The sequence below is a fragment of the Helianthus annuus genome, chromosome 7 (assembly GCF_002127325.2).
Source record: "Helianthus annuus cultivar XRQ/B chromosome 7, HanXRQr2.0-SUNRISE, whole genome shotgun sequence".
Classification (NCBI taxonomy): Eukaryota; Viridiplantae; Streptophyta; class Magnoliopsida; order Asterales; family Asteraceae; genus Helianthus; species Helianthus annuus.
Window position 1 is genome coordinate 129,666,335 of NC_035439.2, and position 72,089 is coordinate 129,738,423.

At 36.4% G+C, this 72,089-nt stretch overlaps 6 protein-coding genes and 1 pseudogene across 6 annotated transcripts; 1 reads left to right on the top strand and 6 right to left on the bottom strand.

Annotated features, from left to right (window-relative positions):
- Positions 1 to 10,062: 10,062 nt before the first annotated feature.
- Positions 10,063 to 15,440, bottom strand: LOC118480270. Its single transcript, XM_035975030.1, has 4 exons — positions 15,091 to 15,440; positions 14,549 to 15,015; positions 10,251 to 10,318; positions 10,063 to 10,152 (listed from the first exon to the last, which is right to left on the bottom strand). Exons 1-4 carry the CDS (start codon positions 15,438 to 15,440, stop codon positions 10,063 to 10,065), a joined length of 975 nt encoding a protein of 324 aa, XP_035830923.1.
- A 6,725-nt stretch (positions 15,441 to 22,165) lies between these two features.
- On the bottom strand, positions 22,166 to 22,951 carry LOC110876361. The gene has a single exon (XM_022124533.1). The coding sequence runs from the start codon at positions 22,949 to 22,951 to the stop codon at positions 22,166 to 22,168; it is 786 nt and encodes a 261-aa protein (XP_021980225.1).
- A 9,873-nt stretch (positions 22,952 to 32,824) lies between these two features.
- LOC110876362 (zinc finger MYM-type protein 1-like) lies at positions 32,825 to 34,915 on the bottom strand. The gene is made up of 2 exons (XM_022124534.1): positions 33,734 to 34,915; positions 32,825 to 33,652 (listed from the first exon to the last, which is right to left on the bottom strand). Exons 1-2 carry the CDS (start codon positions 34,913 to 34,915, stop codon positions 32,825 to 32,827), a joined length of 2,010 nt encoding a protein of 669 aa, XP_021980226.1.
- Positions 34,916 to 36,727: 1,812 nt separating this feature from the next.
- On the top strand, positions 36,728 to 41,113 carry LOC110878695 (P-loop NTPase domain-containing protein LPA1 homolog 2). Its single transcript, XM_022127048.2, has 7 exons — positions 36,728 to 37,565; positions 37,668 to 37,921; positions 38,584 to 38,665; positions 38,734 to 39,117; positions 39,201 to 39,920; positions 40,011 to 40,121; positions 40,631 to 41,113. Exons 1-7 carry the CDS (start codon positions 37,440 to 37,442, stop codon positions 41,006 to 41,008), a joined length of 2,055 nt encoding a protein of 684 aa, XP_021982740.1. The 5' UTR covers positions 36,728 to 37,439; the 3' UTR covers positions 41,009 to 41,113.
- Positions 40,623 to 42,510, bottom strand: LOC110878696 (pentatricopeptide repeat-containing protein At2g28050). The gene has a single exon (XM_022127050.2). It carries the CDS (start codon positions 42,501 to 42,503, stop codon positions 41,097 to 41,099), a length of 1,407 nt encoding a protein of 468 aa, XP_021982742.2. The 5' UTR covers positions 42,504 to 42,510; the 3' UTR covers positions 40,623 to 41,096.
- Positions 42,511 to 51,208: 8,698 nt separating this feature from the next.
- On the bottom strand, positions 51,209 to 53,646 carry LOC110876363 (annotated as a pseudogene).
- Positions 53,647 to 59,907: 6,261 nt separating this feature from the next.
- On the bottom strand, positions 59,908 to 67,397 carry LOC110876364. The gene is made up of 14 exons (XM_035975031.1): positions 67,294 to 67,397; positions 67,066 to 67,204; positions 66,795 to 66,962; positions 66,364 to 66,672; positions 66,180 to 66,260; positions 66,017 to 66,086; positions 64,431 to 64,634; positions 63,776 to 63,964; positions 63,594 to 63,685; positions 63,346 to 63,541; positions 63,064 to 63,238; positions 61,467 to 61,559; positions 60,443 to 61,380; positions 59,908 to 60,365 (listed from the first exon to the last, which is right to left on the bottom strand). Exons 1-14 carry the CDS (start codon positions 67,395 to 67,397, stop codon positions 59,908 to 59,910), a joined length of 3,216 nt encoding a protein of 1,071 aa, XP_035830924.1.
- Between the last annotated feature and the right edge of the window lie 4,692 nt (positions 67,398 to 72,089).

A 72,089-nucleotide genomic window follows, 5' to 3' on the forward strand; every position in this document is an offset into this window, starting at 1 on the left:
GGTGTTAATCTACACCATTAATTAATATGCAGCCGGTTAGGACGTGTTATGCCTTTTTACATTACATGTACATCACCACATAGAATGCACATGTGTGAGTATGTGTGTGTTTATCTTCCTTTTGTTCAATGGCATAAGGGTAGGTAAACGATCTGTTTCAGCCCGCCATACAATTACCAGTTTGGCTAAGTTTTACCCGAATGGAGGATAAACACAAACTTGCCGAGTCTGCTTGTCCTCCCTCTGAGCGCATGTCAGATGCGAGAAACCTGCATTATAGATGGTCTAACATATTATGTTATGCGGCAACTATAAAGTTGCATTATTAGGGGGCGTTTGGTTCGCAGGAATTCAATGGAATTTAAGAGAATTGGAATTTGAATTCCATCTCTTAAGATGTTTGGTTCACATAATTTGATGGAATTGGAATCCCAATTCCAATCTTCATGTGTTTGGTTGACAATGGAATTGGAATTGGAATTGGAATTAGGCATGAATTCTTCAAATTCCTTTAACTAAAGGAATTCAAACTTCTTCCTATATGTGAAGGAATTGAAGTAAATTCATTGGAATCTTCGACCGTTTCGACCCGAACCGTTTCAACCCGTACCGTTTCGACCCATACTGGTTTTGATACCGTTTCGACGCGAACGGTTTCGACCGTCTCGACCCGTACTGTTTCGAATCGAACCGTTTCGACGCGAACCGTCTCGACCTGTACCGTTTCGATGCGAACCGTTTCGACGCTTACAGTTCCAACGCGAACCGTTTCGACCCATACCGTTTCGAATCGAACCGTTCGACGCGAACCGTTTCGACCTGTACCGTTTCGACCCGTACCGTGTCAACACCCCGTACCGTTTCGACCTGAACCGTTTCGAATCGAACCGTTTCAACCCATACTGGTTCCGATCCGAAACGTTTCGACGCGAAGCATTTCGACCCGTACCGCTTCGACCTGCACCGTTTCGACCCAAACCGTTTTGACGCGAACTGTTTCCATCCGAACCGTTTCGACCCGTACCGTTTCCACCAGTACCGTTTCGAATCGAACCGCTTCGTCGCGAACCATTTCGACCCGAAATGGTGGTTGTGGGTGCCGGGGTGATGGATTCCAATTCATTTGACAACCAAACACAACGAAAATGGAATTGAGATTCCAAATCCAACAATTTCCAATTCCAATTGGAATTGAGAGGAAGAGATCTTTTAACATTAACGGAAATTTGGTAGTGATTTAAAAAAACTTCAAGCGTCTATCATCTTTAGAGATAAAAAAAGGGGTAACTTTGTAGAAATGTAACCAAGTTTCTCAACCGTTCTAATTAAGTCACTGGAACTTTTTTTGTCTCTTTAAAGCCACTGAAGTTTTATTTGTTGTTCTAATAATATGTGATTATCAGGTTACCAGGTTGCTAATGATGATGTGTCAGGTTTCACAAATATCTTTTAATCTTTAAGATTATGTGGACAATATATATAATAACATTTATTTTTCAATTGATAAAGAGAAAACAAATTATAAAACAATCAATTTCAAGTTTGAAGAATAATTTTTTTATTATTTTTAAATCATATAATTAAATTCTTTCTGTTTAGAATATAAAGATTACCAGTTTAGTTGATTAGCCCTAATCTAATGGCACTTATTCTGTGTCATCGTCTTCACCATTTTTGAACAAACTTCACCCTTTTGAACTAGTAAACATTAAACGAAAAAAGCATTAATCATTTTGTTCTTTTGCTAGCCACCACCATTTCGTTAACTCCGTTAAGTATCTCGAGGAAACTATAAGCATGAAACGAAAAATCACTAAACATGAAACGAAAACAACAAACTGGAACAAAAAAGGAAAAAAACAATCTGGAACAAGAACGGAAAAGGCGAAATAAACACTGATCTGGGATCGCAATTCGCAAAGAAAGAAACCGTATCTGGTCGTCGTCGTGGAAGGTTGGGGTCACAGAGTGTCGATGGTCTTCGGGGGTCAGAAATCCTGTAATTGGAATTCTGAAATGTTCACAGGAGGTTGGGTGGTTTTAAAGGAAGGGTTAAAATATATTTTGATTTTATAAAATCTATCTAATCTAAATAACATCCAATTAAGCATAAAAATAAATTATAAAATAATAGAAAAATTTTGTAACCTGATGACCTGGTAATTACATAGTATTAGAACACTAAATTAAAGTTTAGTTATTTTCAGCGGCACCTGGTGATGATGGGAGACTAGGCGAGTAGGCGGCGATCGCTAGTTCGATCCTTGAACTGAATGGGTTTTACCTCACCGCACTGTCGTGCCTTTGGGCGAGTGTTCACGGGCTTCTGCCCTAGGTGAGGGTTTTCCCCAGTTCGGAGACGGGTGTATCCCGATGTGGTGAATTTCGCCAGTAGCCCATTTGGAGGATTCGTTGGCCATTCAAAAAAAAAAAAAAAGTTTAGTTATTTTGGAGAGACAAAAAGAATTTTAGTGACTTAATTGAAACAGTTGACAAACTTGGTTACATTTCTGTGATATTTTCCCATAAAAAAATGTGTAAACAGTAGTTCTATAAGTGCAACCTAAAATATTCTTAGCAATTGGGGTTCTTTTAACTAATAAAAAATGGACTTTCTATATATTCAGTGGGAGCTTTCCCATTTATGATTTCAATTAGAGTAAATTACGTTTTTGGTCCCTGTGATTATATCACTTTTACTATATTAGCTCAAAATAAGATTTTTTAACATATCTGCCCTCATAGTCTCTATAACTAACCATTTTGGCCCCTAAGTCTAACCATTTTGGCCTCCATGGTCTTTATAACTAATCATTTTGGCCCCTATGATCTCTAGACTTAGGGGCCAAACTGGTTAGTTATAGAGACCATAGGGGCAGATATGTTAAAAATTCTTATTTTGGGCTAATATAGTAAAAATGATATAACCACAAGGGCCAAAAATGTAATTTACTCTTTCAATTATTTAGTTATAAAGCATCAGCTTTGTTGATGATCAAATGAAAATAATATATTTTAAAAAACCATTAAGATGCGGTCAAAATATGCCCATAAACAACCAATAAAACTAAACGATTAAATATATTTTGAAATTTGATGGTAAGTTGTAAACAAAAACATTTGTAGTGTAAGAAAATAACCCATAACGACCATTTTGAAGTCGTTGGTTTCTAGAAAGATAACCTTTCACATCTGTCATTGTATAAACATCTACCAACAACACCCGAATTTCTTTTGCAGCTTACAAGTTATGTAATAAATAATTTGTCAACGTCAAACAAACCCAAACTTATATCAAATTAATTATAGAGGTTACTTGGTCTTTCTTACATCAAACACGAGGTAAGGTTACTTGGGTTGTTTTTGGAGTAGTACCAAAATTAAACAAATGGACCCTCTAACCCGTTTACATTCTATCATAATGTTTATGACTCGTTTAGCCCATTTACAACATATCACCCCATTTGACTTGCCCAGACGAATGGATTACAAGAAACATGTTTGGATTACCTGATTTAAAGTGTGTTTGGGTTAGTGGCGATGTTATTTTCATAACTTGTGACACCCAACCATGGATTGCGCCCCAAAGGCGTGCTAAGTAAGTTGGATTCAAACAAAACCAAAATAAACGATTTCAACTTAAAATAAAGGAAGTCTATAGTAAATAAAACCGTTTATTACATCGGTTTATAAACACGTAATTATATACATCAGAGTTATCATATGCGAGTCTTCAAGCTTGCGAAACAGCCATGTTGATGCCTTCATTCTATCAATTTCTTACCCCGGCTACAAACTTACCTGACACGTATGCAAGTTCTAAGTTTAATAATTAAGCATATATCACATAACATCATAATTTCTAAACCTATCTCTTTTCACAAAAGTATTTAAGACCATCCGTAACGGGGTTTTTTGGTGTTTTTCCCAAAAAAAGTCCTATAATGCCCCTCCACCGCCCCTATGGGCGTTTTTCTACAAAATTTGGGTTGGGGCGTTCCAAATTAAACGCCGGGTCGAGATTTTTCTGGCCAATCATGCCACTACACCCATTTCTTCATTAGTTTTAATTAAAAATAATAATAATTGGGTAATTATTAGATGAGACATTATTGGGCATTATATCACTACACCCATTTTAAACAAATGCCCCATAATGCCCCTTTACTGACTGGACCATCACATGATGGGTAATACTCAAGGGTGAGACATTTATCTTTCTTCACCACTATACATGGTCTAAGTGATTACAATTTCCCGTGATAAGTAATTCTAAAAACCATGATCATTGCAATGATCACTTGTTATGGAACATTTTGACGTGTTAAGGGGTCACTATATAAGCCCGTTCCATCTACGGTTTGAAAGCTTTTTAACACTTTTAACACATGCATATGTAACATGCAAATACTATTAATAACCTAATAACCTTGACGTTATCATTAAAACACATTTAACATAAAACGTTAACTTGCCAAAACCACTTTATTGTTGGGAAACAAGTGGTCTCAGGATCCCCAACAACCCTCTCAAAGCTAACAATAGAGAAATATAACTGAACACAAGAATATACGTGGAAACTCCAAAACCGGAGAAAAACCACGGGCCTCCAGAGAGAAAGAGCCACTATGCGACAAATTTTACAATCACATAGACTAATCTCTCAAGCCTCTCCCCCCCGCCCAATTACAACCACACTCTCCAAAGCGTTTATCTGAAACCTTTCTACATTCTAAGACAAGAGAACTAGAAAAGAAAGAAAGAATCAAACACTTCAAGTGTATTTTTGGTTGGTGCACTTTGAAACCAAAGCCTTAGACTTCTTTTATAGGCTTGGAGTCCTCCCAAGCTTTCATCCTTACACCAATGTGGGATGGAAACATTTTTCATATAGCCAAAAACTCAACATTTATCATATGACATGCTTTTCCATGCCACTTTTATTCTTTCAAACATCTTTTAAAACAGATCTCTTATTCAAATATGTATTACTGTATTAGAGTGAATATATATGCAAGGCTGCAACAAGAGTCACCTATATTTACACAAGGGACGGACCTACGTAGAGGTCTGGGTGGACGGGCGTACCCCTTGAAAAAAAATTATTGTATTTTATAAGGCAAAATCACGATCGCACTCATTGAAAATTTAGTTAAAGCTCTCGTTTGCAACCCTTGAAAATATTTTCTGGGTCTTCCACTGATTTACACTAATACATACCATCTTATTAAATATTAGAGGTTGCCCATGGGGTTCCTTAACCAACATTAAATACCAAAGACCATCCATGGTGTACCCTATTATGAAATACCATAGATCATCCCGAAGGTTTCCTGCAATATTTAATACCATAGACTATTGTTTCCCTGCAATATTTAATACTAGAGGTGTTGGAAATCAAGTCCTGTTCAACTTAATCAAACAAGAGATTTAATAAGAAAAAAACTCTTTGATTAAAATTGAAGGTACATAAACCTTAAACATATAATCCCTATTTATACTAAACAATTCCTTAAAGAACAAGTAACCTACTCCTTTAAGAAAACCAAATAAAATAAAACAAGTATTTCCTAAATATTCCTACTAAAATAAAATAAACCATTTAAATCCTCAAACTTTTGAGTATTTAGAAGATTAGTTCTAACAATCACCCCCTAATCTTGTCAAGTTCCTCCTAGGTCTTGAATACCATGTAAGACACGAAGTTCTTCCACCTTAATACTCGGTCTCTTTTGTTCGCTTTGCATCAAAACCTTTGTTGTAGTCGACACAACACCGCACCCCCTGTTTTCTGATTCATTTGGGATCACACCCATAACTTGAACCATCAACCACAACACGACAACATCCTTTCTCTTCCACCTTGATCATACCTGCTACTTCACCACCTTTGAAGTCTGCTGTTGATTCGATCTAACACGGCACTAGACCTGGGTTTTCTCCTTTAATCAAGTCTGCAATCACTGCTCCTTGATTGCTACGATCTTGTTGTTGTTGATCACAACCTCGATCACTACAACCTGTTGCCGTTTGATCAACAAACCCTCTTGCACCTGCAAACCTCCCAAATTGATAAACCGCTCTGATAACAACTGTTGGAAATCATGTCTTCTTCAACTTAATCAAACAATGGATTTAACAAAAAAAACTCTTTGATTAAAATTGAAGGTACATAAACCCTAAACATATAATCCCTATTTATACTAAACAATCCCTTGGAGAACAAGTAACGTACTCCTATAAGGAAACCGAATAAAATAAAACTAGTATTTCTTAAATCTTCCTACTAAAATAAAATACAAATAAAATAAACCATTTAAATCCTCCAACTTTTGAGTATTGACAAGATTAGTTCCAACAAGAGGTTGTCCTGAAGGTTCCCTAAAAATATATAACAATAACTTCTTGGTTTTGTCGAAAGTGTTGTTTATATAATCAAATGTTTAACTTCTTGGTTTTTAATTCATCATTCTAGCTTTACATAAAACACTCATACTTCTAACGTGCACGTTCGTGATTAATTACCTATGATTGGCACAATCGTGTCTTCAACCTTGCACGTTTGTGTACATCCTATCTAATTCTGACAGGATTGTGCAGTTAATGTTGCACACTTGTGCCAATCAATCTATTGTCTTACACGATCATACACTTAAGCTGCACACTGTTCATACAATACACAACCATGATCTTATGCCCCTATTCCCTAACATTACCCATCCATAACCCAAATACTATACTAATACTATAATTCTAAGACATTGAATAATATACCACACTTAGGTTATAGATTTTTACCTCCCGTAGCCGATCTCTCATGTTCTGCTTGGCGGTCCCCTGTGTCAGTCACTCAATTACCTCCTTCACTCACCACCAAAAATACTGGTACATCAAAAGTACTTATTATGGTACGCCTCATTTCACCGAGTATAACCACTATATCCCCGATATACCAAAAACATAGTTTGAAAGCGGGTTCAAACGTTCTGTCCTATACCATTGTTTAGTCGACACATTTTGAGCAAGAAAAACATAACTAGGAGCAACTATTTATAGCCAATTTCAAAGATGTGTCAGCATGCCACATGTCAGGTTCTCAACAACTTATATTTGGTGATGACATGTGTCCATATGATCCTCATGGCCATATGATTGTATGGCCATATGGCTCGTATAGGTCTATTTTAGTCAAATGCTAGTTTTAGCCCTTGGAATTGATCTTTATTGTTTTGGTGGTTATAGACCCTCAACTTCTAGCTTCATTTTGATAGTTTAACATCCTTCTACACACAACTTTAAACATTTGTTTAACGTCTTGGAATATAGACAATCTCCAAGTGTTCCTATTTATATAACGAAAACAAGAATGTATATGTGTTCAACTTTATCATTTTCAATTCGTCAACCCAACACGGTCGTTATAATGTTATGAAAAATGATATTAAAGGGAGGATATATAGTTTTTAGAGTAGCATTACTAGCATATAGCTTAGAGCATTCTCATCCCACCCTTTTTAGTTTATATACTCTCTAAATCAAAATTTTAGAGAATAATTTAAAGAAACCATTCAAAATATCACTCTATCTAATTCTCTATAATAAAGAGTAATTTTAAGAACACAAAAGTAAGTCTCTTTATTTAGAGGATCAAAAAGTAGCCTCTACGATTTATTGTAAGTGTATGAAAAAAAAGATAATAAAACAAGTGTTTGTAAGTAGGATAAAGAAAGAGATAGAGAATGAGATGCAAGAGTTTTTAAAATATATAAATTTTTAAAGGAAAATGTGTTTTTAGCTAAATTATATAGATATAAAAAGAGAATAAGATGTGAATGCTGTTATAGCTTACCGACTTTTAGTATAGCACAATATGAGGTATATTACTATAAAATAATTTCGAGGTGGTAAACTTATAAATAATTATGATCGTTTGAATAACCTTTAAGGCTATGATTACAAGCCTCAACTGTAACAACCCTAAAAATATCCCGAATAAACCCGTAATTAAAACCCCAAGTGCGCACGACGAAAATTATAATAATAAATCAGAAATTTAGCGGCTAAGAAAACTTGACGGTTGATGAACCAACCCGCACAAAAATACCCTTACTAAATTCATAATTAAAAAGCGAACCATTTAAGATCAAGACCTGAGCATACGCGATAAGAACTGACACAAAAATCGAGAAAAACGCGCGATTGGACAAAAAGGCGGCAGAGGACCGTGTCACCGCGACAGAAACATTCGCACCTTTTCGATTTCTGAAATCGATTCTTTGATCTCTCGTCACTCTGTTTCTCCGTATTCGTGTGTATTAAACCCTAATCACTGAAATAATACCTTGTCCGATTGATCCGAAACCAATGAACGGATGCAAAAGTGCTGCTTGAATAAGGCTATACTTTGTTAACTACGTTGAAGTTTTGATCTTGTGATTATTGTTAAAGTTTGAGTTGGGTTTATAATATGGATTATATTCCGTGAAATTAGGGATTAGAATCAGAAGGCTTAAAACTATAAATTCATTCACTGATAAAGTAGATGCTTAATTATCAAAAGACTCGAAACTATAAACTTACTATTAATCAAGAGACTTAGAATCAGGAGGCCTGTTAAATCAGAACTATAGATTTACAAGTTGAGACATTCTCTTTTTCTTCACATTATTGTGATGCTAAAATATTTTCAAAATCCTAAATGATTTCCAGTTATTACTTATAATTACAGGGGATTAAGTTTTTGTATTCTTAAATTACTGCCGGTATGTGGTGTTTTGTATCCACTACTTGACAAGCATTTCTATTGGACAACGGGTTAGCCAATAGTAATATGACCACATTCACCGAAACATTCACCGAAATGAGCATGTGACAAGTACTGATTTGAGTAATTGAAAGATATAAACAAATGTAAAAACCCTTAATACTGTAATTATAAGAATGTGTCATTTTATACAAATGAATGATCTCACCGGTATTTTGTAAGACCCTTATTAAAAGGACGAGATTTAATAATAAGTTACATGAATTTCATACTAAATCAGAGTTTACAAAAATTTTTCATGTTTGTAGACCATACATATTCATGACACATACCAAACAAGTTTTAAGGTAATACCTACTAGTTAACTACCGACTAGTTTAAACATTCAAAACATAGTTAACAAATCATTTACAACATCATCATAGTCTAGACAAAGTTAAGTTAACGCGGAAGCTTCAAAAAATAGTGTTCGGTTCTTGAAAGCATGCTTGATCACCATCCGGTATGTCCACATCATTACCTAGGGTCAAAACCAGTTAAAATGTTAGTTTTGACATTTAAATGAAATGCATAAACAAGTTCCTGCGTCAAAATATATAAAAAAATAATAATTATTTTCCAATACCGGTCCTACCACGTGTCGCGGGAGAATTCACGTAGGCCGTCGCGTGTCGCGGCGGCTACCGCGTGTCGCGGGGGATCGAATGAGATCTTCCGCGTGGCGCGGGAGAACCCCTTTTCCAGCAGGTGCAGGTTTAAAACCTGCACTTCTGCCCAGCTCCGGAAATTCACATTTTTCCAACTTCAAAAGGTCATAACTTTTTACTCGCTAGTCCGTGTTAACCGATTCTTTTTCCTATGAGTCCATAATAAAATTACGGACCTAACCATGTAAATTTTGCAGCACGGAAACCGAGTTACCAGCGATTCGTTCCTGATTTCCTTATTTTGATTATCCGACCCACTAACCGTAGTTGCATTATACCACATTTCAGTTTCTTATTACTCTTAGGCATGGTTACCCAATTCCCCAGGCTTATAACCTTGGCGTAATTGCGCCATTCATGGCTTTGTGTTCCCTTAGAACTAAAAGCTTGTTTCCTCGGAATTCAAACATTCCGTTTCTAGTGACTTTTGCAACTTACTTTTTATTGTTTGATCTGAAAACCCGGATTCACAAACCTTAAGTACCATAGTTAAATTCATAAGCGTAGTGCAATCCAACACTTAACAACATACTAGACTTTCAAGTCGCTACTTTCATGATTCTTTCTATGGCATCAATTCGACACGTTTGACTACATCGTGAAAACCATCACTTTATTAACAGGCCAAACCCAATTCCAAACCTTTATTTGACCCGTTTGATGGTCGAGTGAACTTCGCCACTTTAAAGACACATCAAACGCATCTATTACAGTACGACTCCATTTATACATTAAACCCAAACATATATGCATAATTTAACGAGACTAAAGTCACGTACCTTTAAAGCACACCTTTTTCCACGCGTATCCCCTCTGGCGTGTCTGCTTGACGTTCCGGATTCCTTGCCTAAAAAGTTCAATTCATAACAAGTTTAGAACTCTTTCATAAGCTTTAATACATTGTTTTCTAACACAGTCAAATCTGCGTTTTCACCCAACTTTTACATTTTAACCCTCATTTAGGCATTTTATCAAACACCTAGCGGTTCAGATTTCTACATGATCAAAACCAAGTTCATGACTTGAATTTATCACCCAAATTAGCTTCAATTAAAAAATTTTGACATATGTCTTAACATCAATATTTCCGAAGATTATCTCATAATTTCAATTTACACTAAAACAAGAGTCTTAATCCTAGTGTTTATCAAGTTCTACTAATTTATTAACCACTCACTATGGTGATTATGAACCTTACAAACATCATTTAAGATTTTGACAAGAATTCACCTAGGGTTTATCCCTAAACTTTATATCACTTCAATTTCATATTTACAACACAAACCAAGCTCAACACTCGATTTCTATCACATGCAAGGAATTCGGGTTGAATCAAAACAACCTAATTTGACATACCTTATGATCCCTTTGACGAGGTGATCATGAATCTATGCTCAGATTTCGATTTCAAGTTGATTTAAGCCCTCAATTTGTGGTTTTTGTGTGAATTAGGGTTTGGTGGAGAACCCCTTGTCGCCCTCTGCTTCTTGATCGACCAGACACACCCAAAGTGTGTGTTTGGTGTGTTTTAATGTTGTATTATGTAATTAAGTTTCAGATTTAACAACATGGACCCCTCGACTTTCATTTTGTTTATAATTAGACTTTTTAATTCACTCTTGTGTTACTACAAGACTAATAAACTAACTGGGTTATTTATCCTAGTTAGTTTATTCTTGTTTATTTTTCACTTTATAATTTTAATATAAAGTTTTCTATTTTCGGGGTGTTACAAGTCCACCCCCTTAAAAGGGTTTCGTCCCTGAAACCGAAATACGTACCAAATAGTGTAGGGTAGAGCCATTGCATTTCCTCCTCGGACTCCCTGGTGGTATCCGAACCCTTCCTATGCTCCCATTTAACCTTCACTTGGTTGATCTTTTTGTTTCTCAAACTCTTCACTTTACGATCTAAAATCGCAATTGGCTTTACTGCATAGTTGAGACTGTTATCCACCTCGATATCATCGTAGTGGATACGAGTAGTTTCGTCTGCTAAACATTTTCGGAGATGTGACACGTGGAATGTGCTATGTATCCCACTCAACTCCTCAGGCAGTTCGAGACGGTGTGCTACCTTACCAACTCGTTCAATGATTTTGAATGGCCCAATAAATCTTGGGCTCAATTTTCCTCTTTTTCTAAACCGAATTATCCCCTTCCACGGCGATACTTTCAACATTTACCTTATCGCCCACTTGAAATTCTATTGGCCTCCTTCGTATATCCGCATACGACTTTTGTCGATCCTGAGCTGCTTTTAAGTGAGTTCGGACCAAGTCGATTTTCTCATTCGTAGTTCGGATTACATCGGTATGAGCTAGTCCTCGTGGACCAACTTCTCCCCAACACACTGGGGTTCGGCACTTTCTACCATATAACATCTCATACGGGGCCATTCTTATGCTCGCATGATAGCTGTTGTTATATGAAAATTCGACTAAGGGTAGATAGACATCCTAGCTACCTCCGAAGTCAATAATGCAAGCCCGCAACATATCCTCCAACGTTTGTATTGTTCTTTCGCTTTTCCCATCCGTTTGTGGGTGGTAAACAGTGCTAATGAACAGTTTAGTTCCCATTTGTTCTTGGAATTCACGCCAAAAGTTTGAGGTAAACCGAGTATCTCTGTCTGACACAATGGATATCGGTACCCCATGACGTGCCATGATTTCATTGGTGTATACATCTGACATTTTCTCAGATGTATAAGTCTCACGAATCGGAATGAAGTGAGCACTTTTCATCAATCTATCCACGACTACCCATATAGCATCAAACCCGCGGTTGGTTTTGGGCAATTTGGTCAGCAAATCCATTGTAATTTGTTCCCATTTCCAAACTGGGATATCCAATGGTTGTAGCTTACCATATGGTTGCTGGTGCTCTGCTTTGACTTGCAAACAGGTCAAACACTTCTCCACATATTTCACAATATCTCTCTTCATTCCGGGCCACCAATAATTTTGTTTTAAATCATTATACATCTTGGTCGCCCCCGGATGTATCGAATAGCGAGATTTATGGGCCTCGTCAAGTAGAAGTGCCTTGGCTCCACATGAATTTGGAACCCAAATTCTCCCAAATCGAGTTTTCAATCCTTGGTTACCGTCCACCAAGTCTTTAAACTGCCCACCTATTATTTCCTTTTTCACATTTTCTTCCTTCGTTGCTTCAATTTGAGATTTCCGGATTTGGTCAAGCAAACCCGATGTCACAATTAGTTGCATCGATCGGACTCGAATAGGCGTATAATCTGTCTTTCGGCTCAACGCGTCCGCCACTACATTAGCCTTCCCGAGGTGGTAATGTATATCACAATCAAAGTCCTTGACAGTTTCTAACCACCGCCTCTGCCTCATATTTAATTCGTTCTGATCGAAGAAATACTTCAAGCTTTTATGGTCGGTAAAGATAGTGCATTTTACCCCATACAAATAATGCCTCCATATTTTTAAAGCGAACACCACCGCCGCCAACTCGAGGTCATGCGTAGGATATTTCTTTTCATGAGTCTTTAGCTGCCTTGAGGCATAGGCTATAACCTTGCCTCGTTGCATCAAAACGCAGCCAAGCCCCGAATGCGATGCATCCGAGTAAACTACCATATTATCCGTTCCATCCGGTAATGACAATACCGGTGCATGGGTCAGTTTTTCCTTAAGCGTTTGGAACGCCCTCTCTTGATCTCCGCCCCAGGTAAACTTTTCGTCCTTACGGGTTAGTTTGGTCAATGGCATAGCAATTTTGGAGAAATCCTATATGAATCTCCGATAATAACCCGCAAGCCCCAAGAAGCTTCTGATCTCCGAAGGGTTCCTTGGGGAATTCCAGCTCGCCACTGCTTCTATTTTCGATGGGTCTACTAACACCCCATTTGCACTAATAACGTGCCCCAGGAACCGCACCTCTCATAACCAGAAAGCACATTTTGAGAATTTTGCATACAACTTTTCTCTTCTGAGCGTTTCTAACACCTCGCGTAAATGACTCGTGTGTTCTGATTCATTTCTTGAATATACCAACATGTCATCGATGAACACTATCACTGACTTATCCAACATCGGCTTGCAAACCCGGTTCATGAGATCCATGAAAGCCCCGGGTGCGTTGGTCAATCCGAAGGACATCACAAGGAACTCGTAATGTCCGTACCGTGTACGGAAAGCCGTCTTCGATATATCTTCCTCTTTAACTTTCAACTGATGGTACCCCGATCTAAGGTCAATCTTGGAGAACCAATTTGCGCCTTGCAATTGGTCAAATAGGTCATCAATTCTTGGGAGCGGATATCAATTTTTCACCGTGAGTTTGTTCAACTCCCGGTAATCGATACACATGCGCATGCTCCCATCCTTCTTTTTCACAAATAGCACCAGTGCGCCCCATGGAGACACACTTGGCCGGATAAACCCTTTGTCTAGCAGATCTTGGATTTGAGACATCAATTCTTGTAATTCTGATGGCGCGAGCCGATACGACGCCTTGGCCACAGGTTTCGTGCCTGGAATCAATTCGATTCCGAACTCTACCTCCCGCTCTGGCGGTATTCCTGGTAAATCCTCCAGAAATACATCGGCGTATTCACGTACTACTGGTACGTCTTCAATCCTTGGCGATCTTTTGTCTGGTTCGTTCGCATATATCATGAACGCTCTGCATCCACGTCTCATGAGCTTTTGAGCCTTTAACATCGAGCACATAACGGGTTTACCCCCTTTTTCTCCATAGATGGTAACATGTTTTCCACTTGGAGATGTTAATTTAATCTCCTTGCGGAAACATACGACTTTCGCGTGATGTCGGGATAGCCAATCCATCCCGACCACTACTTGGAATTCTCCCATCGACATAGGAATCAAGTCTATTGGATATTCTTCATTGTCAATGCTTATCTTACAATCTAGGCATACATCACACACAAGGAAACTTTTGTTATCACCTATTTCTACCTCTAATGGCATAGGCAATTTTGTTAGTACAAAGGAAGGATGTCGAATAAATCCATGTGAAACAAAGGATTTATTCGCACCCGTATCAAATAACATGTGCGGGAATTGAGTTTATAGTAAATATACCTGAAACCACATCAGGTTCCCTTTTTGCCTTTGCTGCGGTTAATTGGAAAGATCTGGCTTTTGCTCTTGGTGTCTCAGTAGACGTATCATTGCCTTCCTTCTTTCCAGTCAACTCCGGGCACTCAGACTTCTTGTGACCCGGCTGATAACATTTATAACATACTGATACTTTCCCCGGGCACAACGCAGCAGTGTGCCCTGTTTTCCCACAGATAGGATACGGTTTGTCCTTAAACCGGCACTCACCTTTGTGCCCTTTCCCGCATATCTTGCAGTTTGATGACCCGCCTTTCCCTTCTTGTTTCTTTGAGGATTCTGTTGTGCGCGCGTTTTTTGTCGGGCTTGGATTGACTACCTGCGCCCTTCTTTCGCCTCTTTCAATCTGTTTTTTCAACTCTATCTCCCGTTCCCGAGCAACGTTTATAATCTCGGTGAGAGTCTCATACTTTGAAGGAGTCATAAACTCCCTATAGTCGACACTCAACATATTATAATAATAATATATTTTCTGCTCTTCATTCGTTATCAGTTCATCACAAAACTTCATTTTATCCATGAATGTTCCTGTGATCTTATCGATGGATTCACCCTTGTGTCGAAGCTGCATGAATTCTTCCTTGATTTTGTTAATGACTACCTTGGGACTATGATGTTTAAGAAATGGCGTCTTAAACTCGTCCCATGTCATAGCCTTAGCCGCTTCACTTCCGATCTCTTTCTTCTTGTTATCCCACCAATCTTTCGCCTGACCCCTTAACTGACCCGTGCCATAAGCTACGTAGTCATCCGTATCGCAATGGGTCCTTTCGAATACTCCCTCCATATCACTTAGCCACCGTTGGCATATTATCGAGTCAACCTCCCCATTGTAAATTGGCGGTTTGCACGCCATGAACTCTTTATAAGAACAAGGTTTTCGTCCTCCCGACTTCTCCTTTGCTAAATTGGTATTATCCTCCAATTTCTTGATTCTTTCCTCCACCACTGATAATACCGTGTTTTGGATTTTGTCGATGAAACCCGACAAACTGTTTTCGATTGCTTTTCCTACCTCTTCAGCAATCACTTCTCTCATTTGCTCGGTGACTCTTGGCACCGCATCATCATTACCTTTATCCGTCATCTTTAACTGAAATGTTTACATCGAACGTTAAACATTTCATCTATAGCATATGGTTTATTTACTTCGGTTTATTCAAGTTCATAACTTGTTTTCACCGCTCATAATTAATGCACTTTCCGAGTTTGAGTGTGTTAACACGCTCTTCCCATGCATATCTATTATTCCCTTTTTATACTTAGTAACTCTACTTAGAACAATTAACTCTTACCGGATGCTTGATCAAGCTTGAACCAAACACACTTTGTTAACAACCTTAAGCTCTGATTACCAACTTGTAAGACCCTTATTAAAAGGACGAGATTTAATAATAAGTTACATGAATTTCATACTAAATCAGAGTTTACAAAAAAATTTCATGTTTGTAGACCATACATATTCATGATATATACCAAACAAGTTTTAAGGTAATACCTACTAGTCAACTACCGACTAGTTTAAACATTCAAAACATAGTTAACAAATCATTTACAACATCATCATAGTCTAGACAAAGTTAAGTTAACGCGGAAGCTACAAAAATTAGTGTTCGGTTCTTGAAAGCATGCTTGATCACCATCCGGAACGTCCACATCATTACCTAGGGTCAAAACCAGTTAAAATGTTAGTTTTGACATTTAAATGAAATGCATAAACAAGTTCCTGCGTCAAAATATATAAAAAAATAATTATTTTCCAATACCGGTCCTGCCGCTTGTCGCGGGAGAATTCACGTAGGCCGTCGCGTGTCGCGGCGGCTTCCGCGTGTTGCGGGGGATCGAATGAGATCTTCTGCGTGGCGCGGGAGAACCCCTTTTCCAGCAGGTGCAGGTTTAAAACCTGCACTTCTGCCCAGCTCCGGAAATTCACATTTTTCCAACTTCAAAAGGTCATAACTTTTTACTCGCTAGTCCGTTTTAACCGATTCTTTTTCCTATGAGTCCATAATAAAATTACGAACCTAACCATGTAAATTTCGCATCACGGAAACTGAGTTACCAGTGATTCGTTCCCGATTTCCTTATTTTGATTATCCGACCCACTAACCGTAGTTGCATTATACCATATTTCAGTTTCTTATTACTCTTAGGCATGGTTACCCAATTCCCCGGTTTTATAACCTTGGCGTAATTGCGCCTTTCATGGCTTTGTGTTCCCTTAGAACTAAAAGCTTGTTTCCTTGGAATTCAAACATTCCGTTTCAAGCGACATTTGCAACTTACTTTTTATGGTTTGATCCGAAAACCCGGATTCACAAACCTTAAGTACCATAGTTAAATTCATAAGCGTAGTGCAATCCAACACTTAACAACATACTAGACTTTCAAGTCGCTACTTTCATGATTCTTTCTATGGCATCAATTCAACCCGTTTGACTACACAGTGAAAACCATCACTTTATTAACAAGCCAAACCCAATTCGAAACCTTTATTTTGACCCGTTTGATGGTCGAGTGAACTTCGCCACTTTAAAGACACATCAAACGCATCTATTACAGTACGACTCCATTTATACATTAAACCCAAACATATATGCATAATTTAACGAGACTAAAGTCACGTACCTTTAAAGCACACCTTTTCCACGCGTATCCCCTCTGGCGTGTCCGCTTGACGTTCCGGATTCCTTGCCTAAAGAGTTCAATTCATAACAAGTTTAGAACTCTTTCATAAGCTTTAACACATTGTTTTCTAACACAGTCAAATCTGCGTTTTCACCCAACTTTTACATTTTAACCCTCATTTAGGCGTTTTATCAAACACCTAGCGGTTCAGATTTCTACATGATCAAAACCAAGTTCATGACTTGAATTTATCACCCAAATTAGCTTCAATTAGACAATTTTGACATATGTCTTAACATCAATATTTCCGAAGATTATCTCATAATTTCAATTTACACTAAAACAAGAGTTTAATCCTAGTGTTTATCAAGTTCTTACTAATTTATTAACCACTCACTATGGTGATTATGAACCTTCAAACATCATGTAAGATTTTGACAAGAATTCACCTAGGGTTTGTCCCTAAACATTATATCACTTCAATTTCATATTTACAACACATAACCAAGCTCAACACTCGATTTCTATCACATGCAAGGAATTCGGGTTGAATCAAAACAACCTAATTTGACATACCTTATGATCCCTTTGACGAGGTGATCACGAATCTATGCTCAGATTTCGATTTCAAGTTGATTTAAGCCCTCAATTTGTGGTTTTTGTGTGAATTAGGGTTTGGTGGAGAACCCCTTGTCGCCCTCTGCTTCTTGATCGACCAGACACACCCAAAGTGTGTGTTTGGTGTGTTTTAATGTTGTTTTATGTAATTAAGTTTCAGATTTAACAACATGGACCCCTCGACTTTCATTTTGTTTATAACGAGTTGACGTTCACCCGCGCGATGCAGCGGGATGTTGGTTATGAATGTGTTAGTATCACTATATAAGATGTAAAAATTCTCAAGTTTATGACAAAAAAAAGTCTTCATTTTGCATATCCACCCTACAACAAACACCACACTAATACATTTTACTTTTATCTTTTCATTTTTTTTTGGGTAAAGGGTTACCCCGGTGATTCTATATATTCACAACAAATAAAATAAGTAGTGTAGAAAAACCCACACTAGTTCAATCATGGGACATGCCCCGTGAAAGTAAACAAAAATGACAAACAAGCAAACCAAGCTAAAACTATCCACTAGACTCACATCCAGCAACCAACATAAAAAAAAAACAAACAAACTACTCAACCACCATCGACATCTCTATGAACTCTATGTATCTCCCAATCACCAAGCAGCCTCTGGACGCCCGCCGTGTTTTTCAGCTTCACTCCCATCAATTTGTATCGAACCATTTGAATGATAGTTGCACTAATAGTTTCTGGAGGTCTTAATTGATTCTTAAACAGCCTAGCGTTCCGCTCTTGCCAGATCACATAAGCACTAGCCGGAACTAAGATTCTCGCAACTAGGTTATTAGCTGACTTCGACCGGGCTCGGACTAACAGCCAATCCACGACATCCCCCCATATAGGTTGAACCGAATCCATGCCTACCTTCTGACAAACCATACGCCAGGCTTGAGCGGAGAATTTGCATTCAAAAAATAAGTGACTATGAAAGTCATAATTCTCGTAACATAAAAGGCAACATATCATGTTCATATTCTTCCTTCGCGACATATCCTAACTCAGAATTTTGTCCTGAGTGAGTAATTTACCCCTCATGATTAACCACATAAAGAAAGCATGCCTCAGTATACACTGAGGGAACCAAACAATAGAGCACCAATCAATCTCTGGTTCTGCATAACGAATCGAATTCCAGACAGTCGACGCAGAAAAGTTACTAACATGATCACCTTCTCGCCACCTCATCCGGGCACATTTATTTGGATCAGTGATGATCTGGTCCAGCTGAATAAGAACAGGATAAACATCCCTCCATACGACAGGCCAACGCCATGCCCCATTTGACCGTAAATCAGCAACTGTAACATCCAACCTGAAACCCGCGTTTGTGATCGTTCTCGGAGACAAAAAATCTCCCAACGGCCCCAAAGAACACCAATTATCATGCCACACGGAAGTTCTAGCCCCATTACCTAACTCGGACCAAAAATGATACCTCATTAGAGGCCGAATCTGTAAAAGCTTTCGCCAAGACCAGCAACAATTTGTAGGAACAGTGCATCTCCAAAAACTTATACCTTTTAATCTGTAAGAATGGATCCACTCAACCCATAAAGATTGTCGGTTAGTAATAATACTCCAAATGTGAGAAGTCATGAGAGCTTTATTAACATCACCAATACGTCTAATGCCTAAACCCCCCCTCATACTTCGGAATATAAATAGATTTCCATGAAACCTTCGCCTTTCCTTTATGAAATGAATAGTATTGAGACCATAAAAAATTCCGCATTCTAGCTTCCAAATCATTAATCACCCGAGCCGGCAAAATAAACACAGAAGACCAGTAAATATGCATAGAGGATAGAACTGAAATGATAAGTTGAACCCTTCCTGCAAAAGAAAGCATCCTATTCCTCCAATGCATGATACGTTTCTCAAGTTTTTCCACAAGAACGTTGCAATATTTATACAAAAGACGCGAGGAAATGAGGGGAACCCCCAAGTACCTCATGGGCAACGAACCTTCCTCAAATTGCATAATTCTCAAGATAGCACTTTTAATGTAACTGGGAACGTTGGAAAAGAATACAGTGATTTTTTGAACACTAGGCACCAACCCCGACATCTTAGTGAACGTAGCAAGAGAAGACATAATAAACTTGGCCGATGCAATCTCACCTCGAGCAAAAAGAAACAAATCGTCTGCAAAACACAAGTTTATAATTTTCTGCCTTTCACATCTATTGTGAAATTTGAACGAAGAATCAATCCTTAGAGAATGATGTAAAATGGCTGTCAAAATCTCCATAACAAGAGTAAACAGGTAAGGGGATAACGGGTCCCCTTGCCTTAGACCTCGATTACCCTTGAAATAACCATGGACATTTCCATTAACACAAACAGAGTAAGAGGTAGTAGAAACATACCATAATCCAATTCACCATCTTGATATTAAACCCAAATCCAATAAGAATACTCCTGAGAAAACTCCAATCAACAGTGTCATACGCTTTTTGTATATCAACCTTAAAAGCATAACGTGGAGGCCCAGCATTTCTATGTTAATTGTGCATAAGCTCTTGAGTTAACAAAATATTATCAGATATTCGCCTACCTGGCACAAAAGCAGATTGGTTAACACTAACAATATCATTCAGAGCTCCTTTAATTCTATCTGCAACAATCTTGCTGATGCATTTATACAAAACATTGCAGCAAGCTATCGGCCGATAATCAGTAACAACCGAAGGGGTAGGGACTTTTGGGATAAGGACAATGAGGGTATGATTCAGCTCGCGCAACAAGTTCCCGGTATCAAAAAAGTCAATAATAGCATTAGAAATATCAACCCCGATAATATGCCAAGCACTCTTGAAAAATGCAGCAGTGTATCCATCAGGCCCAGGAGCTTTATCGATACCAATAGAAAACATAGCCGCTTTAACCTCCTCTACAGTTACCTGACGAATCATATGCTCAGCAATGGCCGGGTTCAACGTTTTAGAGAATAAATCAGGCGCTGGAGTAAGAGAAACGTCTCCTAGGCAACCCAAGAAGTTTTCATAATGGTTAAAAAACGCTTTTTGAACCATGTCACCTTCAAACACCTTCCCCCCAGAATCCTGAATAACATCAATGCGGTTGTGATGGTTCCTATTTTTCAGCGATGAGTGGAAGAAAGCAGTATTCATATCACCAGCTTGCAACCAGTCCACTTTGGACTTCTGTTTAAAAAAACGCTCCTCATCTAGCAAAACTTCCTGATAACTACTCGTAGTTCTAGCTTCTTCAGCTCGTAAATCAACATTCATAGGGTCCCGATCAATAGACTGCTGGAGAGAGTCAAGTTTATCTCGAAGAGCTTGGGTTTTGCGATGAAGATTACCTTGTTTAAACAATAAAGCACGAAGAGGCCGTTTAAGGAGCCGAAGTCTTTTAACAACACAAAATTGATGCACTCCATTGATTCTAGTATCCCAGGTACTTTTAACAATATCAAGAAACTCAGGTTTATGAACCAAAAAATTAGGAAACTTAAAAGATCTCGGTTTCATCTTACCAGCTTCAGGGATTTTTAAAATACACGGACAATGGTCCGAGAGTCTATACGGATGGAAAAGAGCAACTGCAGACGGAAATAACCCGACAAACTGAGTATTCCCTAAGACTCGGTCAATTTTCTTCAGTAATCCAACGCCCTTCTTTGGCTTTTGGTTCCACGTAAAATGGAAACCCGACCGATTAATGTCAAACATCTCAATAACGTCCACACACGCTTGAAATTCCTTCATGCCATTCGAAATAGATGAAACCCCCATGGATTTGTCTTCAAGATTCAAAGCAGAGTTGAAGTCACCCATAATAAACCAAGGGTTATTGCCAACCAGAACTTTATGCATGGAAAGACTTTGCCATAACACTCTACGCGAAACATAATAATTAGCAGCATAGACAAGAGAACCAAAGACCATTCTTTTATCCAACTTAAAAATAAGCTGGATGTGTATAACCTGATCAGATTGAGCCAAAACCATGACGTCAAATATAGCTGGATTCCAACCAATAATAATTCTAGTACCTTTATCACACTTTGCTCCATTGGATGTCCACTCCCAAGAACGAAAAACAGATTTACAAACTTTATCCAGCTTACCCATATCAACATGAGATTCCAAAATAGCACATAGACTAAGATTATAATCCTTCACCGCCTGACGAACCTCTGATCGTTTTAGAGGGTGGTTCAACCCCCTTATATTCCACGCAGCGATACTAACCATCGGTAACGACTGGAGAAGGAGTGCTTGCCCCTTGTTTACTATGAATTTTTAAAGTCCCATTCATCATAAAATCATCCATTTCATTGTAAACCTCCTAAACCTCATCTTCATCTGAATCCACGTGCCTCTTACCCGACTCCGAATCTCTCTTAGTTGTACCCGAAGCCTCTCCCACTTCATTAAGAATATCAAACGGATTATTCGACTTGGAAGTGTTTGACGTTGAAGCATTGTTGCTGCCACCCTTAGGTTTTGGCCCCACAGGACGATATTCGAACTTAGACTTTTGTTTGTTTACAGGAATTCCAGTCTTTCTAGCAGCTTTCTTCCCATACACTTCAGTGTATCCCTCCTGATCAACGATAGGCATCTTCTTTATTGGTTTATTTTGTTGAGCATTGCGCTTGTGAACCTCTTGTTTAGCTTTAGCTGGTTTCATTGGTTGCTTCGGACACATCTCATTAGAGTGACCAAACACACAACATGTGGCACATCTATACGGGTTCCACTCATACTCCAGATACATAGTCTCTTTGATGAAACCCTCCCCTTCCGGTTCGGGAATTGCCATTGTGATTTCTTCTCGTGGCTCTTTATCAGCCGAGATCTCAATCAACGCTCTTGCATAACTGGTACGACCCCATGAGTCCATGCACATAGACGTAGTAAACGAATCCAGCATCTTTGGTTCCCCAATGGTTATTGCAATCAAGCTAAGACCATCCTCCGTATAAGCTGCTAGAGGAACTTCATGAATTTTGACCCAAATTTGTACCTTCTTTACCTCTTTCTTTTCGAGCTTAGTAGTTGGAGTCCATCTATCAAGAAACAGTGGTTGGGATCTGATTATCCAAGGCCCATCCTTAAGTACATTCGACATACCAAGCTCATCATTAAATTTGAAAAAGAAATAACCATTCGCGTTCATCATAGTTTTTTTGCAAGCCATATTTCTTCCAATTCGATCGAACAAAGTAATCAACCACTGGATAAGCTACCCGATCCCCTAAAAAATACCCATAAAGAGTATTAGCCATCTTATCCTGCACCGTACGGACAGATTCCCTTGGCAGAACTACATCACAACCTTCTTGTATTACAGCGCTGGCAAGTGACTGGAAATTGAGTTTCTTAGAATTATTAGCAGCCACCGTATCTGCATATGACATAGACCTTGATGAAGAACCAGTACTCGGCTGAGTTCCATGAGACTCAGCATTAGGCATGTTAATACCCACATCACCAACAGCCAAGTTTGTACCCGCACCCCCATAATCTGGTAAAGGAACCCGAACAGTTATCTTGGATAATTCATCAATCACGTTAATCTTCTTAGCATCATGCTGCGGCAATTGCACAGAACCCCTTCTAGGTAACACCGGATTACCATCTATTTTGATCACACGACTAGTTATACCCTTATATTGTAAAGGCGGCTTACCTCGATCTCCAAGGGCAGAATCATCAGGTTTGTTCTGATTATCCATTGTGAAATAAACACCTCTGTCACTTAAATAACGAAAACAACAACCATGCACCAAAAAAATACGAACACCAGAATCTCAACAAGAAGAAAGCCGAAAACCAGAGAAACCCTAATTCTAGCAAACCCTATTCCATGCAACCTTTCGCAAACATATAGTAAACCTGGTTATTCAAGATCCTATAGTGATCGATAAACCAAGAGAACTATACACCACGTTAGACTGACACAGATGTAAGGCGGCGATTGAAACAGAAACGAAAAGAAAACCCTAGATGAAATTTGATCAAACCTGCTAACGAGTTCGTTATAGAGATTAGTGGGTTAATCCCTAATCACAGACTCTTGTACAGAGAATTACGAAAGAAATCTGAGGATTCATGAGGATCAAAAATCGCCAAGCTAGAGAGAGAGCTTTATCTTTTCATTTTGAGTTGCGCCAAAACATGTTGGTATTTGCCACATTTGTCACAATCAAAGGTCAACATCATAAGGATTAATCTGTAAACAGGCTCGTCAATGCATTAGAGTGTATTGCAATGTTAAAAAATTGCACCAAGAAAAATTAGTAGATACAATTTATGTGTCTTTGATCACAATGATGTGTTTTAAAAAACAAAGTTCTGATCAAAGCCTTTTTTATCAATTTTTTAAGTACATTCTCCTTATTAGAAATGCTTGGGCGTAACAATTCTGATACATATACTGATACATATACGTAGTTATATACTTGACATATTTTTTTAAATGACAAAAAGTTACTTTAAAAAACCACTTCTAATTGAATATTGAATAATGCAATAACAAAGTATTTAACTTCCACACTGTTTAAAATTCAAATAAGATTATGGATTAACTTGTAATTCTACCAAAGATTAAGGATTAACTTGTAGTTCTACCATAACGATTAAGATAATATTTCTTTTGTAATATCATTATGGTAACCACTACTAATTCCCTTTTCGCAACTTCTCCTTCATCCATTTTTCATTCACTTTTATATGTTTCTTCTCCAAGGTTCCATACCTTCCAAACAAAAAATAACATACCAATCAAGCCGCTTTCACAATTTTTTTAAATAAAAACCAACAAACACCAAGAAAATCATAAGAGGAAGGATGCTGAGAATAGGAAAGTGGCCTAACCTTACTCTTTAAAAACTGGGTTTAATATTTACTAGTATAGGCTTAAAGTAACGGGTTGCTCGTGCAAACCATGGCATGGCTATGAATCCGCCCCAGCGTAAGCGGATCACTATCTGCTCCATTAGCCAGTCGGACCATGAATCCTTTTGAACCGTCGTCACCAACCCTTATCCAAACAGTTGTGTCCCATGGGGTAAACAAACATTTAACGACAATAGAAATACATCACAATTAGTAAACATTATATCTTTTTATCAAAAAAAAATTGAAATTCAGTGAGAATATGGAAAACCTTCAGTGTGGTCCAACGACAAACATGCATTAACCAATATATTAAAAACGTGGAAAACCTTCTGTGTGGTCTAACCATACTCTGAAACTCTTTCCTGTATCCGAAATAATTGCGTTTATAATATGCATGAATGCATGATTAAAATCACACATCATTTACTAAAACATTTGCATACATATTAACAATTACCGTAATTATTATTATAATTCTAAAAGACTAAAACAAAACACTATAAACATGAACACCATAAATTAGACAACATAAATCTCAATAAACAATAGAAGAAAAACGTAAATCACCATTGCAACGATGGCGCCAAAGGATTTTGATATGATATCCAATACGGTATATGTTCGAAGGATTCTTAATTTCTGTTTATGAATGATTCACGAAACATTCCCGAGATTAATTAGAAAGTTTATCAATCCTTGGACTGGTCTAATTTGACTTTGGTTTCTTGATCGGATTGTTGTGAGTAAAATAGGGGTTGAATTTTTGGGGTCATTAGCGAAACATAAGTGGCCAAAGATGAGTGTGGTGGGGTTTTTATACGGCGTTAAAGGGTGGCATACGACGTTGAGTCGGCGGATGGAGTTGATGCAGCGGTTGAGTTCTGTGTTTGTATGAAACCGTGAGTGGATTGTTTGTTCAAGATGTGGAAAACAAATGGGATGTAGGCACCGTTTCGAAAACGGTGTAATTCTTTTACCGTACTCCGAAGTGATGCGTCGATTCATAAAATAGATTTAAGCACCAAATCAACTTCAAGTTATCCTAATATCCAAAAATGAACCGTCGCCATTGGTTTAACATTGCTTTGCATCCAATGACTTTCTAAGGGACATCACTTTTGAGCAAAATAAACGTAACCCAATTGCTATTTGATATTATATGATAGGGTGTGAGTAATATGAACTAAAAGGTGTGTGACTTTTAAACAAATAAGACATAACTCAAGTTGCTAATTGTATAAGAGTATAATTAGACTTTTTAATTCGTTCTTGTGTTACTACAAGACTAATAAACTAGCTGGGTTATTTATCCTAGTTAGTTTATTCTTGTTTATTTTTCACTTTATAATTTTAATATAAAGTTTTATATTTTCGGGGTGTTATATATTTCTTGCTGATAAAATGTTTTTAAACATGTTTCAGGTGATTAACAATCTAAATAAGAGTTGTGATACGACACCGAAAGGCTTAAAGGAGTGAATTATTTTATCAATTAAATTAAGAAATGTTGTTTTATGTATTGGGGTTTATCCCATAATAAAGCTACCTTTGTAAAACATGAGTTTTATTCCTATTTGTTATAAATAAAAATTCCGATGTTTTATAAACTCTAATATTTTTCCTAACTCACGATCCTAATGAAATTTCCGCTGCGATATTTTAAAAATAACCATCGGTACCATTTAACTGTTTACGACCCCCGTCCAGAGTGTAGTCGAGGATTGTGACATTAACTTGCATATTTTTAGGTTTCTATCATTAAAAACTAACTAATGACCGCACGAGTAATAATTCACTAGTTATACACTTATAGTGACTTTCATAGTTCCTAACATGTTTAGATCCTTAGATGAACGTTGATATCCAAATTTACCTTTTTTTTTCAGTATTTTTTTACCATCAAATACAACTTAATCGATATATACTTGCATGAATTTAAGCCTACACCATATATATGAGAAGCATTGGCGAAGCTTGATCCCCCGTTTTTTTTTTCCGAAACTAGGGGAGGGGGGGGGAGGGCGAAAACGTATATATCTAAAAATTTCTATACGAAGTTACTGTTCATAACACTAAGCATCGAAAAGTTCGGGGAAGGCCGCCCCAAGTAAGCTGCTCCCCTGATGAGACGTAATCATCTTAATGTCAATGTCACTAGACAATAGGAATCCAAATTTACCTTTTTTTGAAAGACAAGTTTCTTTTATTCTCTGTTGTATGTGTGACTTGAATCCAAGACCTTCCTCTTTCAAGGTGTTTAAAGGCTTTACCTTTATCAATGGGCTACCACCCCATAGTTTTTTTTTTTTTTTTCCAAAAGGGTGTTGGTGGAAAAGTTATTTACCAAAATGGGTGATTTGAAAAATAATTACTAAAATTCGGTGTTTTTCTACATTTCTTTATTTTTAACTAATATGTTATAATTCTTCTATTTTTATTTAATAAACCTATCACATTTGTATTCTTTTCTTCCATCTAACTCATTATATAGATTTTTTTAACTAACTTATTAATTATTATATATTTTTTCTTTTTTTATAATGAAAACCATGTTAAAACAAACTAAGATCATTGAATTCATTTTATTTTTAAATGCTAATACCCTACCTCTCATCTACTGTTTTAATTTATTTTTAGAGTAATTTTTCATTTACTATTGTCCGTGTAGTTGATTACCAATTCAAATGAAAACCCATAATATAGTGTTTCCTAAAGTTACATAAATTTTATTAACAACCAGTGGGCAAAATATTTACGTAGATTGATTGGTTCATAATTTTATTGGCCAACTCGATACTTATTATTATTTTTTATTATCAACTTATTTTTAATAGTCACGAACAACATTTATTTCATTCAGTTAATGTAAACATGAACACATGTCTCGTTTACAAAAAAGAAAACCATGTTTGTGTTTGATTGTTTGTTCAATTAAAGTTAAATAAATGAACATGAACGTGCTACTTTAGTGATCGTTTACATCTCTAAAATTAGAATGATTTAGCTTACATAACTGTGAAAGGAAATAAAAGAAAAGGCGTTAAGAAAAAAGAATTATATTTCGGTTGGTTAAAAAGTAAATACAATATAAAGAGTAACTGTTTGGAGAAAATAAATTAAAAACATATTAGGTTAATTAAAAAAAGAAAAAATATTATAGATTAGTTAATAATAAAGAAATAAGAAATAACACTCATTTTAATAATTTTTTTTAAAAATCACCCATTTTGGTAAATATTTTTTCCACCCTCTTCAATTTAGAAAAAAAAAATCATTACAAACCATCTATTTTGATAATTATTTTTCAAATCACCCATTTTATTAAATATTTTTCCCACCAACACTTTTTTGGAAAAAAACTCCACCAACCTTTTGGTGAATCCAAATTTACCTATATCCTCGAACACATCAACGCCAACTTTTCTATATTGTGCAATGCAATGATGCATCATATTTTTCCTATATTATTATTCTCGAGTTAAATGCCATTTTAGTCTCTGTGATTTGGATCATTTTAACAGTTTAATCCAAAGGTTTCATTTTTAATATGTGGGTCCAAAAAAGTTTCACAGTTGCCATTTTAGTCCACTTGGTTAACTTCATCCATTTTTTCTATTAACGAGAAGGCCAATTTAGTCATTTTGTATGTAATTCTGTTAACTAAAATGACAATTCAGCCATATAAAATGACCGAATTGGCCTTCTCGTTAACAGAAAAAATGGATGAAGTTAACCCAGTGGACTAAAATGGTAACTGTGAAACCCTTTTGGACCCACAGGTTAAAAATAAAACCTTTGGACTAAACTGACAAGATGACCCAAACCAAAGGAACTAAAATGTCATTTAACTCTATCATTCTCCTAATAAACTTGAAAACTAAAGAGACATTTAATTTTCCTATATTATTATTCTCCTAATAAACTAAAGAGACATTACCCTACATATATAAAAACCAAATGGGGGAATAGTGTTAGGCAGTTGCCTGACACTCCCCCATTGGACCAACACGTTTATTGTTTTATATCCATTTTAAAATTACATTTTTGCCCCCAGTTCAAAATAAAATTACGTTTTTGCCCCAGCTCAAAATAAAATTACGCTTCTTGTCCCCATCTCAAAATTACGATCTTGTCCTCAATTCAAAATTACGACTTTGCCTGGCACTCTCCCATTGGACAACCAGTTTATTATTTTATATCCATTCTAAAATCACGTTTTTGTCCCTCTCTAAAATTACGGTTTTGCTCCCAGTTCAAAATAAAATTACGTTTTTGTCCCCAGCTCAAAATTATGATTTTTCCCTCTATTCAAAATAAAATTGTGGTTTTGCCCTCAGCTCAGAATTACCTTTTCGCCCCCAGTTCAAAATAAAATTTTGTTTTTGCCTCCACTTAAAAATTACGATTTTGTCCTCTGTTCAAAAGTGTGATTTTTCCCCGTTTAAAAATTGTGATTTCGCTCTCAATTCAAAATTACGTTTTTTCCCCAGTTCAAAATAAAATTATGTTTTTGTCCCCAGCTCAAAATTACGATTTTCCCTCGGTCAAAATAAAATTGTGCTTTTGCCTCAAGCTTAAAATTATGATTGTGCCCTTAGTTCAAATTTATATTACGTTGTTACCCCAAGTTAAAAGTTACGAATTTGCCTCTGTGAAAATTTACAATTTTTCCCCAGGTTTAAATTTACAGTACTGCCATTACTTTAGCTTTTGTCAAATTACGATTTTACCCCAGTCAAAAATTACAACTTTCCCTCAGTTAAAAATTACAATATTGCCATTGTTTTAGTTTTTTTATCAAAACTATAAAAATGTTTTGTTTTAATTGGTTGACTTGATTTAATTGTTTTTCGTGTCAATGAGCTGACTAACACTCATTTATTATTCGGTTATCGCTCCATAATGCAGACGGGGCACTAACTAGTTATATTTTTATTTCATATGGTAAATAAATAGTCTTTTGTGCATGTGCGGCATGACATGTCCTATGACTCCTACCTCTAAAATTCTAGTACCAACCACGTGAAGCTACGTGCTTTCAATAATCTTTGAAACTAGGGGTTATGCTCCGCCCGCGTTGCGGGGCACTAAGCCGAATATTTCTCTATCATAATATGTACGTCCATGTTTTGACTACCTGTACATACTAATTATAACACGATCTCAAAAAAATTACACTGACTCAACCAAATAAATTAAAACACTATCATACTTTTGCTTAAGAAAAACAAAAACGATAGAAAAACTATAACTTTAAACTAAGGGCAAAATTGTAATTTTTCAGGATAAATGAGCGTGTGCCCGGAAGTCGCCTGACACGAATAAAAATTACACCGAGTCAAACAATTAAAATAAAGCACCACAACAATTTTCTCAAAGAAAAAAAAAACTAAAACGATGGCATGTCTGTAATTTTACACTGGGGACAAAATCTTAATTTGACTGGGAAAGCAAAGAAAAACGATGCGAAAAATTTAAATTTAAATTAAGGACCAAATCGTAATTTTGCTGGGAGGGAAAAAAATAAAAATAATGGCAAAACTGTAAATTTAAACGGGTCAAAATCGTAATTTTAACCGAGGGCAAAATTGTAGTTTTTAGTTAGAGGCAAATGCATAATTTTATTTTGAACTGGGGATAAAAACGTAATTTTGAAATGATAGCAAAATCGTAATTTTAAAGCGGTGATAAAATCGTAAAATGGTTGGGCCAATGGTGGAGTCCAGGCAGCTGCCTGGCACTACTCCTCCATCTGCTGTCTGTAGTTATACGCTGGGGGCAAAAGCGTAATTTGTATGGGTAAGCAAACAAAAACGATGAAAAAAATGTAAATTTAAGTTAAGGCTAAAATCGTAATTTACCTTGAGAGGAAGAAAACAAAACTATTGGCGAAACTGTAAATTTAAACGGGTAAATTCATAGTTTTGAACCGAGGGTAAAATTGTAATTTTTCATCAGGGGCAAAAGCATACTTTTATTTTGAACTGGTAGTAAAAGCGTATTTTAAACTGATAGCAAAATCGTACTTGGAAAAAAATTGTAAATTGGTTTAGCTCAAAAAGAAAAAAAAGACAAAAAGTAAGAAAAAAATAATATTATTGCACTGTTCATCCGTTTTGCTAAATGTTACAGAGTTAATTAATTAATTTCAGAATTTTAACCGAAACACGTATTAAAACCTATACATAGAAGCAACCTCTTAGTGCATATGTGAGTTGTAAGTTGGGCTTTGGGAGTTTTTCAAAAAAAAAATGGAAATTTTCCTTTTTAACCCTAAAGTTTTATATTTGACAATTTAAGTTTAAACTTGTAATCTTTTTCTTTTTAACCCTAAAGTTTTAATCTTTGATAATTTACCCTAAAATTTTAATCTTTGACAATTTAACTTTACAATTTTTAATCTTTCTTTCTTTTTTAACCTAAAGTTTTAATCTTTGACAATTTAAGTTTAAAGTTTTAATCTTTGGTAATTTAACCCCTTTGATTAATTTGATTTTTTACTTCTAATTCAAACGTTTCCATCTTTTGCGATTTAACCACTTTGATTTTTTTTACTTATGTGTTGTAATTTTGGCTTTGGGGGGTTTTTCAAAGAAAAAATGATTATACATATGGTTGTTGTAACCTTGGCTTTGGGGTTTTTTAAAAAAAAATTTTGATTTTTTTATTTTTCACCCAAAAGTATTTCATAAATTACTTTTAACCCAAAACTATTTGTTTTTTTTACTTTTAACACAAAACTTTTTATCTTTTGCAATCTATCCTCACAATTTTTTTACTTTCAATTTTGGTCCTTTATAGTTTTCATTTTCCGCAAATTTTTCGCTTTATGATTCGTTCTGAATTTTGTGACTTAAAACATCGCAACGTGCGTCTATGGTTTAGCATTTTTCACGTTTCGTTCTAAACTTTGCGAGTTAACACGACGCAACGTGCGTGTGTGGGTGAACGTTTTTACATCGTCTATTTTTTCCCGTTTGACAGGTTCAACATAACGTGTGCGTCCTAAATCGACTTAGTTATAATTAAAGAATCCCCGCCGCATTGCGGCGGGTCGTAATTCTAGTTCGATTTTATTTTATGTCCAAGTTATTTATACTTTGAAAAAAAATAATAATATTAATTTATTTAATATGCTCAAAGTCAAAACTTGCATGAAGGCCCCACTGTTTAGGTAAACTACGGGCCAGCCCTTTTCATTAAATGTTTTTTTTTCTTCTTGAAATTGGCGCCAACAACATTTGCGCCACTTCTTGCGACAAAATTACAAGCTGACAACACACGTCCCTGGCCCCCCTTGCATGCGAGTTACGTTCGGTTATTTTTGTCTATTTGTGTCATCACTATTGGTTAGTAATTTGATTTCTTTTCGGAAGGAATGGGTGGCTCGGGTATTCATCTAACTTTGACTGTTATGAAGGAGGGAAAATATTTGCTCGATTGAGGGTATCCCAGAACAGTGGCGGAACTAGAACATTAACTCAGGGGTATCCCAAAATTTTTTTTTTTTACCGTGCAATCATACAATATTAAAAAAAAACGACAATAAATAAATAAAGTAAAAGAATTACCTAATAGATTTGTCCTCTTCTTTTTTTCATAGCTTGAAATCGTTCCATCACATCTTCGTCTTTTACTTCACGAAGAAAATCCTTTTCGACCGCACAAACCATAGCATTGTTCAAATATTCTTGGCCCATTCGATTGCGTAAATCCGTCTTGACAAGCTTCAATTTCGAAAAACATCTTTCAACGGTTGCGGTTGCAACCGGTACAAGCAAAGCTAACTTAACTACCCGATAAACTATAGGACAAGAAATATGCGTTCCCGTTTCAACCATAAGACGCGCAAGATCACTTATTCCATTCAAGTTGTCAAAGTTATCATCATCGCTTATTGTGTGACGAAATGACTCAATATCACCCAAAAGAGTCCCTATTTCTTGTGTAGTAAAATCATCCGGGTACATCTTAGCAAACGCCAATGTCTTCGATGGATCAAACTTAGAAAAACCGTTAGAAGGATTTAAACCCGACATATCTTTTATCAAAGTAGTTGTTACCTCACTAAATCGACTTCCTAATTCTTGAATTTGCATGTCTAAAACCTCATTAAAAATTCTTGAATTTGCATGTCTAAAACCTCATTAAAAATGTCAACCTCAAAATGATGTCGATTTGTAATGACATTCTTTCGGTTTCTTGGGTTACCATAACTTTCCGACATGTCCAACATTGTAATGTTATATTTTTTACAAAAGGAAGTCACTTTTTCCAACATCGGCTCAAACCTATTTTGTCTTAAAGCATTTAATGCTCGTTTTGTACCATTTATCAAGTTGGCCGCTTCTAATAAATCTTTACCTTTTTGTTGAAGGTGTTTTGAAAGAGCATTTGTGTAACTTAATATATCTCCCATCAAATGCATATAAAAAACAAACTCGAGTTTTTTAAAATACGATAGAATACCTTTTGCATTTGTTCGTTGTTGACTGCAATCTCCATCTTCTTTAACATATTGGAGTACGGTCACAACTTCCGGAAACAATCTAAGCAAACTGATGATGGTTCTATGATGTGAACCCCATCGCGTATCACCGGGTCGTGCTAGGGAAACCTCTTGGTTTAATCCTTTACCCGTTTTAATTTCACCTTCAAGTAATTCTTTTTCCACTCTAGCCTTTTTTTCCTCCCTTAACATATCTTTTCGTTTGCAAGAAGCTGAAACCGTAGTGACAACCATGGAAAGGAACTCATAGAAAGTTTTGACACCGCTATGTTTTTTTGCAACAGCCACAATAACCAACTGAAGTTGATGAGCAAAACAGTGGATGTAATGTGCTGACGGGTTATCTTTCAAAATCAACGCTTTTAATCCATTAAATTCTCCCCGCATGTTGCTTGCACCATCATAACCTTGCCCTCTCACCTAAAACAAAAAAGAATTATAACATAAAAAAATGATTATTACAATAAATAATGTAAAGAATCTATGAATTTTATTACTTACTTGCTTTACGCTTAACTGGTTGCTTGCTAATAAATCATCAATGGCTTCTTTAAGAGTTATAGAAGTCGTGTCTTTCACATGAACAATTCCGATTAAACTCTCTCTAACAGCCCCAAGTTTATCAACAAATCTAACAACTACAGCCATTTGCTCCTTTAAAGAAACATCACTAGATTCATCTACCAACAACCCAAACACATCATCTTTAATTTCTGAACAAATGCTTTTTGTTACTTCCTTTGAAAAGCATTCAATAATCTCCTTTTGAATCTTTGGCGATGTCAGTTTATTGTTCTTTTTTGCGTTCCCTAATGTGTACTTTCCAATTTCCGGGTGGTTAGTACTAATCAAGTTTAACACCGAAAGAAACATACCTTGAGAATTAGATTCTTCCGACTCATCATGGCCACGAAAGGGTAAAGAGTTTTCTAAACAAAATCTAGCACTCATAACGGAACCAAGTAATCGATAATAGTTTGCAATCATTTCTTCTTTAGTCAACTTCTTTATATTCTCATCCATATGTTTCTTTTGATTCATGAGATTATGACATTTTTGTGCCGCCTTTAAATGATGACTATCAACATTCCCGACATGTTCCTTTAATGACCCCTTTTTACTCCAATCACAAAAGCCTTTAGAACTAGAAGACCATGTATCTCTTCCGCCTTGATTACCAACATCTTCTTTAAACAAGTAACAATATAAACAATATACTTTGTCTGCTTTGATACTATACTCTAACCAACTACAATCATTAAACCAACTAACAACAAAACGTCTTTTTTTTCCATAACAGTCTTTAACGGGAAACTTATGACTACGAGGTTGAAAAGCCCCTTTAACAAGATATGACCTTCTTATGTCATCTATTTGATTTGGGTGATAACTAGTAATAGGTGGCCTATCATGTGGATCCGAAGGAAGATCATTCAAATCAATAATACCTCGTGTTGTTGGAATTGAAGTTGTAGGATTATCATTATCAACATTCGGACTTGCATCAACGTCGTCATTTGCTTGGATATTCTCATTATCAACATTCGGACTTGCATCAACGTCATCATTTGCTTGGATATCATTACCAACATTCGGACTTGAGTCATTATCGTTAATTTCTTCGTATTTTCTTTTGAAAAAATTCCCAATTAAAGCTTGTTTTTTGGATTTTGTTTTCGTCATCGCTTCAAAGTTCAAATAACAATAAAAGTTCAAATAACAATAAAAGTTCAAATAACAATCAAAGTTCAAGTAACAATTATCAAACAATATGTTGGAAAAATTGAAACATTATCAAATATCAATCATCAAATAACAAGTAACAATTATCAAAACAATATGTTGGAAAAATTGTCAAACAATATGTTGGAAAAATTATCAAACAATCAAATAACAAGTAACAATTATCAAACAATATGTTGGAAAAATTGAAATCAAAACAAACCTGCTGAACAGGTCCGAAGTTCCAGTTATCGCCCGTACTTCCGTGTTCGTCAATCGTCACTTCGTCTTCGTTCAATGATCGCCCGGCCTGCCCGAAGTTCCAGTTATGTTCGATTTTTTCCTTCAATCTTGCCTCTATGGCTCTATGTTCGTTCAGTCGTTCGTATGATGAGAATGTAGTCGACGTTTGATATGCCGCCCAAAATCATTAAGGAATTGGAGTCGACGTTCTTGATCTGATGAGAATTGCAGTTGGGCTTTTAATACTTTATTGGGCTCATTAGTCATTAGGTATTTAGGTTGCTATTATTCATAATTGGGCTCATTCAGTCATTCGGTTGCTGTTATTTGGGCAATTGGGTTGTTAAATTTTTGGGTTGTTAAATTTTTTGAGGGGTGTCCTCGTTTTTGTTCAGGGGTGTCCTATATATAAAAATCAGAAAAAAAAAAAATTTACACTTCTAGTAAAAAGTTGAGCCGTAGCCCGAGCTCCGCCCCTTAACCCTTCAGGTCCGCCCCTGTCCCAGAATGCTTATCCGATGATTTAATTAGTTGTTAAAAAAACTTTTGTCTATTTCTTTTCAAATTTTTTTCTTTTACATATTAACAAGAATCCGTAGAAACTATAAACTTTTGTCTATTTCTTTTCAAAAAAAAAAAAAAAAACCCTCCACCAACCATCATTTCAACATACAGAAATCAAAAGTAATATTTTTATGTCCTGGTTTTTTCTGTGCACCTTTAAAACTTTTATGAGTTTGTATGCTTCATAGCTTTAAAGTATCATAAATACCTTCAATTCGACTTGTACCTTCTAATATTTATTGTGGGCCATTTGATTATGTATAAGGTATTCAAGAGTTAAACATTCAAATAACGGGACTAATCTTGAGGCTAATTAAATTCAAACATCAGTTGACCTTAGGAAATTTACAAGTTCAACTAATAATAAGCTAAATATGTTTTCAATTAGTTTTTTTTTTTTAACGGCTAATGTTACTCTTTCACACCCATAATTCTAACCAATTCTCCCTTGTTCATGTTGAAATATGAGACCTCTATGTGCCTCTATCAAGTGGGCTAGCCCAAATTTGCAGTTTTCAATTAGTATAACTCAAAAACTAGGGTTAAGTTAAACAAAAATAAACAAACATTAAACCAACTTATAGGAATAAACATATTAAATTGATAATAATCTGGGTTAGTGTGTGGTCTTTAAACAGAACACAATTTATGAGTGCTCTCATTCAGATTAATTGTTCCAAAAAGATATTGTGTGGTGGTAAGTTGTCTTCACTTTATCCTAAAGACGAAGAGTTCAAATCCAGTAAAATAAAGATTTTAGAGCATGTTGGTTTTTCGTTAAAAAAAATAAAATTAAGTGCTTAAGGGTGAGAGGGGCGTCTTCGGGGAGGGCAAGCGGGGAGGGGTTTCGCCGAATTGGGGGGTGCCGCCGACCTGTCGGTGAGTTAGAGAGAGGGTAAGAGGGCGGTAGCGGCTCACCGAAGAGAGAGGGAGGAGAGAGAGAGGGAGTGACCAATCAGGTATTTTCTTTCTTTTTTTTTTTTTTTTTTTTTTTAAAAAAAAACCAATTCACCTAAGAGGGGAGTGGCGCCATCAAATTGGGGTGTTAGGGGAGTTTAAGAGGGGACTTGACATGGCACACGGGGATTGGTTTGACGTAAGAGAGGGGACTCACCTATTAGGTGAGCACCCCCTTCACCCTAAGTAACTAACCTAACACACAATTTTATTAATGTTTAGTCAACGTCTCTTTTATTTAATTAAATCTTGCCGTTCTAATTTTTTTTATTTGACTTTTTTTTGGTCTCCTCTTTTCCTTTCCATCCCTTTCTTAATTAATTTGATTTACACTAACAAAATAAAAGACTATAAATAATAAAAGAAAACCAATCAAATAAGTTTTAACAAATTACAAAAGTCATAATCATTCATAGGGTTTCTCCTTTCTGTTTGAACATTTCACCCCAAATTCATCATATAACTTTCCGACAAATATTTTCAAACAAAATCTAGAGAGAGAGAGAGAGAGTACGTGTTAAAGAACCTGATGCGTGTAATCAGGTTTCTTCAACTCCTCATAATAATAATAATAACAACAATGTTTTTCAATTCAAATACCCATTAATTTTCATCTCATTCATATCCATATTTTGATCCCACTTCATCTTTTACAATCTGCATTGTCATATTTGGATATATTATTATTATATAACATTTTTCGGGTTCGAAGAAATCGAAGATGGAGGTGGTGAAATTGTTGTACATAGTCGTTGAGGACGATCAACATGTCGCGTTTAGGTACACGCGGCATGTTCTTCACAACACTTTGCAGTTGATGGGTTGCAAACCTCGTCACGCCTTCAAGGTAATTCACTCAATGTTAACAAATCTTTTGTTTTGTTAAATTTATTGTAGTAGAATGATACTTGTGTTTTCATGCAATGAATGAATTGGTTTGTTTTGATAGATTAGTCAAAGGGTTTTTGAGATCATGAGAGCAGAATGCTTAGGGGAAACTTTAGCTGCAATGGGTGTAATCAAAGCTGGAAAAGAGAATAATCAGTTAGATGAGGAAGGAGGAAGCATACCTTTTGAATCATACAAAAGACGAACCACGGTTGTCGTTAAACGGAGAAGATTCATAGATGTTGTTTGTGATGCTCTGGCTGAATACAAGTATGTTGGTCCTAAGCAGAGGGATGATTTGGTTTTAGCCTGCAGGTACCTTATCATATGATAACTTAATTTTTTTTTCCGGTTTATGGGCGCGTCTAGGTGAGTTGATATTCTTGGAGATTTAGAATTAAAGTTAAGGACTTTCAGGGGACGGTACATATATGTATTTGCGTTAGCGCTGCCCTTGCATGTTACCTTAATCGTGTCTTCGTGTCTCTATGGTGCTTTATTTGTTACTGTTATACATTTTCACCATTTTCAGTTAGGGGGGCGCGGTGCTCAAACCCTTGCCCTCGAGTACCCCTTACCCCCAGGCCAAACATGAAACACCGTCGGCGGTCCTGCAGGTAAGGCCCGGAGGGTAGGGGTGGGTTATGCATTTGCCAATGGTCTAAATTTGAGTGTATGGAGAGAGAGAGTGGGGTAAAATGGTGGGGTCCATGTTTTAGGGTAGTGGTGCCACTAAATCAGGTAGTTACCGAGTGACGTGGCGCAAGAAGATTGATAGGAGTTAAGGGTAGGGGGTCTGAGCACCCCTTTCCCCTTATCGGTAGCTTATTAATACTATATTTTTAGTACCTTTTGTTTCTACTATTTTGTAGCCGGTGCCTCACGGGTAGCAGCTTTGCTACGGGTGAGATTTTACTGGGCATGACTGTTATTGTTATAGGTGAGTTGATATTCTTTGCCTTGTTTGTGTTCTTCAGAATTAGAGAACGGAAGGGATCCGTGACAGTGCTGCTTTGCGGTACCAGTGGATGCGGTAAATCAACATTATCCGCTTTGCTGGTAAAATCCACGAGCCAATCTCGATCCGCTTCATAGATGGAATTTAATCCTTCAACTTAAATATGCAGGCTAGCAGATTAGGGATCACAACAGTTGTATCCACAGACTCCATTAGACACATGATGCGTAGTTTCGTCGACGAGAAACAAAATCCCCTACTCTGGTCTTCCACTTACCACGCAGGCGAGCATCTAGATCTAGTAGCCGTTTCCGAAGCCAAAGCCAAACGAAAAGCAAAGAAATTCAAGAATGGTTCGTTTGATGCTTCAACGTCACTACCCCACGAGGGCTTGACCACCGTTGACCTGATTAGCCCTAAGCAAATGGCGGTCGAGGGCTTCAAGGCACAAAGCGAAATGGTCATCGATAGTCTTGATCGTCTCATAACCGCATGGGAAGAACGAAAAGAATCAGTCGTCGTGGAGGGTGTTCACTTGAGCCTAAATTTTGTGGTATAATAACAATAACAACATATCTCAACATTTTTATTTTTATTTTTATTTTGGGTCATTGTTACTTTTGTTTGAATATGCAGATGGGATTAATGAAGAAACATCCATCAATCATACCATTCATGATATACATCGCGAACGAGGACAAACACATGGAAAGATTTGCGGTTCGTGCAAAGTACATGACGTTAGATCCCGCTAAAAACAAATACGTAAAGTACATAAAAAACATCCGAACAATCCAAGAGTACCTTTGCAACCGAGCAGACAAACATCTAGTCCCAAAAGTAAATAACACAAACGTCGATAGGAGTGTTGCTGCAATACACGCCACGGTTTTCAGCTGTTTAAGAAGACGCGAGACTGGCGAGCAACTTTACGATCCCGCAACTAACACGGTTTGTCTAGTCGATGAAGAGTTTAGAAATCAATGTGTGGCGGATTCGTTAAGCTCCAAGGGAATGTTTCAACTGATTCAACGACAAGGTTCTTCGAGGAATTTAATGGCGCTTTTGAATGATGATGGGTCGGTTGCAAAAGCGTGGCCGGTGCATTCTGTAGACGCTGATGGGAAACCGATTGTTGGGAATCCGGATTATGGACCGTTGCAGATTGGAAAAGCCGAACCGGTTAACCTCCAATTTGGTAACTTTGGAATTAGTGCTTGGCCGACTGACCTCGGGTGCACTAGCCAGGCTAGTAGCGTTGTCGATGAGCCACGAGGCGAGCTTACTGATAATGGTAGTCGGTATCATTCGTCGTGTTGTAGTTCACCTAAGGCTTCTGATGGACCTTCTAAAGAGGTAAATTTCATTTTTGTTTAAAACTATCAAAAGTAAACCAAAATGTGCAATCTTTATCGATCGCGTTCTTGCTTGTCGTATGAGTTTCAGTTGAAGGAGGAGCAATCGGTGTACGAAAGCGATGAAGAGGGAGATGATAATCTTGAGGTGGATAGCGATGAGGATCTTAGTGATAACGCCAAAGAGCATATGCATGAAGAGGTACCGCTGTACCTTATGGGGCTGCAAACGAACCAAACGAACATGAACAAGACATTGTTTGTGTTTGTTTGTTATGTGTTCATGAACACTTACAGAACGAGATTTTATGTTTGTGTTCGTTTGTTAATTTTAGGCAATGAACGCAAACGAACACAAATAAACACAAACAAATGTTCATGAACATAAATGAAAACAATGAACACAAATAAACGCTCATGGACAGAATATATAATACACTTATACTTTAAATATTTTATTTGTCGAAATATTGAATCATTTAAATAAAATATAAAAACTGAAAACACTAATGAACTCTCAAACACAAACGAACACGTTCATGTATATAAATGAGTGAACGTGGCCTCTGTTAATGTTCGTTCATATAACCAAACGAACAAAATTTTCTTGTTTGTGTTCATTCATTTATTAAACGAACGAACACAAACGAACTTCCCGCCGAAGGATTCATGAACTGTTCGCTAAACGTTCTAACCCTTTTTTAAATGCAGATGGAAGGTTCGGTGGATGATGAGTCGACAAAATCCGATGAGGAATACGATGATCTTGCAATGCAGGATATTCAAGAAAAGGGTTACTTCACCGATGACGAATTCGACGAAAAGCGTAATCTTGCTTCCCCGAAGAATACTAACCACCATGGCGACACGTACAGTCGAAATCTAGACCGTTTCTTAAGAGCTAAACGCGAGCCAAACCCAGACCTGGTGCACGACAACCCGAGTGTCATCAAAGAGAAGCGACTCGTGACATCTGGAAACCTTAAAGTCAAAAGACGGTCTCATAGCATTTCATGTTTCGGCAAAGGCGGGCCACTGAGCCCGACCCTTTTGAGGGTCGCTACTACATTATCGATCGATCATCCTTAAGCTTTGGTTTTATCGGTTGTCACGTTTGTTAACTCGAGACGTTAAGTGACTTTGTGTGTGATGTTTCGTGATTCGTCTAGCAAGTTGTTTAGTTTAGATCGTTTACTAGATTAGCGAAAAATTCAGGGTTAGCGCCGCATTTAACCACAAAGCTTAAAAGTCTAATCGCTTCTTCCGTGCGATTCGATTCACATAAACCCGCGATAACCATGTTATACAAACGCACATCACCAAACAATCCTTTCTTCTCCATTGCTTTAAGCAATCCAACCGCATCGTCAAACTCGCCCTTTTTACAACACCCGTTAACCAAATCATCGAAAACGTCACAACCCAAATCAATACCTTTCCGTTGCAACTTCTCCGCCAACTCCTTCGCGGCCCCCATCTCCCCAATCCCGCAAATCCCACTAACCAAAACACGATACGTTTCCGCATTCGGTACAACGCTTCTCGCAACCATGTTATCGAAAACTTTAAACGCACACTCCATCTTCCCCAACTTACAATACTTAACAACAACCGCGTTCCACAAATGAATTTCCGCATTCAAACCCTTATCGCACATCTCCGCGATCACCCTCTCCGCGTCCGCAACCTTCCCACCGTTCAAAAACCCGTCGATCAAAAACTTATACGTATCCGAATTACGCTCCACCCCTCCTTTCGCCATCAACTCCAACACCACCTCCAACTCTTCAAACTCCCATCGTTTACAACACGCGTCAACCAACGTATTAAACGTAACCACATTCGGTCCAACACCCTTACGCATACCCCGTTCGACCAATTCTCTAGCGCTTCTAATCTCCCCATTCTTACACAACCCATCCACCACAACAGTCAAAGTATAAACCGAAACATTCACACCCGAATCCATCATTCGATCCAAAACCGCTAAACACAACCCGAATCGCCCGCTTCTCATAAGCCCAATTAAGTAAACTAAACACATACTTTCACTAATCACAATCCCATTATTTCTCATGTATTCTAAAGTCTCTAAACCCGCATCGAATTTTTGAACATCCGAGTAAACTTTAAACATTAAATTAAACAACTTTGAAACAATTCTTGAATTGAAACATTGATCCACAGGAACATCAACAGGAACATCTACAGGAACAGGAACATAGTACCTGAGGTTTTGGTCATTTGCTAATGAATTTACAAGATTCTTGGCTTCTTGGAATCTTTTTGACTGGATTAACCTGCAAATAAGTGTTGCGTAGTGTTCAATGTGGATGTTGAAGGGGATTAGTGATGGGTTTTGGGTGATGATGGTGAATAATGATAAGCATTTGGGGGTTTTTATATGTGGGTCTGTGAGGATAAGTTTGACTGTGTGGGGAGTGAGAGTGGAGAGGACGGTGGGGAGGGTGGTGGTGGTGGTGGTTGTGGTGGCGGAGATGATGGTTTCGGCGAGGATACGGTGGGGTTGGGTGGTGATTTTTTTTAGTGTTTTGAGGTCTTGGAGAATTGTTTGGATTGACATCTTGTTTGATGAGATCGGAAGATTTTTCATTTTTTATTTGAGTTATATTAGTGTTGGGCCAACTGTGTTTATGGGCTGGGGTTGATCTAGTGATCATGGAGCATTGGAAGTTCGTATACATATAAGAAAAGTTTAGCTAAAATATAACTTAATTTATGGCAAGGAAAAGTTTGGTATCATTTCTGCTGGTTACAGTATTGGTACTTGTTATAGTAATAAAAAATAAAATTCAGAAAAATAAAGTCATGATGTGTCTAAAAGAATATCAACATGTGTTTTATATCAGTTGAAAACCATAAAAACAAATATTGTACCACTTCAGATAGGGATGACAAAAACCCGAGCCTGACGGGTATACCCGAAACCCGAAGCATTTGGTACGGGTATACCTGATACCTGACGGGTATTGGGCCGGGTATGGCTATGGAAAAAAATATTTCGTGGGTATGAGATTAGATAATACCCGACCCGATTACCCGAAACTGTATACCTGTTTATCCGAAATATATATCCGAAAAACCTTTAAGTTTTATATTCATTTTCCTATTGTTTAGTATTATTTCATTCTTATAACTTTATTATTTGAAAATAAAATTTTCATTTGAAATATATATTTTGATGACATTATTCATTTTTATATACTATGAAATACAAAATTATTTTCTATAGTATATTTACACTTTTAAATATATCAATGTTAGTATCCGCGAACAGTTGTCTTCTCACTATCCGGAATCCAATTAATATAATCATTATTGCGTGTAGATTATTTAAAGTATCTTTTTCTCTAGAAATTTCTCATCTAATTAGTTGCATTGAAACTTCTAAAAAATATACATGCAAATAAACAAAGTTTATCGTTATATAAAATATGGTGTGTGATGGTTCAGTGAGATTATATTAAGACCCCTAGTTGATTGTTGTCGTTTTCAAACCTTTCTTCCCACCACATCCGATTCATTGGTTTTTTTTTTTTTTTTTTTTTTTTTTTTTTTTTTTTTTTGTCACCAACTCACCATCTAATTTTCTTATATATGTGCTATACATATATAGAGTTTATATAAATTATAGAGGTATATGCTTATTAAAATTTGGAAAGGAGATATTGTGTTCAAACTTAGATAAGTGAGTAATTTGATGTTTTCAGTGTGAAGTAGAGTAAGAATAACAACTAACATTTAAAAAATATGATATACAGAGGGGATATATCAATTCGAAAATCACATGTATTAAAAGAACTTGAATAGTCCATCAGAATCATGGAGATATATTTGGATCAAAAATATAATTCAATTAAATTATTAGACCATATGTAATGGGGCTTTATAAGGGCATGAAAGATTTTGATAATGCCCTTACACCATTACTCATGGGCATTATAGGGGCATGAAGAGTGAGGGGCATTTCTATAATAATGCCCAAAGAGAAGAAAAATAATGGAAAGTAATAAATGAAATGGGCATTAACCATTACACCTTTTTTAAAAGGGCATTATGATGATGATGTGGTGAAAAATGCCCCTTAGTGGGCATTAACCATTACCTATGGTCTTAGTGGGATTAGGATCAAATACAAAGACTCCTAAAAATAAGAAGTAGACAAAGACTTCTAAAAATAAACCCACTACAAAAATAAAAAAACCCTAAACACCCACCACCACCCAAAATACTAAACCCCCCACCCACACCCCCTCAATCATCCACTTATTTTTATTATTATTTTTTTTTTTTGCGGAGAGTGGGGGAGGGGTGTGGGGGTTTAAGTTTTTTGCTGAGAGTGGTGGTGGGGGTGGGGGGTTAGGTTTTTTGGTGAGGTATAGTTTTTTTTTTTTTTTTTTTTTTTTTTTTTTTGCGCGGGGGGGGGGGGGGGGGGTTAGGTTTTTGGGTGGTGGTGGGGTGGGGGTGGGTGTTTAGGTTTTGGGTGGTGGTATGGTGGGTTTAGGTTTTAAGTTCTTGAACACTTGTCACTCTATAAAGCCTTCTTACAATTAGGAGTCTTTGTAAAATAACTTAACCCTAATGACATTTAGATAAAAACAATAAAACTTTCAATATCAAAATACAGCATAAAAGGGTTTTTTGGTAACTACATTTCTTATTTACTGGGATTGGGATATGATTTGGAGGTTCTCTCACCATCTCTTCTACAAATCAAGAACTCGTTGTAGGACCCGTGTGAACATACGGGTAGGTTTAATAACCATCGAAATCAAATACTAAAAAATAGCTTATAATACATCATTTAAATTGTTTGTGTTTAGTTACATATCTTTATAAAACAATGTTAAAGACAATATGTGTTAGGACATAAAAATTTTATTACTGTGTTACGAAAAAATTATTAGTTCAGGTTTGATATAGAAATAAGCTAAGTAATTGATAATATATTGTTTAAAATGAAAGCATAACCTAATTTTATGTTGTCTAATAATTAAAACATGACCTAATTTAAATAACCAAATGTTATTGAACAATTCAATAAAGCCCATATATTTGATCCAATTAACTTTAATAATGGGTTAGGGGCTGTTTGGTAGCCTCTTAATGACCATTCAGATGCTACCTCTTAATGGTTTAAAACCTCTGAATGAATAAGAGGTAACCTCTGAATGGTAAATCATCACATGTCAGATTCTTCTACCTTCTCATTGGTAAAATTCTTAATGGTTCCATTAAAAGGTAGCCTCTTAATGACCATTCAGAGGCTACCAAACAGCCCCTTAGACTTTGAAGGCCCATTAGAACCCTTATACCAAATACGGAAGATAGCCCCAAATTCTAATATCTCATCTACATCTCCATCTCCGTTCTTCAAAGTGCGACAACGAAACGACAGGGAGTCTTCAAGATTTTCGCTTATCATCAAAAGGTAATCTAAAAAGTATTGATTCGAGTTTCTTCTTCTGAAATCTTTTCTTCATATAATTTTTTATACCACGCTTGTATGTTTGATTTTTGATCAAAGGTTTGTAGTTCTATATGAACTGTAATTTGTGATCATATTTGTGTATTTTGATGTGTTATACTTCTGCTTTTCATATGAATGTTTGTATTGGTGTTCGATTGAGGTCTATACTTTTGTGTTGATGTTCGATTGAGGTTTATACATTTAGGGCTATCTTAAAAATGACTGTTTATCAGTTTTTGTATAAAGATTTTATAAGATTATGATGTTTAGTATAGTTTCAGTTGGTGTTCTTGACATTGAAAAAGATTAGTTATATAATTTTAGTCTTTCATAGATTGAGATATAATATTTTGGATGTTTCACATGTTTAGTATAGTTTCAGTTGGTGTTCTTGTTGATCATATTAAATGTTACTCCAATTGTCTTAACGAATTATTATAAATTCTGGTGTGAAATTATTCGTTGTGGTTTGCACTATGGTAGTTTAGATGATACATTTGTGTTTTCAAGTCTTTGTTTATGACACGTCAAGCTCCCCTGATCCTTAATGAGAAGTAATAATGATGGTCGAAATCAAATGTCTTTCTTTTTCTCTTTAGGTTAAAATGTGTTGTAATAGTTTGCAATGACTTATAATGCATCATAGAATCTGAATATCACACTTACACATTCATCATAGCCTCAAACGTAGATGATTTCATCATCAGAAGTCGTCAACAAACCAAGGACTTAGGATTTCATATCAGAAACCACAACAACGAAAATTGAAGCAAATAGTAACAGACCGGTTTGGGGTTTTGTATCACACTGTCGAAAATAGCAGTAAGTCGAAGCCTTAGAAACTCTCGGCATCAAAAACAACATTTGGTCTTTCACATTCTTGACATTGAATATATAAAATAACCTTTTAACGTTATCTAATGTTTTAGTCTATTAGTTATACTCTTTTTAATTGCAATACTTAGAATAACCTTTTAACGTTTTACTCTGTTATTTATTAATGATATTCATAGTATTTTCTCTGATAGTTCAAAGTTAGAAGGATGTATGGGTTTGCTTTTTACATGGACGACAACAGAAGGAAATGTTTGGTTAGTATTTTAATCTCGGTTATGGCGATTTTAGTTTTCTTTACAATATCATGTTAGACAGTTTCTGATTTTAATTTGTTTATACATAGTTTCTGCCAAAAAAAATATAAACAATGGATTAAAAAGTCTAACTATCCAGTTTGCTTTGTCAAAGTGCGGACAACTAATGGCCAAGTGTTTGAAGTCAAGGTATATGATTTAGGAAACTTCTGTTATTTCTACAATGGGTGGTATTCCGTAGTTGAAACTTTGAAACTACAATCTGGATCGTGGCTCGTATTTCAGTATGAAGAAGCATTAGAAAGTTTCCGGATATTTTATTTCTATGACAATATTGCATTTGCTCCATCTGATTATTTTTACTACAGACCCAATGGCGCTTTTGATAAACCTGATGCTATGGTATGTAGTTCATAATCTGAGTTCAATATATTTGTTATGGTTTGTTATTTATTGGTTGTTAGTATATGAAATTACTAATATTTATTTTTTTATCGTTGTAGCATATCAATCGTTTATTTGTACATCACAAGATGGACAATACCATTCCAAACTATACGGTTGTTATTAGAGGTCCTGGGAAGCATAAATTGTTTGTTCGAATGGATGTTATTGACAATCAGCTTTACATAACAACTGGATGGGACCTGATTAAGAAGAAATTGTCACTAAGTGATGAGCATCTGCTTGTGTTTGAAATGATTGATCTTCACACTTTTGATATGTCAGTTTTCAATTGTTCCAAGGATGCTGATTTAGTGTTGCCACCGGAATTATATGCTGCTATTAAGGAAGAAGTTGTAGAAGAGATTATCAGTATTTCTGATGGTGAAGATGTGGATGACGTAACCAAGGGCAATGAAGTTGATATGCTCCCTGTAACCACGAACGACGAAACTATTTTAGTAGTTTTCCGTATGGACAATCATTTTGTAAGTTTCTGTAACCAAAAAGTACTAATAGGACCTTAGGTTGTATTAACCATATTATAATACTATCTTTCTTAACATTATTTGTTGTTTGTTACAGCGCATTAAAAAAGCTCTCGCTAAACTTGGCTTGGATAGGAAGAGGAGTTTAAAGATTGTAGATGCTGCTGGAAATGTTTGGGATGTTCGAGTTGGTATCGAGTCTCTTGATGGTCGGTTTTACATAAAAGAGATGAAACAGTTTGTGAAGGATAAAAAGATGGTTCCTCGTGAAGAGTTTACCCTTAAGTTCGTCATGGGTAAAGGTATTTTCTTGTTTGACTGAATGGTTGTGGGGCCTTTGCGGATGATGTTATTATGTATGGAAACAATGTTTTTTGTTTGTGGTTGTTGGTTTGCTTAAAACTCTTTTGTAAAAGTTGATAGTTTAGTTTTAACCCTGGTGGTACGAAGGGTGTAGGTACAGATAAGTTTTTGGTTGTCACACCCCTCCAAAGCCCCACCCCGCCTTGGAGGTGTGACATGCCCAGGATCATAGCCACCAATCATATTGAACAATGTACTTAAGTATATAAAACCAAACACAATACAATTGGTGTCAAAACATAGTTTAAGTTTATAGCGAAAGCAAAACATAAGTTTAATATAAGTTCTCCCCACAACGACCACGCCTCCCATTGCAAGCTCCTTAAGCTAGGGACCTAACAACCTGCAAGGCATGTAACAACGAGTCAACAACAAAGTTGAGTGAATTCACAGTTGGTTCACTGGCTTACTAGCCCGTATCGCGGTCTCCCAGACATGTGTGCGAAGGTTAGTATCCGTATCGCGTCGCATCGTGTCGCGGCCCTACAGGCATGTGTGCGGAGATTAGTGGAGTGGCATCCTACCTCTGGAGGATGGCCGTGCCTTGTAGAAAGTTCGTGAACTCACCTTTGCTTTTGCTTTGCTCGGTTTGCTTATCTTCTTTGATTGTAAGGGTATGGGATAGAGTTTAGCCTACTGATAAGCCTAATAATCTAATGCACACGAAATTAGGTAAATAACCAAGACAACATTTACGACAATTCACGAGATTAAACCCTCACAACAAATGACAAAGTGCAATACTTAACAATTCAGCGGATTCACAACGAATAACAGAGCATAGTCCGAAATTGGATAATACTCAAATATTCAAGTCGAAATCACGACGAATAACAAAGTATAAACTCAATTTGAGCAGCACTTAATCATACGTTGGATAGTTTCAATCGATCGGACGTTGTATCGTAATAGCGATCGAGTTAATACCCTGATTGCGGCAGCACTTCGTGAATCGCGTGTGTTTTGGAACTGATTTTGCTATATCTCGACGTTCACAGTGATAATTTGCGTCGTTTCAACTTCCAGATTCAAGTCCCAAGGTCGGCTATTTATAGTAATTTTTGGGACATGCTTACGGACCGTATGCCATTTCCCTTACGGTCCGTAAGGGAAGCAGTCTATTTATAGGGTAGCCAGGTTTGGGACTAGCTATGTTGAGTTGACAGTTTTTATAAAATTCTAATTTGACAACGAAAATTGTTGATAATTATCACTAGGGTTTTACCCCCCCTGAGTTTTAGGGGCCCTGATCCTGATTCTGATTGTTCTGAAACTTTCAGGGTTTGTGCAGAATCACCTGGGTTTCTTAATTAGGGTTTCCTTAATAGATAATTAACACCTTAAGTATTGATTTTAGTGAGAGTTGTTACATTCTCCATACCTTATTTAAATCTCGTCCTCGAGATTTATTGGAATAAGTTAGGATACTTTCGCTTTATTTCTGCTTCGAGTTCCTAAGTATATTCCGGTCCTTTCTTCGAAACCTATTTGACTTTGACCAGTACTAATCTTTTATGCTCGAGAACTTAACCTTTCTGTCTTCTATATAAAGTGGTTTCTCAACTAATCTTTTTCAATCACTTATATGTCTTGAAGAGGTACTACCAGCTATTCGTCAGATAGATATTTCTTAAAGTTGGATATATGAAATACTTAGGGAGGACTTAACCTTAGCCGTAACACTTAAAATAAATAACACAGTAAAGTATTGATTCTTTGCACTTGGAGCGAAGCATCGTTGTGGATTACTATACAGGTTATAGTCCGGTTTTATCAAAAAGCTTTTCCCTTTTTAAAACCAAGTTCACTATAACCAATGGCTCTGATACCACTCTGTCACACCCCTCCAAAGCCCCACCCCGCCTTGGAGGCGTGACATGCCCAGGATCATAGCCCCCAATCATATTGAACAACGTACTTAAGTATATAAAACCAAACACAATACAATTGGTGTCAAAACATAGTTTAAGTTTACAGGGAAAGCAAAACATAAGTTTAATATAAGTTCTCCCCACAACGACCACGCCTCCCAGTGCAAGCTCCTTAAGCTAGGGACCTAACAACCTGCAAGGCATGTAATAACGAGTCAACAACAAAGTTGAGTGAATTCACAGTTGGTTCACTGGCTTACTAGCCCGTATCGCGGTCTCCCAGACATGTGTGCGAAGGTTAGTATCCGTATCGCGTCGCATCGTGTCGCGGCCCTACAGGCATGTGTGCGGAGATTAGTGGAGTGGCATCCTACCTCTGGAGGATGGCCGTGCCTTGTAGAAAGTTCGTGAACTCACCTTTGCTTTTGCTTTGCTCGGTTTGCTTATCTTCTTTGATTGTAAGGGTATGGGATAGAGTTTAGCCTACTGATAAGCCTAATAATTTAATGCACACGAAGTTAGGTAAATAACCAATACAGCATTTACGACAACTCACGAGATTAAACCCTCACAACAAATGACAAAGTGCAATACTTAACAATTCAGCGGATTCACAACGAATAACAGAGCACAGTCCGAAATTGGATAATACTCAAATATTCAAGTCGAAATCACGACGAATAACAAAGTATAAACTCAATTTGAGCAGCACTTAATCATACGTTGGATAGTTTCAATCGATCGGACGTTGTATCGTAATAGCGATCGAGTTAATACCCTGATTGCGGCAGCACTTCGTGAATCGTGTGTGTTTTGGAACTGATTTTGCTATATCTCGACGTTCACAGTGATAATTTGCGTCGTTTCAACTTCCAGTTTCAAGTCCCAAGGTCGGCTATTTATAGTAATTTTTGGGACATGCTTACGGACCGTATGCCATTTCCCTTACGGTCCGTAAGGGAAGCAGTCTATTTATAGGGTAGCCAGGTTTGGGACTAGCTATGCTGAGTTGACAGTTTTTATAAAATTCTAATTTGACAACGAAAATTGTTGATAATTATCACTAGGGTTTTACCCCCCCTGAGTTTTAGGGGCCCTGATCCTGATTCTGATTGTTCTGAAACTTTCAGGGTTTGTGCAGAATCACCTGGATTTCTTAATTAGGGTTTCCTTAATAGATAATTAACACCTTAAGTATTGATTTTAGTGAGAGTTGTTACATTGGTTGCATATGTTACTGAAACACTGCAGACTATGTATTAAGAACATGTAGTGTTCCTAATGACTAACGGTTGAAAGTATTACTTGCATTAGTTATTCCTTGTCTTTTAGATATATGTTATTGTTATTTACCTTTCATTGTTTTATAATTGTTAAAGCTATCAATTTTTAAACGTGTATACAATTTTTTAAAACAATACTCTAAAATAACATCCATTATTATTAGATAAAAGGAACATGTTCATAGGATGTGCAAAAGATCATACCAAATTACTTCATACATGAAAAGACTTTTGTCCAAAATGCTATTTCTACAACGACTATAGATTTTGTAGAACTTCTTTGTAGACCACGTTAGTTGTGGTTTTACACACTTGTTTTCCCCTGTCACATATCAAGATCTTCAAACCCCTCCTGCTCTTTACTCGAGATACAACAACGTATAGTTGTCCGTGACTAAAAACCGGCCGTGGAAGATATAAGCCTACACGTTCAAGCGATTGTCCCTGGCTTTTGTTGATGGTCATTGCAAAGCATAGAGATAGTGGGAACTGTCTTCATGCAATTTTCACCGGTAATCTTTTATCGGACAGTGTCATTTTCAATCTTGAAATCAAAGTATGATGACCTATATTATTTCCGGTAATAATCTTTGCTTCGATTACAAGTTTTCCAAGTTTTGTTACTTGAAGCCGTGTACCGTTACATAGACCATTTGTTTGATCAATGTTTCTAAGTAACATTACCGGAGCTCCAACTTTGAGATTCAATTTATGGTTAGGTAATCCTGACAGATGCAATTTGTTTAACACATTCGGAGGAAACAATGCCATGTTAAGGTCGGTTTGATCCTCAGACTCATATAAAGTATCTGAACTGAGATATATCTTCTCTTCACCAGCCATACTATTTAACAGTTTTGTATTTATTGAATCAACAACTTCATTTGTGGGTGCAAGAATGGCTCTTTGTTGGAAGTAATTTGAATCACATAAAAAGTTTTGCATATCCGGATATGTGAAAGAGATCAATGAAGATATAGGATTGACTGGATCGAGTATAAGTATATCATCTGGAATTTCAATTTCCACTTCTCCATCATTTGGACCACCAAGTAGACCATCACCAAGCCGTAAGATCCATTCAGCAAATTCCTTGGTCTCGTTAAGATTACTTGGTTTGGTACCGACTTTTAACCTCATGTTTTCAGTTAGCTTGAGTAACTGACAATCCTGCCATATATAAGAAGAATTCAATGAAGAATTTACAATCATGCTTCTAGTACCTTTTGGAATGACTGGAAGGATTTGTCTAAAATCACCGCCAAAAAGAACAATCTTTCCACCAAAAGGTTTGTTCTGCAAGGACGGATTACTGGAACGGGCTATATCTCTCATTGTTCTATCCAGAGCTTCAAAACAATGCTTATGTGTCATTGGCGCTTCATCCCAGATTATCATCTTAGTTTCTTTTATTAAGCCTCCTAGCTCACTGTTTGGTTCTATAGAGCATATAGAATCCTCGTTAACATTTATCAGAATTACAAACCTGGAATGAGCCGTTCTACCGCCATCTAATAGAAGTGATGCAATACCACTGGATGCAACATTCAAGACAACTTCACCTTTGGAACGTAATGCAGCTGCAAATGTTTTCCAGAGAAATGTTTTACCAGTTCCACCGTAACCATATAGAAAGAAAACATCTCCACTTCCTTTAGCAACTGCATTCATGACGGTTTGATACACTTTTCGCTGTTCATCAGTTAAGAACTTTAAGGAAGCTGCAAGTTCCTTTTTTAAGATAGTCCGATCATACGAAAGTTCCTTCATTATCATTTGATTGTTCAGTGCTGAAATGTAGTTGTCAGGAACATTTGGCATGTCAGAAAAGCTGCTTAACGTACTTCCATAACCAAGTAACAATTTTTCGATATGTGATAAGCAAATGTTTTCAATCTCTTCCTCTGGAAGAACCAAATCTAAAAAATAAAACAGATGTTTGGTAATTAGATTTTATAAATACTTCATTAGAGTAAGATGGAATCTGAGAATTTATTTAAATTTTTAAAATTACCAGGAATAGCAGTAAACCTTCATTGCTGATATAATATATCTTCACACAATAGAGATTTTGTTTGTGTCCAGAAAATGTACGCAAAGAAATCAGAAGTAGCCCATGTGCTTGCTTCCGTAATGGCCATTAAATACTCCTTATCATCGTCCAACAGACCGCGAGCGAAGCATGCATCTTTAAAGGTATCATAAATTTTTCCATCAACCGTTTTTATGTCATCAAAACTCATTGGTCCTATAACGTGATTCAATAAAATTCTCAAGAAATAACAATCACCAAGTGACGGAGGTACATAATGTATCCTACCAACTGCACCAAAAGGTCTTTTTCTACGTACCCACTTTCGTTCTTTGCGTATCCATACAAAGTATCTGGGGAACTCTATATACTTCAACGTTCTAGCAAATGCATTCGTTTGGTTACATTTCATCCATTCTGTGAACATAGACATTTTCACAGTTAGGTTACTGACCACGTCACACAAGTTTGAATTATCGGCATAAACAATAGCCTGACCATCTTCGCAATGAAAAGGTAATATTTCAACAGATGGAAATCGATAGTGTATGTCAAACTTGAAGATTCTCCAGGCAGCTTCACACGCTGAAATATATCTACAATCAAGATATGCTTTAACTTCATCTACTTCTGTTTTGTTTGACAGATTTTCATTATTTGTCATTTCCTCGTTTTGATGGTTTACATTAGCAGTGGTGGTACTTTCGTAAACAGAAGCTGTCACTCTATCCGGACCCTTATTAATGTATTTGAACAAATATTTGATGGATCCTGTTTGGTTATGTTGGAATTTGGGTGTGTGTGAATGGTAGTCTCATTTGGTAAAACACTTGTCCCACATTGGTGTGGAGACAAAGAAAAAGGGTGTTTATAAGGTAAAACATTTACCTAACAAATATCACTTTATTGACATGTTTTACCACAAGTCCCTCGCGCGTGCGCGTAGGGGGGGGGGGTGCAAAAAATGGAACCGGATTTAGTTGAACTCGTGTATGCCCGCACGTCCTGCGGACACGAATGCAGCTCCGAAAACCCGGGCTCGCGGGAGACGGTTTTTTGCACTTGTGACTGACTAACTTTTTTTAGTCTTCAAAAACTGTAACAGTTGGGCTAGTTAATGAGTTTTAAACTGAAATGATTATTCAGTATTATGATGATCATTATTGTGTTAAATGGTTTTTATTATCAGTTTTAAAAACTATACTAATGACCATTATCAGTTTAAAACGGTGCAATAATGTCCAGAATTCGGTTATGAGTTCTGTGACTATAAAACTAGACCAGACCAACACAGTTTGACACACCAAAAGACAATCTCTTCTCTCGATCTCTCTGCAACATTCTCCGGTTTACTTTTCAGGCAAGTGTTCCAGTCCGGCAGCGCGCGGTGCTGTTTCGAACCGGCGTACCCTGGGAACAGACGACGAATCTGTTTAAGGGAATTGTGTCAAACACAAGCCCGGTTCAATCGTTTACTATTTCTTCGGTTTTCTTATTTTCTGTCCAGATTATGTTCGGTTATTTCATGCAGATTACTAACAAACTTAAACAGACTCTATTACTGATTTGTTCCTGCATTATGTTACTTTTCAGAATGGAATCTCAGCCGATGACTACTGCTGTTTCTGCTGTCATGACCAGTTCTGCGGTCATGACTTCCGCTGTTTCTGTCACTACCGGTCTGGTTGCACCACTGCCTAATGCAGTTTCGCATGCTGAAAAACCAGAGAAATTCAATGGTGTGAATTTCAAACAGTGGCAGCAAAAGATGTTCTTTTATCTGACCACGCTGAATCTGGCAAGGTTCTTGACTGAACCTAAACCCCATGTTGATGAAGGGGAAATGGATGCTCAAACTGTGAGCGCGATGCATGCTTTGAATCATTCGGATTCCCTGTGCCGCAACTTTATCTTGAATGGTTTGGTGGACACATTGTATAATGTGTATTGCAAAGCCAAGACTGCCAAAGAATTATGGGAGTCGTTGGATCGCAAATACAAAACAGAAGATGCGGGCACTAAGAAATTTGTGGTGGCTAAGTTCTTGGACTTTAAAATGATAGATGCCAAAACTGTCATGAGCCAAGTCCAAGAATTGCAAGTTATTCTTCATGATATTCATGCGGAAGGAATGGTCCTCAGCGAGACATTCCAAGTTGCGGCAATGATTGAAAAACTGCCACCAAGTTGGGTTGATTTCAAGAACTATCTCAAGCATAAGCGAAAGGAGATGACCATTGAAGATCTCGTTGTTCGTCTTCGTATTGAAGAAGATAACAAATTGGCTTTGAAACGGATTGATGGTCCTGAAACAGTGAAGGCCAATCTTGTTGAACATGGCCAATCTTCAAAGGGGAAAAAACAGTGGAAAAGGCGGAAAGAAAAGTCATGGGAAACGCTCCAACCTTGGTCCTAAGGGGGGAGTTGGGAAAAAGAAGTTCCTTGGAACTTGTTACAATTGTCAAAAGCAAGGCCACAAGGCTAGCGAATGCAAGCTTCCCAAGAAGAAGGAAAATGCTCAACAAGTGAACATGGTAGATGAAGTCGATAAGCTTGTTGCCATGGTCACGGACCTCTCGATTTTGGTCACGGAAGTGAACATAGTTGGGCAAAATAACAAGGATTGGTGGGTTGATACGGGGGCTACTCGACATGTGTGCTTTGACAAAAGCCTTTTCAACACCTTCAAGGAGGTGACTAATGGAGAAAAGGTTTTCATGGGAAATTCTGCCTCGGCGGAAATAAAAGGCGAGGGTAACGTTGTTTTGAAGATGACTTCTGGAAAAGAACTCACATTGTCCAATGTGTTGTATGTTCCAGAAATTCGTAAGAACCTTGTTTCGGGGTGGCAATTGAATAAGTTTGGGTTCAAAATGGTGATTGAGTCGGATAAGGTCGTGTTGACCAAAAATGGTGTGTATGTTGGTAAGGGCTATGCCCTAAATGGAATGTTTAAACTCAATGTAATTGTCGTGAATGCAATGAAAGAAAACGCTACTAGTTCTACTTACTTGATTGAGTCTTCTAATTTATGGCATGGTAGACTAGGTCACGTAAATTATAATTCCATTCGTCGTTTAATCAAACTTGATTGCATACTAACATTCAATATCGACTCAATTAATAAATGTGAAACTTGCGTAGAAACAAAACAAACGAAATCGTCATTCAAAAAGGTGGAACGAATCACCGAACCCCTCGAGATGATCCACACTGATGTGTGTGATCTAAAAGCAATTCCTACTCGTGGTGGGAACAAGTACTTCATCACGTTCATTGATGATAGTACAAGGTATTGCTATGTGTACTTACTTAAGAGTAAGGACGAGGCTATTGACAAGTTTATCTTGTTTAAAGCCGAAGTTGAGAATCAACTAAATCGGAAAATCAAAATTGTAAGGAGCGACCAGGTGAATATGTTTCACCTTTTATTGACGTATGTGCAAAAAGTGGAATCATCCACGAACTCACAGCTCCTTACTCCCCTCAATCAAATGGCATAGCGGAACGGAAAAATCGTACCTTGAAAGAAATGATGAATGCCATGATGATAAGCTCCGGTGTAAACCAAAACATGTGGGGGGAAGCAATCTTATCGGCAAATTATGTGTTGAACATGATACCCAATAAGAAAAAGGATGTAACGCCATACGAATTATGGACGGGAAAGAAAGCACCATATAAATCCTTGAAAGTGTGGGGGTGTCTAGCTAAGGTGGTGGTCACACCACCTAAGCGGCTACTAATAGGTGCCAAAACGGTGGATTGTGTATTTATAGGATACACCCGTCCTTATGGTCCTTATCGTTTTATTGTGCATTATTCCAAGAACCCTGGAATATGCAAAGGCACCATAATTGAATCTAAGGATGCATCATGGTTTGAACATGTGTTCCCATGCTTAGATAAAAGTGAACCGAGTTCTTCTAGACCGGTTGAGGAAATTGTTCCCGAGGGTGAAGTTGAAAACGATGAACCTCGAGAACAATCTAAGACCGAGGAAGTTGAAATCAGGAAAAGTAAACGACAAAGGACTGAAAAATCCTTTGGACCTGAGTTTCTTACCTATATGGTAGAAGATGAACCTCAAACGTACCAATAAGCGGTACATTCCTCAGAAGGACCTCAGTGGAGGGAGGCAATCAAAAGTGAGATAGACTCTATCTTACAGAACCATACCTGGGAACTAGTGGACCTTCCTCAAGGATGTAAACCACTAGGATATCGATGGATCTTCAAGAAGAAGATGAAACCAGATGGAACGATCGATAAGTACAAAGCAAGGTTGGTGATCAAAGGATATAAACAGCAAGAAGGTTTAGACTACTTTGACACATATTCGCCAGTTACACGAATAACATCCATCAGGTTGGTGCTTGCCATTGCCGCCATTAGAAATTTGGAAGTTCACCAAATGGATGTGAAAACAGCTTTCTTGAATGGAATTCTAGAGGAAGAAATCTACATGGAGCAACCCGAAGGCTTCACAGCTATTGGGCAAGAAAAGAAAGTGTGTAAACTTGTGAAATCCTTGTATGGATTGAAACAAGCTCCAAAACAATGGCATCAAAAGTTTGATCATGTCATGCTTGATGCTGGGTTCAAAATCAATGAATGTGACAAGTGTGTGTATGTGAAGGACACATCTGATGGATATGTCATTTTGTGTCTATATGTAGATGATATGCTCATTGCTGGAAGCGATGACAAAATCATAAAATCTACAAAGAACATGCTAAAAGCAAGATTTGACATGAAAGACATGGGTCTGGCGGATGTGATTTTGGGGGTCAAAATCACGCGAACCCAAAATGGACTTGTTTTAAGTCAATCCCACTATGTGGACAAAATTCTTGAGAAGTTCAATGCAAATGACTCTAATGAAGCTAGAACTCCACTTGACACAAGTCAACATCTAGCCAAGAATAGAGGTAAACCCGTAAACCAGTTGGAATACTCAAGAATTATTGGTAGCTTGATGTATCTTATGAGTTGTACTCGACCAGACATAGCATTTGCTGTGAGCAAGCTAAGTAGATACACAAGCAACCCAAGTTCAATGCATTGGAACTGTATCACTCGGTTGCTTCGTTACTTAAGATACACTCGAGAATACGGGTTGCATTATAACAGATATCCAGCAGTTATAGAAGGACACTGTGATGCAAATTGGATATCTGACACGAATGATTCCAGAGCAACAAGTGGGTATGTATTCACACTTGGAGGTGCAGCGATATCGTGGAAATCATCAAAACAAACGGTTATTGCTAGATCCACGATGGAATCTGAGTTCATCGCTTTAGATAAAGCAGGTGAAGATGCAGAATGGCTACGTCAATTTGTTGAGGATATACCAAGATGGCCTAAGCCGGCAACGACCATTTGTATACATTGTGATAGCCAATCGGCACTTGGCAGAGCTCGTAGCACAATGTATAATGGTAGGAACAGACATATCAGACGTAGACATAATACGATACGACAACTAATATCTACAGGAATTATCACTGTTGACTACGTGAGGTCAAAGGATAATATTGCGGATCCGCTGACAAAAGGCCTAAGTAGAGAGTTAGTACAGAAGTCGTCCATGGGAATGGGACTGAAGCCCTTGAAAAATGAAGTTCATATGATGGAAACCTAACTCAATAGACTGGAGATCCCAAGAATTGAGTTCAATAGGAAAACCTAATTGTATGAATAAGTAAGGTCACTGTGGGGGGATAACCCTACGTTTTTAATAAGGTAGTTTATTATAAAGATTTATAAACTTCCTAGTCCATTCCTAAAAGTGACAAGTGTGAGGCTAAGCCTATGGCTTTTAATGATTCGACTAAAGTAAACATACATAGTGAATCACCTATGTGAGAGAGAAGTGGGGTCGCTTCGAAGGGTATTGTTGGGGCACAATACCTAACGGCTCTCGCAGAACCAGGCACCATGTTCATGACCATAACGAACATAACTATGAGGACTTGACTTTGTCAGGGAGAGTCTTGTGTGAAGTGCATTGTCGTCTACACAAACGGCAGACGAGTTCAAAGACATCGAGTTTTACTCAGAGCTAGTGGGCTAAGTGCATTTCATGAGCGAAGGTTCAAAGGGTAACACCTACCTATCGTATGCAAAACTCAACTGCTGAAATCTAAATGGGAACAATGTTGTTCTGAGATCGACCTCCATTCATGTGGGGGATTGTTGGAATTTGGGTGTGTGTGAATGGTAGTCTCATTTGGTAAAACACTTGTCCCACATTGGTGTGGAGACAAAGAAAAAGGGTGTTTATAAGGTAAAACATTTACCTAACAAATATCACTTTATTGACATGTTTTACCACAAGTCCCTCGCGCGTGCGCGTAGGGGGGGGGGTGCAAAAAATGGAACCGGATTTAGTTGAACCCGTGTATGCCCGCACGTCCTGCGGACACGAATGCAGCTCCGAAAACCCGGGCTCGCGGGAGACGGTTTTTTGCACTCGTGACTGACTAACTTTTTTTTAGTCTTCAAAAACTGTAATAGTTGGGCTAGTTAATGAGTTTTAAACTGAAATGATTATTCAGTATTATGATGATCATTATTGTGTTAAATGGTTTTTATTATCAGTTTTAAAAACTATACTAATGACCATTATCAGTTTAAAACGGTGCAATAATGTCCAGAATTCGGTTATGAGTTCTGTGACTATAAAACTAGACCAGACCAACACAGTTTGACACACCGAAAGACAATCTCTTCTCTCGATCTCTCTGCAGCATTCTCCGGTTTACTTTTCAGGCAAGTGTTCCAGTCCGGCAGCGCGCGGTGCTGTTTCGAACCGGCGTACCTTGGGAACAGACGACGAATCTGTTTAAGGGAATTGTGTCAAACATAAGCCCGGTTCAATCGTTTACTATTTCTTCGGTTTTCTTATTTTCTGTCCAGATTATGTTCGGTTATTCATACAGATTACTAACAGGTTACACCACTCAACATTTATGTGGCACTGATACTTTTTGAGTAGTATAGCATTGTACGGAACTACAAACCTATTGTCAAGCAACACACCATTTTTTTCTACAGTGTTGCATGATTGACGACGACGGTAGACAGGATATCCTTCAGAATCAACACAAGTCTCATCTACATATTTTTTCGGAAACTTCTTCGAACATTTTAAATTAACCATGCATGGACAATGAGGGTTGTCTGTACCACAAGGACCGTGGATCATAAACTGTTTGACAAGTTCATACAGTTCAACATCCGTCTCTTTGTCAGGTATTTCAGCACTAATAACCAAATCAATTTCTTTAGCAGTTGGAAACTTGCTCTCGACACTTAAGAACAAACATATATGAGCATGAGGTAGACCACGTTTCTGAAATTCGATTGTATAAATAACTGTAATATTACATCAAAAAAAGTGTTATTAAAAGTATTATTTGAGAAATTAATTAAAACAGTTTACAATGACTTACTTGCTTGTATCTCACCAAAGAATTTATGTTTCTTGAAATCTTGAATTAGATGATTGATTTTAATTTTGAATAACCGTGCGATAATATCCGGTCTATCTTGAGGGTTCAACCGTTTGTCTTTTAAACACCTATAAATCTCAGGCCAATTGGGATTACAAGTGACTGTTATGAAGAGATCCGGATATCCTACAACTTTGCAGATTGCCATAGCATCTAGATACTTTTGCATCATATATCTCGATCCACCGGTAAATGATGATGGCAACAAAATTCGTTTTCCACAATTTGACGCATCGCTTTCTCCACTTTCAACACTTTGATTTAAATTCTTAAATGTTTGACTTCTAAGTTTGGGTTGTTGTGTCTTTATGTAAGCTAACCGTGCAGATTCTATCATTGTATACGCATCAACCAAAAACTGTTGGAATAGCTTTTGGGCATTGAGTAACAACGAAAATTGGTTGGCTCTGTCTTGTATTCTGTAACTAAAAAATTCTCTCATTGTGGTGCTGGTTCTAAGTATATCACAATCAACTGAAACACCTCGATGTTTAATACCAAGTCTAAATCCATCTTCTGCATATGGGAAGATAAGTGGATATTGCAATGCAAGATAAGAGGGATGAAGCTCACTAATCTGAAGATCGCCTGATTTTGTTTGAATAATGATATCCCTTTTATCAAAGGCTCCATCAAAATCACCAATTATTAATGCAACAATTTCTTCAGCAGTGGGCAAGTTAAAAATTCTACCATCCTTATCCCTTGCTCCAATGAGCTTGAGTCTTACATTTTGCCAATCATTTTCTTTAAAACAATCTCGTACCATTCTAAATGACTTCACAAGTGGATTGCAAGAATCCAACATTTTTTTAAGACTGGATATGATGGCAAGATCAAGGTCTTGTTTAGTGTTTGTCTTCGAACCTTCCTCGACACTGTGTAAAAATGACATTATTATATATAGCAGATATATATATAAAACACTTGACATGAATCAGTATTTAGTGAATGCTTAATTTACCTTACAGCCTTTTGACGGTTAAAATCCTCGTTTTGGGAATCATAAATATAAAGCTGTGAAAATTTAGGCTCTTCACCATCATTTGGTAGCAAGCTACCAATGCGATGGTAATTTTGTCCTTGTAATCCAAAAACATAAGGACCTTTGGTATTTTGAAAAGTTTTAGAAACCTTGCCACCAAGGGATGTGAAGGAAAAATCATGTTATATGCTCGAATACTATTCATGAAAGAGTTAATTGCCAAAATCGTCCCTGAGGTTTGGGCACGTTTGCCATTTTCGTCCAAAATGACACTTTTGTACCAAATTGCCCCCAACGTTTGTAACTTTTTGCCATTTTCATCCAAACCACTAACTTAGTTTATTTTTTCTGTTAAGTTGAGGATATTTGGATGAAACTAGCAAATATAAAACCACAGGGACGATTTTGGCAATTTACTCAAACCCTTTTTAATTTCTTTTATTTAATTATTTTTGTTACATATATAATAAAAAAGAATATACATGGAGTTTTTAGAAAAAAAAATTAATAGTTTCGTCACATAATTTTTATAAATTTTCATCCAAATCACTAACTCAGTTTATTTTTTCTGTTAAGGTGAAGGATGTTTTAAATTTTATAAATTAAGACATAAATTAATTTACAGCTTCTTTATATAAATCAATTTTATAAAGAGAAAACGTCATTGGTGTGCAACACATAACAATCGATTACAACTTTTAGTGTTTATCAGTTGCAGAGATAGAAAAAAATTGTAAAATGTTACATATTTTTTAAATGTGTTGAGCACCTAAGAAATATGTTGGTAGAAATAAAATATTTATTTAATTAAGATTATGAGGGTAACTATTTAATATTTATTCTGAGTGGCTTGAGTAAAGAAACTTTTGGTTCATAGCATTATAATTACAATTTGGTGGGTAATTTTAAGGTTTGGTAATTATACGTTGTTTGATGTGGGGGGGGGGGCACTGGCTTCTGTTTTTCCTTAGGAGCGAATTTAAAAGAGTAGAAGATGAATTACAAATTTGATACATATAATAAGATTTTTTTTATTTAACCTTTTTTAATAAGGTCACCAACATTTTAGTTTTATAATATTTAGAGTTTTAAGTAGATTTTACTTTTATAAAACTAATCTATATAAAAAATTAGAAATTAATTTCTGTCTTAGTTTATAAACATGTTTCGCCTTAATAGAAAAATTAACTTAGTTAGTGGTTGGATGAAAATTTATAAAAATTATGTGAGAAAGCTATTATTTTTCATATAAAAATTGCATGTATATTCTTTTTTATTATATATGCGACAAGATTAATTAAATAAAAGATATTTAAAAGAGTTTGAGTAAATTGCCAAAATCATCCCTGTGGTTTTATATTTGCCAATTTCATCCAAATATCCTCAACTTAACAGAAAAAATAAACTAAGTTAGTGGTTTGGATGAAAATGGCAAAAAGTTACAAATGTTGGGGGAAATTTGGTACAAAAGTGTCATTTTGGATGAAAATGGCAAACATGCCCAAACCTCAAGGACAATTTTGGCAATTAACTCTTCATGAAATTGCGGCTTTTAGGAGTAACTCTTTTGTAAAACCTTTCGAGCAATGGAGGAGGAACATGTGAGGGAGGCAATTCAACGTCTCCGTTCGAACAACAAAGAGAAAAAGACGATTTCTTAGAATCCAAATTACCCCTAAGCATTTCATCTTTCCAAAGCATTGCATGACAGTAAGAACATACAAAAATAGCATCTCCATGATCAACGTATTCTACAAAATTATATAGGCACATAAAAAAATGATTATATAGGAGAAATATTAGGAGATTAAACTGTTATCTGGAAACATACTTTGATAAGTTTAAGGAGGGTATGTACCTCTTGCAATTCCGTAAATCTTTTTTACGATAGAAGATGGTAAACAATCAGAGGAATTGGAATCATCAAAGTTAGACCTTTCACCAGGGTAGGAGTTTTCTTTTCCCGCCGTTTCATTTTGGAAATGACAATTAACATCGGTTCCAATGGGTAGGAGGATAAGCAACACATTAGTCAAATATAGTGAATCAGAAACCTATATTTAGTTTTGCATTAAAAGTAAAACACATACCGCTAAACGTTACTACGGAACACTTTGGCAACTGTCGAGAAGTTCTAATATCAATATTCTGAGGAGTTGGAATATCACTTCGACTGGACCTTACTGTAACACGATCCACTTGCAAGACAAAATTTACAAATGTTATAAAACTTCCATTAACATTCAATAAATGATTAACAGTATTAACAAAAAGTCTATACAACATACAGTTTGTAATATTCGTTAATGGGCTGCTCTCAATTTTATGCTTTGATGATTCAAGCGGTGTGACCATTGAAGATGTCCTCCTTACATCAGCTACAATAGATAAATCAAATTTACTTATATCCACCATTTTGAATCTTTGTTTCCTCTTTCTAGAGTCATAAACACCATAATTAGCCTTTCCAGATTGTCCTAAAATTGAAACAAAGGGACAAGGTCAAATCTGATAGCATACCTTAAAAAAATAAGATTTATAACCTTACCAAGACTGGATGAAGTCAGAGGAATCATACTAACACATGTTCGATCTAACTTGGCGGGCGTGTGACATGCTGTACATGACGAGATTTGGTTAATTTATGCTACAAACACTTACAATTTTCACATATTTTACATAGACATATTCAGTAAACAACAACAATCAGTATGTAGGATAATTAGAAAAGTAGCAGAAGAGTTGTTTACCCATATTTTTAGAAGAGGATTCCAACGACATTACACTTTGATTCTGATTTACGGTGGATGGCGTGTAATGTAGAGTTGAGGCTTCGTAGACACCTTTTGATGATACTTGTTGGTATATATTAAGAAACTGGTTTCAGCTAATATAACATTACATATATATATGTATTTTAAAAAATGACCATGAAAAACATACCTCCATTATTGTTCGTAGTAATAGTAACATTGCCCGGAAGTGTATCAATAATAGGAGGTGTCTGTACAAAGTGAACCACACCAATGTTCCTACGCTTATTCAAGATAAACTTTCTTATCTTCCTTGATTCTTTGGACTGTTGGGTACTGCACTGTGGAAAATACTCTCTATCTCTTGGTATAAAATTCTTTTTACTCTCCATAACTGTACATAAGAATTGAGCAAATATGTGTGATATAGGGCTAGCTACAGATGATTATTGTAATCACTGTCCAAAAAAAAAATTTCTTTTTTCAACAGCTAGTGGTGATTGAACATCCCCATTTAAAACCTAACTAAATAAAAGAATGAACACAGACAAATCTTCATAATAGATTTAAACAAATGAAATAGAAAAACCTACCATTACGTGTTCATCGATTGCTTCCAAAGTGAGATGGTGTTCAATTGTAACTTGAGTTTTTGGCGCTAATTTTTTATCTTCACTTTGATTCAGTCGGAATAGAAGCTATAAACATAGCGGAGGTAATGAAATTGTGATTTAAAAAACCTGCTTCATTTTGTGGGCCTTTGACATGATTTTATGGTTCACAACTTATGGGCCACAAATTATTGAAAGGCTTACACCATTTAATTGCAAAATGCAGCCCAATTTGGGGGCCTTTGGTTGATTTTATTTTGTACTGATTTTATTTGTTAGTTACCTTACATACTGGTTTTTGTATAAAACATATAAGTAAGTTAAATTGAAACAGCGTAATTTATATGGATTTAAATACTACATATTTTTTTAATCATCCTTGTCTTGGTTTTACCAATCTATTGGTTCATACAATGAAGTTACTATAACGCGATCCACCCGATTTATATTTGGAGTTGAAGTTTAATGATACATTTTTACCGAGTCACATTGTCCCATAATTTATGTGCATAGAGAAACTTATATGGATTTAACTACTACATATTTTCTAACCGTCCTTGTCTTGGTTTTATCAATCTATTGGTTCCTACATCAGTTTATAAAAGGGTAGGTTAATATGTATGAATTATATCCTATCATAACGAAAATTGATTTAAACTCAAAGAATATAACTTCTTTCACATAATTTGTGGATATTAACAATTTCTTTGTAATGCAGTTATAAAGTAAACATACATTCAAACATTATATTAAAAAAGTAGAATTTAGACTACGCCATACTAATTTACACATCTCATATACTATGTTGCACAAATCAAAACACACATTATAAGCAAAGATTATACTTCCTAGCATAAAACATAATTTATAATACAAAAAAGTAAACCACATAAAGGTTTACCACATCTTCCAAGTTCATAAATTACCAACATCTAAAACATACAAAACAATTGTTTCAGTAGTTTAACACTTACCAACGACAACCCAACTTCAAACAACCACATACTTAAGTACATACCAAAAACATAGGTTCGCTTAAACATCAAAATATAAACACGTGAAAGGAGCTAAGTGTTAAGCCTAGATGACTTCTTCCGGTTCCTTTTGTTGTTAGAAGATAGTTCCCCAACATTTTGACCTTCCACGTCCTGCAACGAACGTTTACCATTAGGACTGGCGCCCGAATCCTTCTCGGCTTCGACAACGGAAGAGTCGGCCGTAACAAATACAACATCCTTCAATTAAATCACAAAACAACTACTAAGGTATCAAATAAAGTAATATAATCTACAGTCAAGCGAAAACGAAACTGTCGAATCCATATTCACCTTTGAAATAGCAGCACCGGCCATCTGTGAGGATTCAGATAATTGAACAGCTTTGAATTCTGAACCTTCTTGACTAAACACCTAATATCAAAATATTACCAAAAGGGAATTCACCTAAGATATTTAAACTACAAAAATTGGAAACCAAAAAATAAATCAATATAAGATATCCAAAAAGTCTTACCTCATCAGCAACATCAAGAGCATTACCATTACCAGCAACCAATTCAGCGATTATGTCCGGATCATCACATACTTTTTGGATAGTGTAAACGTGGTAGTCATGGTTAAGGTTGTAATCAGAAACTTCAATTTTAAAAGCCAACTTCTTTTCGACCAACTGAGATATTTCAGGGGGAAAACTTTCAGTATCATTGACCTTCACTTGGCGTTCCCTTATATCACTCGTAGTTGAACCAATGAGCTTCCTTACATCTTTATCAAACATCACAAAAGACACACTGCCAGTTTCATCTTGCACTCTCAAATATACCTTGAACATGTAATAAATAGTAATTAAGTTACAGTCCGAACATAGCAGTTGTGGACCTAAAAAGTAACATTAGCTTACTTTATGGTTATCGATGTGCATTCTTTATCGCATTTCGGACAAACCAATGAAGTAGGTGACAGATTCATGACCTCATCAGAAATGGTTTTAGCATATTGTAAGTACTCAGTTTTAGTCAACACCTTCTTGTTACAGTCTCGACATGTCGGATAAAACCACCCATAGTTTTTTTGAACAATTTTGATCGTTGCAACTACGACACATGACCTTACCTATAATATCAAAGATAAAGCTTTATTAACATGCTCAACTGATAAAACATAGAAAACATTAAGAAAATTAAATGCCTAAGTATGTATATAGAATTATTCATACGCTTTCAATCTCAATAATTTCATCAACATGTCTCTTAAGAGTCTCAATTAGAAATTCTTGACGGACTGGAAACACACTCTGAGATGAAAGTATGGTTTGAGAAGAAGAAACACCAGCTTCAAATTGTTTCACTAAAAGACTATAAAAATAAAAACACAATTAGTGTTAATACTCACACTTGTGTTAATAAAAATATGAAAAATATGAAATATAAATCAGTGATAGTACCTCCTACGAAGTTCATTAACCTCATCAATTTCTTGGTTAAGAAATATACGACTTCCAAACTTATCATTCTGAACAATATTTTGTCCTGTGTTGGTGCATTTCATCTGTTGACTTCGTCTTGTATCGAGTCATAGCCTGAGAATGTTAGATCTGGGCACGAAATACGAGAAAATGAGAAATTGTATAGAATTGGGCTAGTTGGTTCGCTTTTAGATCCAATAGAGTAGTAAGTTCGCTCGAACGGACATTAGTTGTTAGGTCCGCTCGAACGACTCTAACAGGTCCGCTCAAGTGTCAAATGATGTGGTCCGCTCGAATGGTTCTTGTTAGGATTCGCTCGTATGGTTCGCTTATTGGGCCTGTCCAATAAGCGAACCCAATCATGTATATATAGCCATATGAGCGATCCAGTTAGTGTGTGTGTAAAAACTCGTACCGAAGTGCTGCCGGATCGAGAACTGATTGTAATCGTTGTCAAATCAATACAGAAAGAGTTTAAAGTGAGTTACAAGCTATTCCTACGTTGATTACTTGTTTTCCGCACCTGTAATTGACAAAAACGCCTCTGAACGACTCGTTTAGGTAGCGAAAGGATCCTACAATTGGTATCAGAGCATCAGGAGGAGGAGTTATGCAGAGAATAGCTGAAAAACATCAAGATTTCTTACTTCTACACGTTATTTTTTCATTTCAGCCACTTCCGACGGTCGAAAATTGCTGAAAATCTCAAGGATTGTGCGCAATAGTACAGAGACAAACCCTGGAAAGTTTGGTGCCAAAATTCAAAGAAGAGTTAATTACACAAATGGGTCCTGTGGTTTATACATAATTTCGCCTTTAGGTACTAACTTTATTTTTTAACAGGTTTAGGTTCTATGGTTTCAATTTTGTAACACCTTTGGGTACTAACACCAAAATTAGTTAATTAATGACTAAAATACCCTTGCATTTTTTTTAAGTTTATCAATGTAACACATTTGGGTATTAACACCTAATTTTATTTAATTTTAAATCAGTTTTACAAAATTTGTTTATTTTTTTTATTTTCATCTTTTTATTATATCTCTTAATTAACATAAACTCTATTTATTTTTTTTTATTTCCATATTTTTATTAAATTTCTTATTTAACATAAAATCTATTTGTTACACCAGTATTTTTTTAAATAGATATTTTAAATAAAATCTACTAGCTATATAGTTTTATGTAAATAAAATTTCTTACTCGTTTTAAATAATGTAAACCTTACTCGTTTTCAATTTTGGATTGAAATGATTGATAATAATAAACATCTTTCATGTAAAAAATTTAAGCCTTTTTTTAACTCCTTTTTTTTTTCATTTACATTTTACTATTTTAGAATGATATTTAATTTACATAAAGCTATATAGCTAGGTATTTTAGATAAAACTATGTAGCTAGGTATTTTAGATAAAACTAAAAAAAATTAAGCCTTTTTTTAACTCGTTTGTTTTTTTTTTGTAAAAAAGAAATTTAATTTACAAAAAAACTATATAGCTAGTAGATTTTACTTGTGCAACTAGTAGATTTTATGTAAATTAAATATCTTTCTAAAATAGTAAAATGTAAATGAACAAAAAAACAAGTTAAAAATGGCTTATTTTTTTTACATGAAAGATATTTATTATTATTATTATTATTATTATTATTATTATTATTATTATTATCAATCATATATATCCAAAATTGAAAACGAGTAAGGTTTACATTATTTCAAACTAGTAAGAAATTTAATTTACATAAAACTATATAGCTAGTAGATTTTATTTAAAAAAACTATTTAAAAAAATACTGGTGTAACAAGTAGATTTTATGTTAAATAAGAAATTTCATAAAAATATGAAAATAAAAAAATAAATAGACTTTATGTTAATTAAGAGATATAATAAAAAGATGAACATAAAAACAAATAAATAGATTTTGTAAAATTGATTTAAACTTAAATAAAATTAGGTGTTAGTACCCAAATGTGTTACATTGATAAACTTAAAAAAATGCAAGGGTATTTTAGTCATTAATTAACTAATTTTGGTGTTAGTACCCAAAGGTGTTACAAAATTGAAACCATAGAACCTAAATCTGTTAAAAAATAAAGTTAGTACCCAAAGGCGAAATTAAGTATAAACCACAGGACCCATTTGTGTAATTAACTCTTCAAAGAAAAATGAGGTCCGATTGGAGATCCGCTTATTCGGTCGGGTGATACTGGTCCGCTCAAACTGCACAAGTCTGGTCCGCTCTTTCGGTCGAATCACACTGGTACGCTTCAAAACAGATCGTTCGGTTCGCTTATTTGGTTATCCGGTTCGCTCATACGGTCGGTCCGCTCCAAATTAACACATCTGGTTCGCTTATTCGGCCGAGTTACAAGCAGATCCGCTTCAAATCACCGGTCCGCTTATCTGACCCATCCGGTCCGCTCCAACAGTTTGTCCGATCTGCTCATCTGTCCAATACGGTTCGCTCATAGGGTGATCCATCTGGTCCGCTTTTGTGTCCGATTGATATTCTGGTCCGCTTATTAATCTGATTGGTCCGCTTTTGTGTCCAATTGGCATCTTGATTCGTTTTTAAGGCTGATTATTGAAATTTTCGAAAAATTTGAAAATGGATGAAGAATTCTTCAACGCGTTCGCTACACCAAGTACCCCAATCACTGCTGTTCAAACCACAATGCTCGAAAACGAAATAGGGACAATGCAAAAGCCTCCCAAACTAATGAACATTGAAGAATTTAAAGGTTGGGAAGGTCGGTTTGAGAATTGGGTGCAAGCTAACTATCTTGATGCTTGGGAATGTGTCGAGACAAAGTATGTTAGACCTTTGAATGATGATGAAGAACCCGTTCCGATAAAAGATCTTACTGCTGATGCTAGGAAGAAGTACAAAGATGAGAAAATGATGCTAAGTCTTCTTCAACAAGCAGTGAAAGAGGATATCATGGTTCTTTTGCAACATAATGGAACATCATATTCGATTTGGAAAGCATTGCGTTCAAAGTTTAGGGGAAGTGAAGAGATGGAACAGAGAAAAGTTATCCGAATGAAAGATTTCGATGGTGAACAGGACATCGGGCTGTATTATAAGGCAGGGGTAAATGAGAAGAAATCTTCAAATCTATCTCCTAAGGTTGAAACTGCCTACAGTGCCAAGAATTCGTCTGGGAGTCAATCATCTGGGTCCAACAGCAAAACCAGCTTTACGTCATTTTCATCATATGATCCAAACATTTCTGCAACTAAAAACGGGAGAAAATTACAGTGCAACATTGTATTAAATCTTGAAAATGATCAAGATTATTCTGAGGAAGTTGCTAAAAATCAAATGTCATTATTAGGAATGGTTTTGGAATCTTATACTTGTTTTGTTGCAGGTCGTATCGGCAATCCGATGTAAACTAAGGAAGACTACGACCAGATTGATGCTGAAGAGATGGAACTGATGGACATAAAATGGTGTCTGGCTAGTGTTTTATGGAGAGCTGAGAAATTCAAACAAATCACGGGGAGAGATGATCTTCGTGATGCGAATGTTTCTACTTTAGGTTTTGACAAATCTAAAGTCACTTGTTTTCGGTGCAGGGAAAAAGGACACTTCAAGAGAGAGTGCACAAACCGAGAAGCAAGTGGAGCTCAAAATCCGTTCAACAACAACAACGATTACTATCGCAAAGCCATCTATCACCAAGTTGGTCAATCATCTCAACAACAAAAACATCAAGCTCAGACTGCGCATGGAAGAGATGTAGTTGAAGATACCGGAAAGAGAGCATGTGTGGTTAATCCAAATCAAAAGCAGTCGTTTAACTGGGATAAATACATTCCAGATAATGGAAAAGCTTGTTTGATTGATCAAGATGATGAGAGATTACCAGAGGGTTTTAGCTGGGCAAATTTCACTTGGGATGATTATATTCCTGATCAAACTACAGCTTACACTGCTTTTACAGCAAAGATTGTAGATGATAGTGATGATGATACGGAATATTGGGCGAGAAAATATAAAGAAGATATGAAGTTACTTGCTGAGAGTGATAGCGAAGACGAAAAAGTCAAGAAGAAAAAGAAGAAAATCAAGACGCCGGTGAGTAGTGATGATGAAGAAGTGCCGGTGGTGAGAAGGCAAAAGGTGACAGAAGTGCCTAAGTTTAAAGTTGAAGAACAAGTTGATGCAAAAGAAATTCCTGTAAAGTGTGAAAATTGTGAAGTTGTGAAGAAGCAGAATAGCACTTTAATTTACAACTTGAACAGTCTGAAGGAGTCTTATGATGTGCTGAACAAGACAATGAATCAGTACAATCAAACTAGTGAAGAACAAGCTGTTGCTATGAAGACACTTCAGGGAGCGTTTATGACAAAACAAAAAGTTGTAAACAATTACATTGAAAAGTGTGCCGCTTTAGAACAGAAGCTTGAGTTGCAACGAATTGAAACGGAAAGAGTTAATCGTTTATTAAAAAGTTACTCATGTACTTCATATGTGATTGACAGGATTTATCCGACGGTTGAGAGCATGAAGGTATGGGAAGAGGATGATGTAACTAAAGAAAAAGCGGCTGGAAAAGGTGCTGATGAAAAGATTGCTGACAAGAAGGAGAACAGCAAGAAAAAGGCCACTGAAAAGTCTTCATCTGGTAAGAAGAAAAGTGTCAGTTACAACAAGTGTCCACCCCCGCTGGAAAATGGATATTTGCCTAGATATCCAAACGATGAAAGAGTCAAAAAGGCTACAAATTTACAGTGGGAGTCAGAGTCGTCGGTCAATCTTCCAGAAAG

Coding starts and splice junctions, on each gene's coding strand:
- LOC110876364 (XM_035975031.1), bottom strand. CDS start 67,397: ATGAAATGCACCAACACAGGACAAAATATTGTTCAGAATGATAAGTTT. Junction 64,635..66,016: donor TTCGGGCGCCAGTCCTAATG/GTAAACGTTCGT, acceptor TCTTATGTACAG/TTATGGAGAGTAAAAAGAAT. Junction 63,239..63,345: donor GATTTACGGAATTGCAAGAG/GTACATACCCTC, acceptor ATAATTTTGTAG/AATACGTTGATCATGGAGAT.
- LOC110876362 (XM_022124534.1), bottom strand. CDS start 34,915: ATGACGAAAACAAAATCCAAAAAACAAGCTTTAATTGGGAATTTTTTC. Junction 33,653..33,733: donor ACCAGTTAAGCGTAAAGCAA/GTAAGTAATAAA, acceptor TTTTTGTTTTAG/GTGAGAGGGCAAGGTTATGA.
- LOC110878696 (XM_022127050.2), bottom strand. CDS start 42,503: ATGTCAATCCAAACAATTCTCCAAGACCTCAAAACACTAAAAAAAATC.
- LOC118480270 (XM_035975030.1), bottom strand. CDS start 15,440: ATGGCGTGCAAACCGCCAATTTACAATGGGGAGGTTGACTCGATAATA. Junction 15,016..15,090: donor ACATTCATGGATAAAATGAA/GTTTTGTGATGA, acceptor TGTCGACTATAG/GGAGTTTATGACTCCTTCAA. Junction 10,153..10,250: donor GAAAAAGGTGTGCTTTAAAG/GTACGTGACTTT, acceptor GTGTCTTTAAAG/TGGCGAAGTTCACTCGACCA.
- LOC110876361 (XM_022124533.1), bottom strand. CDS start 22,951: ATGTCGAATGTACTTAAGGATGGGCCTTGGATAATCAGATCCCAACCA.
- LOC110878695 (XM_022127048.2), top strand. CDS start 37,440: ATGGAGGTGGTGAAATTGTTGTACATAGTCGTTGAGGACGATCAACAT. Junction 39,921..40,010: donor CTGATGGACCTTCTAAAGAG/GTAAATTTCATT, acceptor TATGAGTTTCAG/TTGAAGGAGGAGCAATCGGT. Junction 40,122..40,630: donor AAGAGCATATGCATGAAGAG/GTACCGCTGTAC, acceptor TTTTAAATGCAG/ATGGAAGGTTCGGTGGATGA.